The sequence below is a fragment of the Phyllostomus hastatus genome, unplaced genomic scaffold (assembly GCF_019186645.2).
Source record: "Phyllostomus hastatus isolate PE091 unplaced genomic scaffold, TTU_PhHast_1.1 phas_scaffold_200, whole genome shotgun sequence".
Taxonomy (NCBI): Eukaryota; Metazoa; Chordata; class Mammalia; order Chiroptera; family Phyllostomidae; genus Phyllostomus; species Phyllostomus hastatus.
The window spans coordinates 5,119,746-5,180,693 of NW_025334016.1; the positions used below are offsets into that span (position 1 = coordinate 5,119,746).

At 41.4% G+C, this 60,948-nt stretch overlaps 1 protein-coding gene and 1 pseudogene across 1 annotated transcript; one reads left to right on the top strand and one right to left on the bottom strand.

Annotated features, from left to right (window-relative positions):
• Positions 1-23,919: 23,919 nt before the first annotated feature.
• Positions 23,920-44,540, top strand: ATP6AP2 (ATPase H+ transporting accessory protein 2). The gene is made up of 9 exons (XM_045860664.1): positions 23,920-24,126; positions 29,908-30,038; positions 31,705-31,836; positions 36,521-36,616; positions 36,771-36,908; positions 37,796-37,849; positions 38,746-38,895; positions 39,967-40,086; positions 43,514-44,540. The coding sequence occupies exons 1-9, from the start codon at positions 24,087-24,089 to the stop codon at positions 43,706-43,708; spliced, it is 1,056 nt and encodes a 351-aa protein (XP_045716620.1). The 5' UTR covers positions 23,920-24,086; the 3' UTR covers positions 43,709-44,540.
• A 2,301-nt stretch (positions 44,541-46,841) lies between these two features.
• On the bottom strand, positions 46,842-47,713 carry LOC123832819 (annotated as a pseudogene).
• Between the last annotated feature and the right edge of the window lie 13,235 nt (positions 47,714-60,948).

A 60,948-nucleotide genomic window follows, 5' to 3' on the forward strand; every position in this document is an offset into this window, starting at 1 on the left:
AGGCTCTTTATCTGTCCTTTGATTCTAAAAGATAGCTTTGCTGGGTAGAACAATCTTGCTTGTAGGCTCTTGCTTTTCATCATTTTAAATATTTCTTGCCAATTTCTTCTAGCCTGCAAAGTTTCTTTTGAGAAATCAGCTGATGATCTTATGGGAGCTCTCTTGTAGGTAACTAACTGCTTTTTTCTTGCTGCTTTTAAAATTCCCTTTGTAGTAACCTCTGTCATTTTAATTACAATGTGTCTTGGAGCAAGCCTCTTTGGTTCATGTTGATTAGGACACTCTGTGATTGCTGGACTTATATGTCTATTTCCTTCATCAAGTTAGGGAAGTTTTCTGCAATTATTTTTCAAATAGGTTTCCAATTTCTTACTCTTTCTCTCTTGTCCTTCTGGCACCTCCATGATGTGAATATTGGTATACTTTAAGTTGTCCCACAGGCTCCTTACACTACCCTCATTTTGTTTGAGATTTTTTTCCTCCTTGCTGTTCTGATTGCTTGTTTTCTGCTTCCTTATATTCCAAATCGCTGATTTGATTTTGATTCCTGGCTTCATCCACCCTACTGTTGATTCCTTGTAAACTGTTCTTTATTTCAATTAGTGTATCCTTCATTTCTGACTGTTGAGATTCTCACTAAGTTCATTGAGCATCCTTATAACCAGTGTGTTGAACTCTGCAACTAGTAGATTGCTTGTCTCCACTTTATTTAGATTTTTTTCTAGAGTTTTGTTCAGTTCTTTCCTTTGGGCCATATTTCTTTGTCTTTTCATTTTGGCAGCCTCCCTGTGTTTGTTTCTATGTATTATGTAGAGCTGCTATGTTTTTTCCCAGGCTTGGCAGAGAGACCTACTATAGTAGGTATCCTATAGGAACCCCCAGCTCTTGCCCTGATGCCAGAAAAGTCAGTTTCTCCCTGTATGTCTCTGATGCCTTTTAATCTGCTGCCACCATGCTGGAGCTCAGAGGCAATGAGTCCCAGTACATCTGTGTGCAGGCCCTTAAAAAGGAACTACCTGGGACTCCAGAAGTTTCTGTCTTCCACAGCATTAATCCTTCCTTGTTTTTTACAGCCAGAAATTATACAGACTTATCTTTCTGGCACTGGTACCCTGGGCTGGGATGCCACATGTAGGGCTGGGACCCCATGCTCCTGAGATATCCCTCCCAATTTTTATCTGCTACATGTGAATGTGGGACCAGCCCATTCTGCATCTCCCCACTCTTATGGTTTCTTGATGTGGTTTCTTCCTTAATTCTATAGTTGTAGGACCTCCAGTCAGCACAATTCTGATGGTTCTGAATGATAGTTGTTCTATAGTCTATTGTAATTTTGATGTGGTTGTGTGAGGAGGCGAGTTGTATTTACCTAAGCTGCTAACTTGACTGGATCTCCTTTGCTCATTTTTAATTGGGTTGTCTTTTTATTATTGAGTTGTAAGAGTTCTTTGTATATGATTGATAGTAGACCCTTATCAGGTATATGTTTCTCAGATATTTTACCCATTCTATATGTTGGGTTTTTTTAAACTTCATTATTAGTGTTCTTTGAACCAAAAGCATTTTTAGTTTTGATAAATTTTTGTATATAATTGAAGGAAGGAGTCCGACTTCATTCTTCTGCATGTTGATACACAGTTGTGCCAGCTCTATTTGTTGAAAAGACTATTCTTCCCGTCATTGTATTATCTTGGCACCAAATGCTATCTTTAATGTGCTGAGAGAAAAACATCAACTTAGAGTTTTATGGCAAGATAACTGTATTTCAATAAAAAGAGCTAAAACAACATTTTCAGAAAACAAAAACTGAGTGGTTTTATCAGCCACTGACCCTCACTTAAGGAACTCCTTATGGGATGTACTTCCAGAAGAAGGACGGACATTCTGAGATGCAAGAAGGGGTATTTGAGCAGCAGTGTCTATCTATCATGGTAAAAAAGCAACTCAGGTCAGCTAACCACATCTTCCTGCATCCCGCCAGGCAGTCACGCCATGAGTCAGGTTCTCTGTGGCAAGGCGAAGGCTGTCTGTCTTTAGACTGCACACATTCCTGGGAAAATTCAAATGCTCCTTGGGCTAGCACACTAAGGGATCACAAAGAGAATGGCATGCAGAGGAAGCCTGCCAAAGACCAGCTAGCAAAGCCCATATCTCCTGGGAGACAAGAGAAACAGATCAATCAGAAGCCTACAATCAGAGGTGAATGGTGGGTGGCCTGTCCACCCATGCAAGCACACCCTGTGAGCCTTAAGCAGTTGTAAGGAAATGGGGCATCTCTCCCTTCTCCAAGCTGGCCTGGTATGCTATGCCTGCTTTCATTTCTGGGTGGTGAGACTCTGTCAGGCATAAACCATGTGTCTCCAAATTCCTTGCTCCCTGTCTTCCTGTTTTCTTCCTTGTTTATGATATAATACTAAATCTACTGCAAATGATCACAGACTTATTCATACCCCTTTAAAAAATATTTTCCACAAAATCCAATGGTATTTAACGCCAGTAGAATGGAACTCAGGTATCATGATCACAAATCAGGCAAAACCATGTGAGATTTCCAGAATTCAGTTGAATATCATTTTAATATATGGAAGTTCCGGGTTGTCCTGAGACCATGAAAAAACTGCAGAATTCCTGTAAAGTTCAAAGTTCTTTAGACCTAGTTAGGCAGATATGTACATACCTTTTAAGAGTTAAAAAAAAAAAGAATCAATTATCCAAAAGGAAACTAGGCTTGGGGTGGTGAGTACACAATTGAGTATATAGGTGTATTATAAAGTTGTACACCTGAAATTTATAAAATGTAATTCACCAATATAACCCCACTAATTTTTTTAAAGAATGGCTAAACAAAAATTTGTAAAGAATAAAAAAGAATCTATTGGCTTACTCAGCTTGGAGTGGGGCTTGCAGACTTAAGTGGGAAGACTGGAAAATTGGGTGCAATTTCAGGGGCCCATGATCACCCCTTGAAGTTATAGAAGCATTGACTTAGCAACTCAACTGTCAATGCATGTTCTTTTTGCAACCTTAAGCATGATGAACAGATGATATAGTGGTTTCCTTAGCGGAAGTGAGAGGAATTGCCTGGCTCTCTGCAGCTACAGAGCTTATGTGTGGTCAAAATTTCTGGTTAAAAGTAACTTCATTTCACTGGGATGATAATCACATTTCTTAGTGGGTAACATCTTTTGACCCAGGGAAGATTTCTGATAAAATTTAGAAATGTTTAGGAGCAGGCCATATTTTCTCATAAAGAATCTGAGCAAATTGGGCATTTTATATACTTGGAATGTTGAAGAAGATTTAGCCTATTTGAGTACATAATAGTAATGTGACTCTAACTTAAAATATGTAAATGATAAAGAGTTAGAATTTTAAGTTTAAATCATACTGTCTAGGTGTGGTACCAAAATATTCAGGAGAATTTTAAGTTCAGTGGATTTAAAAGTTTAATTTGTTCAGTCATGTTATTTAATAAATTTATTAACATTTGAGAGTTTTGTTCCTTCAAACAGATGAAGCACTTTAAAAATAAAGGGAATATATTGCATTTTGATGCATGTGGTAGTCTCTTGAGTGGTAGATTATGATAGACATTACTGGTCCCCTACCCAATCACTTGCAAAACAGAGATTTTATTCTGTTACAGAGAGCCTGTGACTCAGGAGAAGCTGGGCCCTTCCCCAGCCCAGGGGTTAATGGTGATGAGTCAAAGCCAAAGGCAATAATTCCATTCCCCTTGCCAATGATTTGTTCAGGAAAGGAAGTGCAATGATGTTTTGACCAAAGATTAAGATGGAGAAATCTGCTAGGAGGCTTCAGGAAGGTTAGGAAGGTTTTCCACTCAAAAAGGAGCAAAAGGAAAGAGATATTACTCCTCCCTTCTGACCTTGGGGTACAGTGTGAGGATGTGATGCCTGGAGCTGATGCAGACATTTTGTGAGCATGAATGGAAGCAATAGCAACTGAGGATGGCAGAGCATACACGTAAAATGAAGCTGGGTCACTGAACCTCTGAATTAGAGTGTTTACATAATACATTCTTCTGATTGTGTTTAAAAAATGTTTGATACAATCTAACTTATAGTAGTCCATTCCCTATTTTAAGGATTCCTCTTTGGTCATCATTAACTTAATCTTGCATCTTCCCCTTCTTAGATAAAATATTTGCTTATTCTTATTGATTTATATAAAATAAAGGATATTTTCAAATCTCCAAAAGGATAGAGTTATTTGGGCTACTTGTTCTTGTAACTTTCCAGTTCTACTTTCTAGTTTCAGATTTTTTTGAAGGTTAAGTTTTGGTTAATTTTTATAAAGTTTGAATGGAATATATATTTTCTGTTGGGTATAACATCTTATATATTTTCTATTAAAGGCTGGGACTAGGGACATCTTGAAGGCTTATTTACTTATATGTCCAATGCCTGGGCTGAGAAGACTCAGCACAGCTGGCAGCTGGTACTGCTGGGCTCATTGGTGTCCCTCTATCCCTACACGGTCTCTGTACATGATGGCTTCAGGGTAACTGGATTTCTTAATGAGGGCCCAGGGCTCTAAAGATATGTGTTCCAAAAAGGGATAGGGTCAGGAAGAAGTTGTACTGCCTATCATAATCTAGTCCAGAAAGTCTCGCAGCATCACTTCCACTGAAGTCTACTCATTACAGCACATCTCTAATGCCATCCCATGCTCAAAGGCAGAGGAACTGGACTCCATCTCTCAATGTGTCAAAGGACTTGCAAACCTGTTTTAAAATCACCACACCTGCCTACATGTCTACAGACCAGAAAAACATGAGCATGTGTTTATGTCCCCATCTTTAGTCCCTTGGCTTTTCTTTGAAACCTCTAGTTTCCAACATCTCCCAGGCTACCATGTCACTTCTGTAGCCAACTGTACCCTCATTCCCAAACTATGGCCCTCTCTAGTCATGTTTGTACTCTCTAACCCTCCTTATCCACCCCCTTTTGCTGAGTCTTGTTAACCCCAAGAAAAAAATGAGGGATAATGATACAATGATTGTTGTTATTTTAAATCACAAAATTTTGAGATGATTTGAAAGGCAGCAATGTCATTGAAAACCACTACCTTATTTTGAAGACTAATTTTCTGGCACAAAGACCATAGTGGGGATGTTATCCTGGTCATTCAGAAGAGATAAGTTCCCAAGCTTGTGCGTGTGGTTGAGGTAGGGGGTTTGGGAAGGATGTCTAGGGAAGACAATATATATAGGTTTTTGAAAACACTCTAGTGAATGCCAAGCACCAGTGTACCTTCCATACTGAGAGCCATATTGGGGTTGTTATTTTGTGGAGGTGAAAAAAAATAATTTTTCTCCCCTGCATTTTCTTCTAGCTGGGCTAATGATCAAATTAGCAGAGACAGATTAACAGGAGAAATTGTACAAAGTTTATTGCAGATGTACATACCAGGGGCATCATAAGATATGAGACCCAAGACACATTCAGCAGTTCAGGTTTATATGCAATGCTGGACAAAGGAGAAGGGGGCAGGAGTTTAAGATTTCAAATGGGGAGGCAATTCACAGGTAAATGAGAAAGAGTGGGATGTGTGTGGCAAACAAATTCCCACAAGGCAATCCACAAACAATGGGACAGTGGGGAGGAAACACACTTTGCTAGATTTCTTCTGTCATATGCTAAGGTGATTATGCAAAGTAACTTTCCCTTCTTGAAGCAGGTTTTTAAATCTGAATTCCTTTGGGCAGCAAAGAGGGAGGGTCAAAGTTTCTTTCCGAGTCTTGTTTCTGTTTTCTTTTTAACATATGTTTTATTAATTTTAGACAGAGAGGAAGGGAGAGAGAGAAACGTTGATCAGCCACCTCCTGCACCCACCCCAACCAGGGATCAAACCCATAATCCAGGCATGAGCCCTGACCGGAATCGAACTGGTAACCTTTTATTTTGTAGGAAAACACCCAAGCAACTGAGCCACACTAGTCAGGGCCACAAATTCTTTATCTCACATAACTGCAACTTTATACCCATTGATGAGCAGCTTCCCATTTCCTCTCACCCCCTGAGGTTGAGTCTTATTTTTTTTTAATTAACAAAGTGTGGAAGAAAAATATATCCCCATTTTATGTTTAAGGTATGTCTAATCTTCTCAAAAATAAATCAGCCAAAAGTATAAACTTCACATTTCTTATTAAGGAATCCTTGAAATGCCCTGGCTGCTGTGGCTCAGTTGGTTGGCGCATGGTCCCATAAACTGAAAGACTGTGGGTTCAATTCCTGGTCAGGGCACATGCCTGGGTTGCAGCTTCAGTCTCAGGTGGGATGCCTGCTAGAGGCAACTGATCGATGTTTCTCTCTCACATTGATATTTCTCTTCCTTTCTCTCTCCCTCCTTTCCCTTCTCTCTCTAAAAAAAAATCAATAAGCATATCCTTGGCTGAGTAAATAAATAAGTAAACAAATGAATAAATAAATAAATAAAATCTAACTTTTTAAAAAAAGAAATCCTTCAAGTTTAAGACTATAGAATAACAAAAAAATATGCCAAATAACAAAATTTCAGCATGAATTCTTCTGGATATCCATTATTATTGGAAAGGAGACCCCAAATATAAGTTAAATCACAAAAAAGATGGCAAACTCTAACTAATTTCAAAGTTTTCTTAGAAAACTAAGGACATTAGAAAATATTGAATAGGTTTTTAAAATAAGACAATTTACAAAATTATAGATTTTGTAATAATACTCTCTCTCATATACCTTTACTAATCAAGGCATTCATATTCAATAAATACTTTTTGAGTGGCTAATATTAATAATAATTTTTGAGTCTTTTTATATATTGGGTACCATATTATATCATCTTGTCTAATCCTTTTAACAGCATGTAAGGCATATTGTTACAGAACAGACGGGGGGTCAATTATTGGCCCACCCAGGGATGCCAAAAACTGTTACAGAACACACCCACACACACCAGGCCAAAGGGAGGGATCGATAGATATACTGTTACCGAAAGAACCCCCACTAGGTTTGATTGTCCACAGCCTTAGGAAAGACATCTCTCAATGCAAGATTTGTGAAAAGGAAATGAAGTGTTTATTTAAAGCTATACAGACTTAAACTAGTGACCTAATGTCTTCATTAAAATACTAAAGTCCTTTAGGATACACACACACACACACACACACACACACACACACACACAGCCCTTCCTTCTCCCCCTGCCCTAATTTGGGGTACTGTATCTCAGGAAAAGAAGTAGAAGTCTGTGATTCAAGCTGAGGGCACCACCAGCTGTGTCATCGTCCAGGCAGGATCTCCAATTAATCCAAAGTCATGTGATACCTTCTCATGGCCTACTGGCAAGAGTTCTTTCACCCTTCTCCCAGGAAAAGTCTCTCCTGCTTCCCAGGCCACGTGGCCAAAGGGAGCACCCCAAAGCCACGTGGTCCTCCTCTACCAAAGCTGTGGGGGTCCCCACTCTGGCCAAAACTGCATGGTTCTTCTCAGCAAAGCTGTGGGGGGGGGTGGGGGTTCATCACTCTGCCAAAGCCGAGTGGCAGTTCTCTGCTACAGCCACATGGTGATCCCCCACTCTGGCAAAGCCATGTGGTTCTCTTTTCACCTAAGCTGCGGGGTCTGCACTGTGGCGAAACTGCATGAATCTCTCTCTCAGATGGCTGCAGGGGTCCCCACCCTGGCCAAAGCTGCATGGTTCTCCTTTCTATTGCTTCAGCCACATGGTCCTCTCTTCACTGCCACAGCCGTGTGGTCCTCCCTGCACCGGCTTCCATGTCTTGGTTTAAATCCCCATGCCAATCTTCCTCTGTGGCCCCATTTCTGACTCCTCCCACAATCAGCTACACTTGCCAGCACTCTCATATCCTTCCAGCTTTACTTGGTTGCCATCGTGAGTCTGGGCAGGGGTGGCCCCTTGTCATAGAGCCAATCTTCTCCAAGCTCCCACACAGGCTCTGTAACTCGGGGGACCTGCTCCCAGTTACATCTTGGGTAGAAGTCACTCCCTTCTCCCTGGCTCAAAGCATGGCCACAGCTATTTAACATATCCATGGCACCAGTTAAAGGTTATAGATATGTTAAGTGACCATGCCACAGGTTAGCTGCAAAGCTGTTGCTGTTCAAAACAGCTCTACATGTTCCTGCTCCATGTGTCCCTTCCCCCAACTCACATCTGTTGGGGGGAAGGGGTGAGGACATCTTATATGTCTTTCTAATATTTCCTAGACACTTTGAGTTCTGGACCCCATTCCAAATCCCTTTTTGCACCCCCCCCCCTTGACTGCACCCTGTATCAATATTATTTTCTTTATTCCTGTTGCACAGATAAGGAAACTGAGGCAGAGAGCTGAGTAACTTGCCCTGTTACTAAGTGGTTGTGCCCAGATGTGCACTGCAGGCATTATGTCCAGTATTCTTTCTTTTAACCACTATCCTCTGCTGCCTCCATGTGCCAGCAAGAAACTCAGGCACTTGAGACAGAGTTGTTTAAGACAAGCTCTTTACTTTAGGGAGTTGATGCTAGAGTTGAAGAGATCAAGGAGCCCAGGAACAAATACTGTATACAGGGTAGAGCAAAGTTAGATTTACAGCTGTAAATATGTGAAACACAGTTTATTCTTTTATTATTACTTATTAATTATTGTATTATTTTCCATAGGAACAACTGTAAATGTATTTTTTCTCACCCTGTACATCTTTGGAAGGATAAATTTTACTAGTTTGGAGTTAAAAAAGCTCACATGACCTTTTAAAAAAAACATTTAACGTTTTCTAAATGAACACAAAAGGAGAGTAATATAATGAACCCCCATGTACCCATCACCTAGTGTAACGAATATCAATTTATGACCCATATCAATTCATCTATGCCCCACCCACTTTTTCCTTACCCCCTTCCTCCCTTTTGATTTTTTTAAACAAATGGCAACCATCATATTCTTTCATGCACAAATTCTTCAGTATTATCTTTTAAAGACAAGGAATCCTTGTCAACATAACCACAAAACTAATATCACCCCCAAAATAACAACGATACCTTAATATCACTTGGTCTGCAAAGGAAAAACAATTTTCCCTCTACATTTCTGGGTTATTAGCTCAGATGCACCCCACCCCCATAATAAAAGAAAGATTAACAGGAGAAAACCAAAAAGACATTTAATCACACGTATACCTTCTCTCTACAGGGGAGAGCCCAGGACAACTGAGTAACTTCCTGAAATGGCTGAAACACCACCTTAAATACTATCTGCAGCTAAAGACAGAAGGAAAAGCTGGGAGCTGGGAGGCAGTTATGGGAGGTTATCAGGCAAACACAATAAACAAGGCTATGGTTATTATGCAAATTTAGGTCTATGCCTTCTCCACCGGGAAAGAGTTTCCAGAAACTTAGAGTCATCCTAGTCTTTCTGCTATACAGAGGGAGACACCCTTACAGATGGAGATTTCCCTTATACATGTAAATGTCTCTTACAAAAGGTAACTTCTACTCCATTTTCAGAGTTTTTTCTGTCTGCTGTTTCTTCAAAATAATCAGCCTAATGTAAGCTTTAGGCTAAAGAAACATATTTTGGGGTGACAAATTCTGCTCCCCTTCAAGTCTCATATATTTAAATGAACTGCTTGAGGGTCCACACACACAGATTAATAAAAAGCCAGCTTCTCTCTTGGGGCTCCTCTCCAGATAATTTATCCAGGATGCCAGCCCAATTCCATCCCAATTCTGCTTCCAAACCCCTGCAAAGAACTAGTCAGGGGTACCCTCTTTTTATGCTGCCATGGCTGCCCCCAAGTTTTGCTGACAAGTACTAGAGGTTGTATTCAGTCTGACCGCCCTAATTCATCCCTAGTCGAGCTCCTGTGCAGGCTCTCTGAGGAAGGCCAACCTCCTTCCTCTGGGGAGTCCTGGGATAAGCTGCCAGGGGCTGGATCCCAAGCGTATTGCTGTATTTTGCCTTGAAACAGCCCTTGTTTCTACAACACACGTGGGGCTTTGGAGGCCCACCCCCAATCCTGGCCAGAATCCACCTTTCTTAACAGTGAGCATCAAGGTGTTGAGCCATGCTTCTTCCTTCTTGGTGCATTTACCCAAGGGTTCCAGGTCCCCTCTCTGGCCAGCAGACACCCACCAGGACCCTTTCTACCCATCAGAGAAGGGAGACTCCTCAAAGCTGAAGGACTCAGGTTTAGTTCCCTCTAATCTCAGGAATCTCTTGAGCCCCACGAAATTTCTCCCTGAGTCAGTCACTGGGCCTACTGGGAGAGGCAGGCCACATCCAGCCACAAAAGAAGGTCATTGTTATACCCCTCCCCCAGGCTGTCTGTCACTGCATTTACAGAGCTAAGAGAGGTGGGCCAAGGACCTCTTAGAACCAGTTAGGTATATCTTACATCAACACCCTCCCCCCCTCCTCTCTCTCTAGAATCTGTGAACAAATCCCCAGGTAAGGATTGAAAAATAAATAAAGCCCTCAAGACAAGAACCCAGCATGCCTCTCCCCTGCAGCTTTCCCTTTCCCCGCTTCTTCCCCACAGGTGTGTGTTAGGTAGCCAATAGCCGAGGTAGCTAAGAAAGGACCCAGAGCCAGTTAAGGGCTTTTATTCCAGGCGGGACACTATCATCAAGTGGACTGGGTCCTAATGGATGGCAGCCCCAAGGGAAGAGGTAAAGGGCCTCTAAGGTGTGTAGCAGACCACCAGGGGAGGTGAGTCACCCTGCTGATCTGCTCCAGGTGTCCTGGGTATCTGATTAGGAAGAGCTGATTCTATAGAAAGCTCCAGGAAGAGGGGAGGGGGCAGTGAGGATTCAACAGGTTTCCAGCGGGATGTGGGTAGCTGTGCCTCAGTTGCTTCTGATATGGGGAATCTCGTGGTCACGTATTTAGCTGGCGATGTATACCTTCTCTGTTCCAGAAAAGGCGCAGTGCCTTAGGTCCATGACCTAGTACATTCTAACAGTGAATGTCAGGATGGGCAGGGCAGGACAAAATGGCGGCCGAACTACAACCCGGAAAAGATGGCTGACGTCAACCCAGGGAGCCCAAACGGCGGGCTTTACCAAAACGGATATCCACATGGTAACCTGAGCCCAAAGAGAACCACCAATAATGTATTGCTGCTTTGTTCAAAAGGGACCAATCCCCAGCTCCCACGGAGAGAGCCAACCCAAAATAAAAGCCCACCATATTCCCTGCTTGGGCACGACTTCCTCGGCCCCACCGTGTGGACTGGGGAACCTCGCCCGGGTGCACAAACCCCAATAAAGCTCTATACTGCCTAACTTTGTGGCTGATTAGCATTTATTCCTTGGCAGAGCCTAAGAAAACCTTTCAGTGAGCATCTCCCAAACTCTAAGGGTTTCCACAAACTTGCAGCCAGGGGAGCAATGGGCAGTGGCAGCTTGTCCTGGGCTTACCCCCTCACCCTGTCCCGAAGTCTCCTTTTCCCCCGACTCTCTAGTGAGCTGAGAGCAACCCCACCTTGGCTCACTTCTTTCCTGTAATTTTTCTAGAGAGCCAAAGCAGCCCCGCCTGGTGTCTCTTACTGCTTCTTCTACCCTAGGTCCTTCCTTGTTTCACTGTCCTGAGCTTTAATAAATATACTCTGAAAATCACCTGGACTCGTGTTGTGAAGCCAAGAACCCACACACTACCCTGCTGACCTGAGGCAGACCTGCTCCCGGCCGGTCCCTGTCGGTAACAGTTGTTTAAAATCCTTTCCAATTACAAATAATACTGCACTAGATGAACTTACAAACAAGACCCAGACAGCTTTTAATAAGCAACTTCTTTTGCCTACAAACAAATTAAAATTCCAACTGAGGAGGCACCCTGCTGTAAAAGATAAAAAATGAGAAAACACTCTGGAGGATCAGAAAAGATAGAACTCACTTCTGGCTGGCTGGAAGCCAGGGAGAAGAGATGTGTGGAGTGGGAAACACTGAATCTGCAGGAGGGAAATTCACACATGAATTCATTTAGAAAAAAATTAAGTTACATTGAACTATGTATAGTATTTCGGGGGGGGGTGAGTTGTTATTTCAATTTTAAAAAAACTCCTTTATCTTAAAACTCCAGTATTAAAATGGCATTATATATATACTTGCCTAGGAATGTAAATATCAGGCACTCTAAAATACATTACAGAAATAATGCAAAATCTGACCCAGTTCTTAGGAATACAGACCATAAAACACTATAATGAAGGCAAAAATCCACATCAAAACCTCCATTGTCTCAGAAGATGAAATTTAAAGTTTATTCAGTGGCATTATTACTGGTAAATTAGAATAATACTCTCACTGCCCTTTGTTATTCATATATGCTTGCCAGTTCTTGGCAAATGTCCCTGCTTTGCTTTTTGGTTGGTGGGTGAAAGGTGAGTATAATGCAGTTAAGGTAGCAAATTTTCCCACAAACAGCCAATGCAGTCATAATATCTTTCCACACTGCACTTGATGCTCTGAATTATTAATTAGGGCATTAAATATATTGCTCAGTGCATGAGGTTATATTTAACTTCATATACTGACAATCTGATGTTGGCATCTTCCTGGGTTTGAAAATTAGATTGTAACAACAGTATTTCTTATGTTTGTTCAAAAATTCATACTTGTACCAAAGGCGGAGAATCATTTTCATCTGACCCTGAGAGGTGAAAAGTCATTGAGGTCTGGTGTGGAATCCCCAATCAAACAGGAACTGGGAAAAGAGCAATATCCACAATGAACTCCTGGCATTTTGACTCCCAGATTCAATCTTTCCAAAAATTCTGTCTAGAAGTATTGGGAAAAATTTGGGCTTTGGCCTTAACTAGATGTGCATTCAGATCTAGATTCTGAAACCTAAAATACAAAAATAAGGGATTAAATTAATAAATTAGGGTGCATCCACACAATGAAATATTATGCAATTATTAAAAGGATTTATGTAAACCTGTGAAATAGATGGTACTGCAGCATTTCATGTAAACAGAAAACACTGGAAGCATTTGAAATGTCTGTTGAAACAGGTGTGGAAAGTTAAATTATAATAATGCTGTGAACTGACCAAGGCCAATTTATTTAATCAGGCTCTCTTGTAAGGCCCTGTGGCAGCCACCATTGGTCCCTGGTGGGTGGGGCCTACTAATTCCCCACCTTGCTACCAGGTTATAATGAAAGCAGATAACAGGTCCAAGTCAGCCAGCTTCAGGCCTAGCAATAGTGGTACAGCCTCTTCTGTGCACTTACTGAATTCTGTCCTTGCATGCAAGGTTGATTGGAGGTGATACAGTACTCTAGATGCAGGATCCCATTAGCTTGGTAGGAGGCATCAGGCAGGCAGTATCAGGCAATGAGAATGTCCAAATTTATGGCTGGACAAAGCCCAGCTAAAGATCTAGGCGCAGGTGCCACTGAGTACAGGTCACATATCTGTCTAGTGTCAATCATCCTGTTTGTACAACTGAGAAACGTCTCTAAAAACAGTTCAGCCAATCTATATACCTTGAATACTTCTCAATTCGACAATAAGAGCCCATTTCTAACATCATTGTGCAGATTCACTTGAACAATCATTTTGCTAATTAGCAAAACATCTGATGTTGATTGAAGATAAAAGTACATACAGCACTTGGAACAGCCGACAGTTCCTCGAGTGTGAATTCCTGTAAAGGGCGACTTAAAGTGTAGCTTAAACTAAATAACACACACATCTCTAACACACTGCCCATCTTTAAAGTAAATGACAGGCATAATAAGATGGACAATAGAATACTATGTCCCTATTAAAGAGTATAACACATCTCTACCACCTGCCATGGCAAGATAGTGGAGCCATTTTAAAGTAAAATAAGAAAGAATATATAACATGATTTATTTTTATTAAAAACCAAATCAAATCATGTACATGATTGGATAGATACACATAGAGGAAACTCTAGATACAGAACTTATTGGTACCCCTAGAGAGTATGATTAGAAGAAAAGGGAGAATCTTCTCATTGTACTTTATGCATTTCTGTATTTTGAATTTTTACACAATGAGTGTGCATTACTTTGATAACATAACCTTTTAAAATTGACACTTTTAAAAAAAGATTTTATTTATTTATTTATTTTCAGAGGGAGGGAAAGGAGAGAGGAAAACATCGATGTAAGAGAGAAACATCGATCAGCGCCCCATCCCCCTCCCCCACCCGTGCCCACTGCACATGCCCTGACTAGGGACCAAACCTGAAACCCAGCTATGTCCCCTGACCAGGAATCAAACCAGCGATGACCCCACTCCATAGGACGATGCCCAAGCAACTGAGTCACACCGATCAGAACTAAAAATGGACACTTGTTATAAAAGGATGCTGCAGAAGAATAAATATGTGAAAAAAATGTCTACAATATATTCTTGGGTAAAAATATATTCTTTGGTAAACTTTACTCGATGGTATTATATTAGATATGTTAATCATTGTCTCCTCGTCTGTATGAAAACCCCCTGTGGCAGAATGTATTTTCCAAAGATGGCTGCTCTAATAAATATCCCTCCTTAAGGCTCTTCTTCCAATTTGACTTTGGCAGGCCTCCACTGACAGATGGGGGTGTGTGTCTTTGTTTCCTCCCCTTAAACCTGGGCAGAACTTTCTACCTGTCTTGATCAAGCAAGTGATGTGATGAGCAAGTGAGCAAGAAGGCATGCTTAGTGATCTTCTGAGGCTAGGTCATAAAGAGTTATATAGTTTGCACCTGGTTTTCTGTCCTTCTTGGACACACATGGGAGCCTTTGGAGTCCTGAGCCACCATGTAAGATGTCTGATTATCTAAATCCGCCATGCTGGACTGTACATGTGGAGAGACCATGTAGAAATAAATATCTATATATATACAGAGGCCCTCTTATGTCTCAGCTGTTTGAGTCTTCCTAACCTAGGTGCCAGACAAGTGCAGAAGCTTTTGAGATGACGCCACCTCCAGCCACAACCTTACTGCAATGCCATGAGTGACCTCAAGCCGGAACCACCCAGCTGAATGGCTCCCAACTTCCTGACACGAAGGAACCTTGAGAGATAATAAATGATTCTTATTGTTTGAAGGCACTAAGTTTGGGGGTGATTTGTGATACCACAATAGATAACTACTACATTCCCTTTTGAGAAAATCTGCTGCTTCCTCAGCCAGAGAGGGGAAGCCCTACAAATCACTGGTTCCACACAAGCACCCACATATACCAACGGTAATGGGACTGCTGGAAGTTGCCTGACTCAGGGGAACTTCTGTGTTTTTCTCTTTCAACAATTTGGAATGTGAACACCAACACTGAATCTCCTAGCTTGGGAGCACTAGACACTTTAGCTTCATTTTCTACCCTGTGTCCTGCCCTGCAGAGAACAGAAGAAGGAATCGAACACTCAAGAGAAAAGCAGGAAAGAGAGACCCCGTAGCCTTAAAAGAGAATGAGAGGAAGCTTCTTTCTTATTCTTCCATCCTGTTCCTGATGCTCTTCCTACCCTTTGGTTCTTCCTTGAGATACCCTTATCATCATCATCAAGCACTATTCTAAGTGCTCTCCGTGTATTAACTTTAGTTTTCACATGATCTATGGGGTTGATACCGTTATTATCAATATCCCCATTTCACAGGCAAAGAAATCATGCCCTGAGAGGAAAAGTAACTTTTCCAAAGTCCCACAGGTAGCTGGATAATGGAGTCACTGCTCCTCTGAGGAATTTTGCCAACACTTTTGTTATATACCCTTAGGTCCTGCCAATAAAGGACCCCTATTTTTGTTAAGGTCTTAAGGTGAGCAAATGAGTTACTTGCAATTAAATTATTTCTGAATAAGCCAAGTAATATGTAGAACTATTCCAGTGTGGGAGAAATGCATACAAATAGACTTAACATGAGTACAAGAGAGAGGAATGCAATGGCTGCAGGAATGCAATGGTTGCAGGAAACACTGTGATAGCTCCAGGTAGAAGTGCTGAGTCAGAACTGCAGGTCACTGCAGCTTCTAGGGTTGATTGGCTTACCTGTTGGTGCTGCCATTGCAGGTGTAGGGCTGAGGTGGGGAGGCGAGGGGCCTCAGGCAGAGAGCATCTTGCCCAGGGCAAGACAAGTTCAGGAGCAGAGGCAGGAAGGAAATGAATCAAAATTCCATGTGGATTAGGTAAAAATTGGCATAATCTGAATAAAGTATGGGCTTTAATTAATAATAATGCATTATTAAAAAGTAATATATTACTATTGGTTCATTAGTTGTGACAAATTTACCATGCAAAGATAAGCTGTAAACAATAGAGGTAACCAGGTATGGGTATGTCGGAACTCTCTGTACTGTCTTTGTAACTAGTCTGTAAACCTAACACTATTCTAAACTAAAAAGTGTACTCCAACAAGCAAGCAACCTGAAAGTGGAAGGCTGAACTGGGCACCAAGACACAGTCTGACAATGAGTGAAGAAGAGAACAATGTCAGATCAGAAGTCCAAATACTGGATGAGTTAGGAACAAGACACTGAGTCTGATCCTCCCTTCTCTCCCAAACCTGGGCATCTAGCGCACATTGGAAACTCAAGACATGGTCGGGGCCATGCGTGAGGGCAAGACAGTGCAAAGCCTGCCTCAGGTGCTCCCCTCTTGGCTCTCACTGATCTCACTAATGGCAGAGAGTGAGTCAATGCAAGGCACCCCTGCAGGCTGCTGTGTGCAGGGTTCCTGGTGTGGTCGGGGGAGAGTATCTGGAGACAGGAGATTTTGCATTCGTAAGTCATCACATTCATAAAGAAGGGGAAGTACCCGCCAGAGGTGATGAGAGTAGAGGGAGCAGTAGATTTGGTTTCCTGCTACTGGTAATGGATCAAGAATAACCAATTCAGCTCCTGAGTCTAGACTCTTTCCCCTTATGATTAGCAAGATGGATGGCCAACAGCTGGCTGGAACTAGGAGTATGGTCTCCCAAAGGGGTTGGGAGGCTGCTAGGGGCTTGAAGACATTGCTGGCAACTTTAAATAGCTGTGGGGGTAGGGGAGGAGTGAAGGAGGCAGTGACTAGGTCAAGAGAAAGGATGATCAGAAAGGTTTGAGGACCCAGCTGAGAGTCAACCTTGGGATAGATGAGTTTCCAAAAAAGCAATCAGCAGCCCACTATAGGAAGAGAAGGTGCGTAGCCATATGGTTACAGGATTAGGGTTTTTCCCAGTAGTTCCAGGAGAAGACCTATGAGAAAAGTGAATCAGGGTGTGCTAAAGAGAAAGAGTGAGGAGTGTAGGCCATGGATGCAAAACAGGATGGGGAAGGCAGAAAACACAGTAGGGGAACTGATAGGGTGAGGGGGAGGGAACAGAGGACCAAGGGCCTGCTGAGGTGACTGTCTTGAAAACAGTTGTGGTCGAGGAGGATAATCTTGCTTTGTTATTGCCTTTGTAATTATCTGGAAATTGCAATTATTGTGATCACTTCACTATCAGATTCCCTACATTTCATTCTTCATGTATAAATAGAAGCCATCATTCGTTCGTTCGTTCGTTCCTTCCTTCCTTCCTTCCTTCATTCATTCATTCATGTAACCAATGATGTGTGTTTGCAGTGTGCTCTGTGATCACAGATCTCTGCTAACTCGGAGGTGAACCATATGAAAAGCTTTTCCCATCTCTTTTCCCCTTCAGGTGGGATATCAATTCTCAGCAATTTCTCCAACATTGAGGTCCAAGTTAGTAGGGCTCAGAGCACATTGCAAACACACAACACTGGATACACAAATGAATGAATGAGTCAGTGAATGAACAAACTAAACACATAATAGCTTCTGTTCATGTTAGTTTGAATATGCTCATCCAATAGGAGCAAACTGAGAATACTCAACTTTTCAAACTTCTTAGATGTAATTTGCATATGGGAAAATGCATGGATCTTAAGTAAACAGCTTGTTGTGTTTTCGTCTATGAACATCCGCTATGTAACCACCATCCAGATCAAGATACAGAACATTTCCATCACCCCAGCAAGTTCCCTTGTGGCTGTTCTCAGTTTATGTCCCTGACCCTCAGAAATAGCAAATATTCTGACTTCTGTTATCATAGATTCAGAGGACACCAAGCTTTTGATTAGGCTTTTCAGGGGGGTTGGAGAGAACTATCCCAAAGTCACGGAAGTCAGTATCCAGTGGCTCAATGAGATGAAGCACCCACTAAAGCTTAGAAATAAGATTGCCTTCTGTGTCACTCGGGTTTAATCAGGAAAACAAACATGATAGGGACCAAGGAAGCAGGTGAGAAGCTCTCATGAATGGAGAAGTATGGTCTGCACAGTCACCCCCAAAAGGTGGCTTATTGCAGTGCTCTGTCAGTCTGACACAAATATCTATCCTTCCTAGGGGATGGAGAGTGAGGTGGTGGTAGTTCCAGCTGTGGGTATGGGTACAACAGAGCCTAATCTAGATGATTTTGAGTAAGTAGGATGCCTGTGTCACTTGCATTTTAGGAAAGAATACATTAACCAGGTTGACATGAATATGCAGAGTACTACATACTTATATGGGCTATATAATTAACAAATTATATGAGGAAATTAACAAAGTGCTCTTTGCAACATTAAGATCTTATGGATGTATTGTTTTGGGTCAGTGTCACAGAGTCAGTCACTCTGGGACATTGATGGACCTGGGGTCCTCCAGCTGGAAGGCTGAGGCCTGGATTGTGCCATGTGGTGAATTTCCAAATAGCTACCATCTCTAAGATTTCTCAGAAGACAGCTGCTAACATGCCAACCACAACAGTGGCCTTTCTTTGGAAATTTCCACACTCACTGAAGACATGTTTGAAAACATAAGGTTCTCCAAACATAGATGGAAATCACCCAGAAATAATTCCTGCCAAGTCAAAGGGAGATGCACCTTTTCAAGATTCCAACTAGATTTTTAAAAACCTTTTGACTATAAAATATAACACACAGCCAACATCAATGTTCAGAATATAGGTAATTATGAAATGAACACTAGTGTAATGACCACCACTTACGTTAATCAATGACCAGCATCCCAAATGTTTCTGTGTCCCCTTCAGACACACCCTCCTTTCCACCACCCTGCAGGGGACTGCTCTCTAGAATTTTATGGTAATAATTTCCTTGCTTTTTTTTAGACTTTGACCACCTATGTTTATCCCTAGGCAATATAGTTTTTTTTTGCCTGTTTTTGAACATTATATAAATGGAATCACACTTTTCATTTCTTATTTATACTTATATAATATATAAGTGATATAGAATATGTGATACATATGTGTGATGTATGTGATATATAATATATATTATTTATGTTTATTCCTTTTCTCTGTGTTATAGTACCCCATTGTGTGAAATACACCACAATATATTATCCATCCTATTGTTGATGGCCATTGCTTCCAGTTTTAGGATGTTTTAGGATGTTATGAACAGCACTATAAAGAACATTCTTATGCATGCATTCTGGTACATGTAACTGCATATCCCTGCAGTATTTACTTCAAGAAATGGACAAATAGAATTGCTGGGCTATAAGGTATTTTTTTTTAAGAGAGAGAGGGGAAGGGAGGGAGAAAGGGAGAGAAACACTGATGTGAGAAACATCTATCGGTTGCCTCTTGCACATGTTCCTACTGGGGACCAAGCCTGCAACCTAGGCATGTGCCCTGACCAGGAATTGATCCAGTGAGCTTTTGCTTTGAGGGACAATGCCCAACCGAGACATACCAGTCAAAACAGGGTATGTATATCTTAATCTTTTGGTGTAATTTAAGTATGGTAAAATGCACAAATCTTGCCATATTTTCATTTATGTATAACCCCCAGGTAACCACCATCCAGATCAAGACACAGAACATTTAAGAGATAAAGAATGTTTTCAGAAATCATTGCACCAATTAATATTCCTGCTAGCATATTATGAGAGTTCCAGCTGGTTCACATCCTTGCCTACACTTGGCATGGTCAGACTTCTTAACCTTTGCCAATCTAGTGGTGTGTTGTGGTACCTCATGGTTTCAAATTTGCATTCCCCAGCAACTAATGAAGTTAAGCCTCTTTTAAAATATTTACTGGCCTTTCGAATTTCCTCTTATGTAGAGGAACTGTTCAAGTATGCCACCCATTTTTCTGTCAGGTTGTCTTTTTCTTTTTTTTCTTTTCTTTTTTTTTTTGTTTTTGTTTGGGTTGTCTTTTTCTTATTGATTTGTTGGAATGCTTTACATATTCTGAATACAACTTACCTCTTTTCCATTTTGTGGCTTATATTTTCACTTTATGGTATTTTTTAATTGACTGTTTTTAGAATAGTTTTAGATTTACAGAAAAATAGAGAAGATAGTACAGAGAGTTCCCATATACCTCACATCCAGGTTTACCTATTATTAACATCTTACATTAGTGTGGCACTTTTGTCACTGCTAATGAACCAATATTGATACACTATAATTAACTAGAATCCATACTTTATTCAGATTTCCTTTTTCTGTTGCAGGATCCCACATTCCATTTAGTTGTCATTTCTCCTTAGGCTCCTCTTGGTTATGACAGTTTCTCAGACTTTCCTTGTTTTTGATGACTTTGATAGTTTCAAGGAGTACTAGTCAGGTATTTTGTAGGATGTACCTCAAATGGAATCTGTTTGATGTTTTTCTCACGAGTAGACTGGGGTTATGGGTTTGGGGAGGAAGGCCACAGAGGTAAATTGCTGTTTCCATCACATCATATCCAGGGTACATAGTGTCAACATAGTTTGTCCCTGTTGATGTTGGCCTTGATCACCTAGCTGAGGTAGTTTGTCAGGTTTTGCCACTGTGAAGGTACTCTTTCTCTCCCCCTTACTTTTCCGTTCTGTATGTGGTAACTTTTGAAAAGAAATTCTTTTTCTTTTAAAGATTTCATTGGTTTTTTAGAGAGGGGGGAAGGGAAAAGGAGGGAGAGAGACATCAATTGGCTGCCTCTTGAACACCTCAAATAGGTGACCTGGCTGACAGCCCAAGCATATGCCTTGACTGGGAATCAAACCAACAACCCTTAAGGTTTGAAGTTGTGTACTCAGTCCACTGAGCCACACCAGCCAGGGCTGAAAAGAAATTCTTGATTTCAATTGAGTGGGGGCTGCACGGTCTTGGGGCATGAAATGATCTTGGCCTCCACAGGGCTCCCTGGTGGCCAATTTGCAAGAATCAGGCCACCTTACTATGGGATCACTCAGAATTTATTGCTGTAATTAACAGGTGGGAGGGGGGTGGGGTGAAGAGTTAGGAAAGCAAATTGAATTATGTACAAATTCTTTCAAATCTTTTATTTCTTTGTATAGAAAGGGGAGGAGAGGGAGAAGAATGAGAGGGGAGGAAGAGAGAGAGAGAGAGAAACATCAATGTGTGGTTGCCTCTCATGTTGCTGCCCCCTACTGGGGACCCAGGCATGTGCCCTGACTGGGAATTGAACTAGTGACCCTTTGGTTCACAGGCCAGCGCTCAATCCACTGAGCCAGACCAGCTAGGGCAAATTCTTTCAAATCTTATAGCTGTACCTCTCCTTTTGAAACTCAAAGAGCCAAGAGTTTGACATTTCTGTTTGCTGGTTCTTCTGAGAGTCCTTCCCTCAGGGCAATGGATGGCTGGAGTCTTGGCTATTTGGCCTGGGAGGAAAGGTATGGTAGGCAGGAGGCTTCTTTTAGTCAAACATATGTGTCATTCCTTCAAACAGCATCCTGACACTGACATATCCACTTCTAAATGCTTCAAAGGAAATGTTAACCACACATCACCAGTTGTTTACTGAGTGCTAAAGATTGAATCCAAAGGGCTGCATTCATAAAGCAGAACTACTGATGATTCAGAATATGACCTTGAATACACATGTCCTCCCCCAGGTTTCGATCTGTTAATCTATGAAACAAGGAGTGGGCTTCCTACAGTGTTTATCTTACTGGATTCTAAAGCTACAAGAAGCAGCATTGCCCCTTTAAGACCTCAGAGGAAAAGGGGCCTTATTTAAGGATAAGCAATTCACCCTTAAAGGGCTGTTACTTCTCTAGACATAAATAGAGTACGAAAGATTGTAAGATTTTTATTTTTTCTTGGGGGTGGGGGAAGAGGAGGGATTTATTTTATTCCAGTCTATTTACAAGATTTTGGGTCTTCTTCAAATTAAAAGATACACAAATGCCATAGAACTCTTTCAAGAACAGAAAAATTCACACCTTTCCCTGTTTCTTTAGGCTGGATGAAAGTGCAGGAGCTCTGCTCCACTTTAGGCTGATTATGTCCCTAAGTAAGGTTTATTTAGACAAGCTCTTTCAGGGCTTTTGGTCTAGAACCTGTTGGAGGATATGTGGCAAGATAGAGAATGAAATTTTAGTTGGTATGAAAAGAAATGGCTCCATCATGACAAGAAACGAATTTCTTAAAATGACTAAATTCTTATTGATTTTTTTCAAGGCAGTCACTTTAGAGTTGATGTTTCGGAAATTAGTTGCTTTAGACATTTTTGGTAATCCAGTAATCTCACATTTCTAATGGGAAAATATCCCTTTGGCCCTTTCAGATGTTTTTAAAGTCACACTTGTGCAAATCCTCCTCTGAAAGAATGCAAATTTGAGAGTCAAGAGTTTCCTGCCCTTGAGTGAGAAAACCCAGATTTCATTCCCTAAACTGAGAATGGCTTTCGTGAGCATAGTCTGGTTGAGAAAGTTCAAACCAGAGTGTTTGGGGAGTGTGTTCTCCTGATTCCAGTTTTCAGTCAGGCAAATTTTTCACAGGACAGGTCTGCTACCTGAGAAACACTTGGAGACTGTTTTCAACCCACTTTCCTTTTTTCTCCTGAAAATAGAGACTGGGAACTGAGTTAACCGGGCGTTCTTTCCTCAACAAGTGTGTCCCACATTGGTACACTGAACAATGCGTAAACACCTTCAACAGCCCCCTTTTCCTACCAAACGAAGTGCATAGTTCTTTTCTGTAAAAGTCAACAGCTTCAATAAATGTCCCTGACTGATATTTTCAGCTTTATGTGCTCCCTCCCCCACACATCTCTTCTCTGGTTAAAGTAAACAGTTAATGCTCAAACTAACAAGGCTTGCTCCCTGCCACACCTTACAGTTTTTGCTACATATTGAAACCACATCCATCTTTCAAGGTCTTCAGCTGGGGAATCATTTTCTAACTACAGATGCTACATTACGTCATTTCTTTCCTCATATCATAGGCAAAAAATAATATGAGCTGTGGGAAGGGAGGATCCTGGCCTAATTAATATGTCTAGCCTCCACATAACTCTGAGTGAATGGATGATGAAAATAATTATTGTTCCTGTAACATCACTCCTGGTAGATCAGAAAGTCTTAGGAAGTAGGGTTACCAGATTTAGCAAATCAAAACACCGGGCGTCCAGGTATATTTGGAATTTCAAACAAACGACAAATATATTTTTTTTTAGTATAAGCACGTCCCATGAAATAGTCACGACATATTTATACTAAATATTATTCGTCATGCCCTCCTTGGAGGTCAGGGGTTCCTGGGGGCGCCTAGCTTCCCGCCCTCACCCCGTGCTCAGCATCTGTGCAATTGTTAGAACGAAACCCAAACCAGCCACGTAGCTTCCACTACTACACCCGTGGCAGGGCGGAGCCACGCGACCAGGAAAGACAGACACCCCAGTTGGAAACCGTCACCCGAGACTGGCCAAAGGGTCCGTACCCGGGTGGAAGCCCCATCCTGTGGGCTCTCCGGACCCCTTGACAGCACCTGTCTTCTCCCATCCTGCGACCGCCCACCCTACCCTCCATCTTGTGACTGGTTGTCAAGGGCCAGGGGGCGGGACTGCCCGGCCCTGCAATTGCTGTCAACCATTAGAAGGGCCTTCCGTCCGTCACGTTAGACACGCCCATCACACTGACGTAGGCCCGGCTACGCCTCTCCTGCAGGTCTAGGCTTCCCTGGCGATTGGTGGAGAGAGCGGCAGCCGGCCCAGCGGAGGCAACGACGGAGAGGTCTTCGGGACTCAGATCGAGCTGGAGCTCGTCACCCGCTGGTGCTGCCGTGGTCACTCGCGTTCTCCCAGCCCGTTCCGTGTTCCCCTGCACGGTTGCAGGCTTCGAGGAACCATGACTGTGCTCGTCATGCTTCTGTCCTTTTTGGTGGCAGGTGCGAACCCGGGGGCGCGCGGGGCGGGCTCCGGGAGGCTCTGAGCCTCAGAGGTCGGGAGCAGCCACGGGTGTGAGCTGTGGGGCTGGTGTCGCAGTGCGGGCAAAGGGGCGGCAGCTTTGCCCCAGCCTCCTTCCTGCGTCGGCGCGGCCGAGGGTAGGGGGTGGTAGTGTGCCGGGGCCGGGTCGTGCTGGGTTGCGTGGGGGGCATCTGAGCTGGCCCCACCCTCCGCCTCTTCGTGGAAGGCGCGTCCGCCTGTCTCGTCTCGAGCCTCCGGTCATCCTGGCCTCTTCCGGCTCGGGAGGCGCTTCAGAGGACAGCAATGCATTTCTCAATCAAGTGTTGAACCGCAGCCCTCTGTGAAGAAGGGAAGGGCGACTTCTTAGCTGTCATCAGCTGCTGCGTTTCTTTGCTTTTTTCTGGTGTCTTCATTTCTGGCAGTTGTCATCAGTGATTGTTTCAGGATACAAAAGTTGGAGGTGGAGTAATTGATTTTGTATGATTATTTTTAAAGGCGAATTCAAAGTGCCTCTTAATAGTTTGTAACAGTTAACAATTTTAAGGATTGGGAAACTAAGATGTGAGTCACGTTCTTAGGGTCACATGTCAGATAATGGCAGCTTTCTGAGTGGAACCTAGCTTCCCTAGAATTCAGCATAGGGCCCGCAAGTCAGCTAATATTTGGCCTCTTTCTGTGCATCATGTAATTCATTTAATTTTTCAACAAGCCTTAGAAGAGAATATCAACATCGTTTTACAGAGTGATTAAGCCTAAATAAATTACCTAACACCACACAAACAGCAAAGCTGGAGTTGAACCCAGATCAGCTAGCTCCAAATCGAGGGCCTTTTCCTTTACATATGTTGTGGCACAGGTGGTGGGAATGCAGAAATGATGGGGTGAAACAGGCGCAGGTGGTGGCCAACAAGAGGGCAAATTGAAAACAATTTGGAGGAATTGAGTACTCTTGTTAGCCATTGTATTGGTTTAAAACCTATAGGTTAAAAATCTTGAGGCCTGTGTCTCTCTCTGCTTTGTGAAGTGCTGGGACAACCCACTTTTGGAATGGTGGTTTAATTGGGCATGGGGGTATAGACCACTGATGATCTTGAAATCTGCAGGTCTCCTCTGTCCCTGCAGTGCCTTTGTTGGGTTCATGATAGTTACACTTACTTTCATGACCCCACATTTTAGGGTTGTTTTGTTCTTGTGTCTGTCTCTGGAAAGTCATTCTGATCTATCTAGTAAGTTACTTGGGTGGAATTTTAAAAAATCTTAAATTTAGTTTTTGAAATTTAAAAATCTCTGGTACTGTGATTTACCTGAACATCTTCTAATTCCATGTTTAATGTTATGTGATATTGTTTTGATTCAGTGAAGTTTGGGGTGGTATTTGTTTTGGGTTTGGTACATGGTTTGAACATGTTTTCCTGACTAGAAAGAGTAGTCTAGTTCATACAGACCAAGAATCTGATCTTGTCAGCTTTGGTGTTGTTTGGTCTTGTCAGCTGAGGTTAAATTACTTTTTTCCAGAATGACTAAATGTGACTTAATGGAAAACATTTTTAAGAGATCAGACTTCCTTATTTGAGAAAAAATGAGTCCTTTAAAATGGTGTTACCAAGTCAGAGAGAGGGACTGGAGGAAGGGAATCAGGGTTATGAATACAATGTCATAAGGAGTATTTGAAAAAATTCAGATTGGAGAAAAAATTACTGGAGAGGAAAAGGTGCCAAGGGTAAGAAACACGTGGAATTTGAAGGGATGTCCTGTGAAGAGGGATTTGATTTGCTCACTGATGTCCCAGAGGTAAAAAGTAGGACTTACTTATTTTTTTCCCTTATGGATTCCATCGACCATTCATAGATCACAGCATAGGATGGTGGGAGTTCCCAAAGGGCCTAGGATTTAGCTTGTAGCTCATATTGGGAAGCTGAGGGAAATTTCCCTGGGCAGGGGGCACTCACAGGACAAATGTGAAAGGTTGGGGTGGGAAGAAAAGGCATTTCTAATAGAACATGTGTAAAAGCACAGAAGTATGAGAGCAAATAATAGTTTGGTGGGGCCAGAATATGTAGAGGTTAATGGGTTAAGTTGAGAGATCCTAGAGGTAATGTTGGTGAGGTGCCCTTGGGTGTTATGTTTTGGGTTTTTGTCGCAAAGGCTCTGGGTAGTGAGTGAAGGTGGTTAAGCTGAAGGATGAATGAACAGATCTGTATTTTGATAATAAAGCAGGTCATAAGGTGGCCCGTTCCAGCAAGCCTGGTGAGTGCCTGAAGAGTGTGCACTGGACATGGAGAGGAAAGGATCTGTGGAATAATCAGGAAAAAAGATCTACAGAATTCAGTGGTCAATGAGCTGTGGTGCTGAGGAAGGATTTAAAGGGACCCCTTCCAGCTGCTGGGTGGAAGGCGATGCCATCCATAGATACAGAGAATACAGGGGGGAGCATGTGGAAAGATGGTGAATTCAGTTCTGAACCTGTTGAGTTTGAAGGACCCATGGGACTAACTTAGAATGAAATGCCCAGCAGACTGTTGGGTGTGTGTGTCTAAGGCGCAAGAGAAATCTAGGCTGAAAATAAAAATCTGGGAGCCATCAATGTGTTTTGGTGTTAGGGGAGACAAGTAGGCCCAGAAAGCGGTGAAGGTCAGAAATGGAGTCCTCAGGCCTCCAAAGTGGGGTATGCTAGTTGATCTACTGGAATGCAGGAAAAATGCATTAGAAGCTCCATTTATATTTACTTTTTATCTCTCCCCCATCTTTTTTTTTTGGTAGAGCAATGGTTAGCTATTTTGTAGAATGTCCCTCAATTGAGTTTGTCTGATATTTTCTCATGATTAAATTGGGAAAAATACTAACTACACAGGTATCTCCTTTTGAAAGATTTTCATTTTTGTGTGCTTTATAATATATTATGAATGCATAATCTATTATACTACAAGTGTATACTTTGTAAATAAATATATGTGTAGTGGGGCTACTTTCAAATTTTGTACTGAAAGGGTTGAAACCTAAAAAGTCTGGACATCTTGGCTTCCATGGACAGGAAGGGAAAGAAACTGAAGAGAAGCAGCCAGAGGGATTGGAAGAAGAGCCAAGGGCACGGGTTTATGAAGGCCAAGGTGGGGTATCAGATGCTTTGGGAAGTTAAGTAAATCAAGGGCTGAAAATTGTCTTTGGGATTTGGTGAGTCAGTTCAGTGTCATGTGGGGTCAGAGCTGTGGAGCAGGTAGCAAATGTGAGATGAAGACACAGAGAAGCAAACGTAGCTGGCTGCTCTGCCAGGATTCTTGCCCTGAAGGGAAGCAGAGAGGCTGGTGGAGGCTGGGAGAGGACCAAAGGAGGTTTTTTGTGGTTTTACTTTTGGAATTGGGGGGGAGGGGTATGCCCTAGCACTATTTTTATGCTAAAGTGAAAGAACTTGATAGGGGAAAATTGGTAGTGTAAAGTGTGGCTCATGCACTAACTCAGCAAGTATTTATTGCATAACACTGTATCAGGTACTGTTCTCAAGCTTGGGGATGTTGTATAAACAGGACAAACTGAAATCCCTATCCCTGCCCATGTGTAGCTTATGTTCTACAGGGCCAGCTTTTTATACCTACAGCCTTACAGGCACTTACCTCCTGATACATTGTCCCGCAATAGTGACTTAATAAACACTGAATGAATAATTTAATAGGTGAATGAATGAAGGTCCCCAAGAAGACTGAACCACAGGGCTACTGGTATTTTAGAATGGGAGAGTGACAGAGCCGCCAGCATCTGGAAGGAGAGATAAGGATAGGGCCTCATGGTAGACAAATTTGTGGTGGAGAGAAGAAGCAGGTAGCTGGAGGAATTCCTCTGTTTTCTCTTCAAGCTGGAGATAAGGTTATCTGATGAGACCAGGTCAGGAGTGATCAAAGATGAAAGAAGTAAGGAAGCCCATTTCAGTTCAGTAAAAGGGAAAACATTTCAAAGTACTAGACTGTTGGGACAGTGGAGATGATTGTGGGCAAGTGTAGTGTTTGTAAGTTGACATGGTGTCCCCCTCCAGGCAGAGGACACATGACATTCTGTCAGATATCCAGGTATCCAGAAATACCTGCATTAAGCAGCAGTTTGTGGTATAGGAGAGTCCATGACTAAGGTTTTCTAAAGCTTAGGCTCCTGAAGGACTGTTGTTCAGGCACAGAAGTTAAATCTAACCAACTATAAATTTGAGGTGAAGTAATTTAGCATAACTTCGTTGGGGTTGAGTGAATAGGGCCACATCTTAAAACAGCTATCTCCAGATCCACTGTGGTTTTTCTAAATATATGTGTTACTGCCCTGGCTGGTGTGACTCCATGAATTGAATGCCAGCCTGCGAACCAAAGGCTGCAGGGATTCCCAGTCAGGGCATATGCCTGGATTGCGGACCAGGTCCTCAGATGTGGGCATGTGAGAGGCAACCGCACATTGATGTTTCTCTCCCTCTCTTTCTCCTTCCCTTCCCCTCTCTCTAAAAATAAGTAAAATCTTAAAAATGTGTGTTATTTTGAAAGTATGAGTCTCTTGTTGCCCCATTTTTCTTAAAGTTTGCAATAACTATTACTTTAGTTGAACTAAGATGTTTATCAGTTACAAATGGCCATTCCATTCTGCTAATTCTTCTTCTTTTTTTCTTCTTTTTTTGCGGGGGGGAGGGGGTTTGCCTCAAGCTAGAACAATTTGGAAATTTCTGCTCTGGTGGCTGCACTGAATTGAAACTCATAACTCCCCAGGCTGTATCAGCACCATCCCAAGGCCTTTTATTTACTGCCAACACTACAACACCAGAACATTTGCTATTGCTTCCAACTTTATTCCCAGACTCTGTTAGTTTCCTTAGGTCAATAGAATAACAATGATGCTTTATTAAAGCCTTATGTCCCATGCTAGGCATGAACAAGATTTGTTTTGGGCTTGGAGCTAATCTTTTCATAGGAACCCAAAAGGTTCCATTAGCTACTTGGCCTTGTGTAAACTCGACATCATTGGGTTAACACAGGATGGGTTAACAGGCCAGATACTTCATCTTTAGCCTTGGAGGGCCTATAAATGAGTCCCTTTATTCTCATCCTTCACCTTTTAATACCCAGTCACATACCCTTAGACTAGTTGACTGTGTTATTACAGAATACTTTTTCTCACCTTCTTGATGTGTCCATTGGAAATACTGTTTTCTGGATTTTGTTTCTAAAGTCTGAAGTGCTTTATATTCTGACTGGTAACATGTCCCCTCATTTGACAGTCCTCATTTCACTAGATTTGCCTGTAGGATTAAAGGAAAGATAGGATCTTTGCTAAGATATACTAACCTGCTATAGTTTTAGGGTGAAATGCTAGGAATTTTATGAATTTGCATTTTGAAGAGAGTCAATAATAAAAATAATTTAGAGATTTAACTTTCCTTTCTTCCTTGTTAGTCTGTGCTAGGGTTTTGTTTTTTGTTTCTTAAATTCTGGAGAAGTGCCACTTATATCTAATTCTTGACAGATTGCCACATGCCCCTGTTTAAGGGTCATTTGTAGGAAGGCATCTAGATCATTAGGAGAACCTGGTTTCATAGTTGTATCTTTGTCACCGTAGAATTTCTTAGAGTCATACCTTGAAAAATAATTCACTGATATTTATTTAGGATTCAGCATTGTGTCCAATCATAATTTAGTGTGCTAAGTCAAAGGGAATGGGGAAACATTTAATAATTTTCAGCATTGATGCAAAAGATTTATGATGCTGATCACTCATTTACTAATCTGTTTTCTTCTCAGGTGTTTTGGGGAATGAGTTTAGCATATTAAGATCACCAGGGTCTGTTGTTTTCCGCGATGGAAAGTGGCCTCTACCAGGAGAGCGAATCCCAGATGTGGCTGCATTATCCATGGGCTTCTCTGTGAAAGAAGTATGTGTTTTTTAAAAGTATTTGGAGCTGTTTCTGAAAGCACTTTTGTTGATTTCTGTTAATAGCTCATGAAAGCAACAAGCAAACAGGTTTCTTTGGTACAGATTGTAAAAGGTGAAAAAGCTCATTTGTAGTTGGGGAGATTTTGGATAAGTACCAAGCTTGGCTTATGAAACCAAATCCTTATAAATCATTAACCAGCTAATAGTTTGTTCATAGTAGTGACATTTTTGTATGTACGAGAATGCATCTGTCCTACTATTAATTGGATGTATCATTTTATTTTTTTAGTACACATGATAGATTTGTGTCTTTGTTCAGGCTGCTGTTACAAAGTACCATAGACTAGGTGGCTTATAAACAGCAGACATTTCTTACTGTTCTCAGGCTAGAAGTCTGAGATGGGTGCCAGCATGGTCAGGTTGCAGTGAGGGCCCTCCTTCCAGGTTGCAGACTGTAGACTTCTTGTATCCTCACATAGGGCAGAGAGGGTGAGTGAGCTGTCTGGAGTCTCTTTTATAAGGGCACTAACTCCATTCATGAGAGTTCCACTCTTCTGACCTAATCACCTCCTTAAAGCCCCACCTCCAAACACCATCACTTTAGTGGTTAGGATTGCAGCATATGAATTTGGAGTGGGAGACTCAAACATTCAATCTCTTACAATTTGTTATAAATGATAAAATGTGTATGTATCTTATCTGAGTGTAGGAAAATAGTATTGTCAGTAGTTAAGGAATAGCCTGGGGCCATGGTTTCCTACCCTTAAGATGTAATATGTATTAACTGGCTGCTTACCTGATGTTGCACAGGAGACCTAGATTCAGTCAGTATGAGAAATCTAAAGCTGTGGGCTAGAAGAAAAGGGATTCCAGAATTCCGTTGGCTGCCCTATCTTCCTGTCATTATCTCCTCACATTTTACAAGTCTGGGGCTTTGATATAGCTTCCAGATACCATCAGTCACTCAAAGGAATGTTCCTCCAAGGTCATGAGTGCCCTGGAAACCAGAAGCCCCGCATCAGGACTCTCTGTCAGGCCTGTGGGAGGAGCTCCTGAGCTCCTGGCGTGAATGTGATTGGTTGTTCATATTTAAGGATGAAATTTGTAGTTCATTCTTTACAGACTTAAATTTGACTTCAAATGGCAATTAAAATAACCTTTAGAAATAACTATTAGTAAACTAATATGAATTCCTTTCAGCAGGAATTTTGTTTTATTTATAAAGAGGTTAGTCTAAACAAAATGTAATGACAGTCTTGCCACGTATATCAGGGAAAGAGGCAAGTGATGCTGTAGATAAGGACAATGATGGGGGAAGAAAATGTCCATGGTTACATGAAGACAAGACTATTTTGTAACCTGGAATCTGAAAAGTACCTATGTTTTATTTACTGGCCTGCTATTTTCCATTAAAGGTTTGAGTCGCTTACTATTAAACTTTATTGTTCAAATCTGTAGACATTTTTAAGAAAATAAAGAAGGTAGAAATCCACATCCTTGATGAAGAGATTGTAACTACTGCCTTAAATAAAACATTTGCTCTTCCCATGAATTTTCATTTACAGTGTCATCCTAGAATCCTTTAACTCTGTTTATTAGATGTTCCTGGGGCATGGTTTTCTGAGTTGATAATTAAGCATCATTTCATACTTTTCCACATTTAGGACCTCTCTTGGCCGGGACTTGCCGTGGGTAACCTATTCCATCGTCCTCAGGCTACTGTTATGGTAATGGTGAAGGGGGTGGACAAACTCGCTCTACCCCCAGGCAGTGTCATTTCGTACCCTTTGGAGAATGTGAGTATTGATTATAAAAAATGAAAGGGGTACAGTTTTCATTTTGTCTTGTCAGCAATCATTATGAATTGGGTTCTAAGCACACTTATTTTTTGATGCACTGATTAATAAGTAAAACAACCTCTTTAAAAAAACATGGTGGTTATAAATTTTTTGAGACTTGTCTGTTTTCTACAGATGGGAGTACTAAGATGAAAGGTGGAGAGCCCTGGCTGTTGTGGCTCAGTGGATTGAGCACCAGCCTGTGAACCAAAAGGTTGCAGGTTTGATTCCGTGTCAGAGCACATACCTGGGTTGCAGGCCAGGTCCCCCATTTGGGGGTGTGGAAGAGGCAACCAATCATGTGTCTCTCACACATCGATGTTTTTCTCTCTCTCTCTTTCTCCTCCCCTTCCCCTCTCTCTAAAAATAAATGAATAATTTTTTTTTAAAGCTTAAAAAAAAAGGTGGAGAAATCTAACCTGAAACCATTTAGGGGGGGTATCCTGCTGACACTTCCTTGGACATTATCTTGTCACTTTCCCTTCTAAATTTTTCCTCATTTTTGTGTAAGAAGGAGACTGGTGGCTACTTGGCTGGCTCACTTACTCCTTCATTAGTCTTTCAAACAGTATGGTTGACCGAGTGCTTGTGAGAGGCCCTCCTCTCACTACAAGTGTATAGAAGTCACCAAAACATTTTTCTGTGCACAACTAAACTGGAAACAAGTAAGGGACACACACGGGTGCCACATTTGAAGAGAAAACTCAAAAGCCACAGTGGTGAGCAGGAGATGAAGCTGGAATTGTGTTCCATGCAGAAAGCCAGGGTCTGCAGAATGCTGTGTTGTTATTGAAAGGAGGATGAGTAGAACCCCAGCTGCCCCAGGGCTACCATAGAGAAGCTGCTGGCCATCTTGGCCGTGGGACCCTTACAGTCCCCTAAGGGAAATCAGAACTGCAGGATGGTTCCAAATTCGCACAGCCCACCCATACAGACACCTCCACAGGCCAGGGCTCCTTTGGGAAAAAAAAAATTAAAGATGAGTTGAGTTTACAAAGCACTTGGAGGAAAAAAATGCCATGAGAGAGTCAGCAGGTGCAACAAACAATTCATCCCCAAGAGACTAGTCTCAGAGAGGTTTGAAAATACACACATTAAGATTGGGAGTAAAAGGGAGAAAATTGTACTTGAACAATGATTAAAATAAAATAACAAAAAGAAAATACACATTAAAATTGTGAGAGTTAAAGGTAGGGACAGAAACTGTGAGGCAGCTGTAAGACATGTGGTGCTTTCATTGACGTTCACTCCTGGATGTTTCACAATTTATACTGTGATTTCTTTATCCATGAGTTATTTAGAAATGTTTAATGTATGGATTCTCTTAAAATCATCTTTAATTTTTCAGTTTCTAATTTCATTACATTGTGAGACTGTGGTCTGTATGATGATGAGTTTTTGGAAAGTTTTTTTCAGACTTTCCTGTGGTGTAGTATAGATGATTTCCAAGCACACATGACATGCTTACAAAAAACAACCATGTACAAGGTCACAAGGCAGATCTTAACAAATACATGATCAGTATCCTACAAACCATCCTCTCTGACCACAGTGCAGTTAAATCTGAAAGCAATAACAAAGCAATACCTCAAGAATGTATTTGGAAATGGTTAAAAAAAAATCCACAAAAGATAATGACTTTTCAGGTTTGAAGTACACTGAATGCCCAGTAGGCTAAAGCCAAATCAACACCTAGACATAATGAAATTGAAGAGCTATCAAGAACACTGAAAATCTTAAAAGCTTCAGAGAAAAGACATTGTCATTACAAAGGAATGAGAATAGAATGATAGATTTCTTAGCTGTTGCCATGAGGGACCCATAGAGCAAGAACTAAGTCATAGTAATGAAGTGATATTGATCCAGTGAAAATTATGATAGAACTATTGGGAGGGTGGAGAGAGAGAAACAGAGTATGCGTATGGGGCAGGGTGTGCTGCTGTGGTTGGTGATGCGGAAGAGCTAAACTCTCATTTTCTACAGTGGGCGATGAATAGATAATGCCTAAAATGGAAAAACCCAAATGTAATACATTATTTAGAGATGGTGGTAAAAGGAAAAAGAAATAAAGGGTTTGAAAATGAGGGCCTCACAGGAGTGGAGAATGAGGGTAGGGGGAAACTTATTTATCATAAAAAGTCTTATAAAGCTATTTGTCTCCTTAATTTGTACATATAACCTTTTTTCTATATGGTACATGAAATTTTAAAAAAGTCAACAAAGAAAAGAAAGTTGGAATAGATGTACTCCTAAATAATTTGTGGATTGAGGAGAAAAGTCACTGTAAATTTCCGAAGTATTTGGTTGTGAATATCAATGAATGTTCCATGTGTTTAAAAATTGTGCTATTATAGCTAAAGTGGTAAGGAAAGGAAAATTTATAGCCTTAAGTACACATGTTAGACAATTAAAACATTGGAAATTAATGGACTAAAGAAACCAGAATTTTAGAGCAAATGGAAGGAAGGGAACTCTAAAAATCAAAAGGTACAAGGATTATTTATTAAGTATGTAAGTCTGTGATTTCTGTGAAAATCATTGTGGCAGACCCCTTTAAAATAATTTTGTGGAAATTTAAGATGCTATCGAGATTTTCATTAGCATACAATCCAAAACTAAACGTTGTAAAACAGACTAACCCCATTTTACATGAGTAGAAGATGTGAAATGAGCCTATATTAGTCCTTGACCCTGATTGACTGCTCCTAATACTTTTCCTGGCAGTAGGTGGTAAATGAGATATAAGGCTCAGAGGGCAAAACCCACAAAATAGAAGAAAAAAATTAAACGTCTTAGAATTCCACTTAAAGAAGCTTCTATTTGTTTAGCTAGCTGTTTTCATTAGAATTTCAATTCATACAGATATAGAAATTCCATTTCCTCCAGGACAAACAACGCGTATCCTTATAATACAGTGGAAGAAAGTAATCACTATATTTTAAGCAGCCAAGCTTTTTCCTTTTGAGCTTAGCGGGCCGTATAATTTTTTTCTTTTCCTTCACAGTTTGGTGATCATCTGACTCAGCAGCTTCTCTGGTTTGATTGCTAGGGATGTGTTACCTTTAATCTTCAACTTTCCTTCCACACAAGTGCCATTTCACTAGGTTAAATGAAATGAGGCTGCAGAAATTGTTACATGTTCTAGCATTCCCTACAAAGTCTGAGGAGGTGCACTGTGTGATTGGAAAGGGAGAGCTTGCTTGTGGCTGACTCAGGGAACTGGTGACAATATACTTTTGCAAGTTTGAATTTCTCCCTTCTTCAATTGCTGATTAACTCATTTTAAGAGGATTTCAGAAAGAGTTAATATGCATCTTAAGAGAAAAATATGATCTTGTTCCACAGGAACATGAAATTGAGAAAATTTGGTGGAATTTGATCAGTAAGATTTATATAACATTAACTTCTGCCTGTACCATGTTAGCATTAATTTGCTGCTTATAAACATGAACCTTTTACTAGTAAAGGGAATTAGTGAAAAAAATTACCATTAAGAAATCTCCATTAAAACAAAACCATGACTACTATACTGTTTGTTTTAATACCATGACATTGACAATAATTATTTTGAGGGGAAAAATTTCCACAATTTATTGTTAAAAATAATGGGTAAAAACAGATCTATGGGAATAGAAGTCAGAATTTTGGTTACTGTTGGGGGCGGAGGGAGAGGTATGGAAGGCTTCTAGGGTGCCGATAATGTTCTGTCTGATCTGGTTGAGTTAGATGAGTGTATCCATTTGTAAACATTCCTTGAGCTGTTACCCTAAGATTTGTGTCCTGAATTACATGTATGTTATACTTTAATTTTAAAAATTCAAGGAAAAAGGAGATTTTGGCACAATTGGTTATTTCAATTTAATATCATGTCCTAAGATAAAGGACCTATGAACTTATGTGATATACTTTATGCCTTGTAGACAAGAGTCTTCAGTGTATATGAAGATAAACCCTAAATCTGATTAAACATTTTTAAAATTTTGAAATGAAAAATGAGAGCTATTTCTCTTAAAGTTCAATTAAATTCAAATTCTTCTGACCTCTCGAATGCAAGTTAGTACTTTGTTATAGAATATGCATTCTTTGTGGCATGTTTAATATTGAAACCAGATGTATTGCTTCAAATACACAAATGACCACCAGAACATGATGGTTTGTGCAATATAGTTTTGCATCCTTTGTGTTTACAAGTTATTTCCTATTTAGGCACATTGGGAGACATTCTCATTGGCTCACTAGGAGGCTGTTTGATCTTCTCTGCACTGAAAAGGGCTCTTTGTGTTTGGATGATATCGGTCTTTTGAATTTCCATAGAGAATGCTGGTGCTTTTTTCCTTTTCTTTTTTTAAAAAAATATTTATTTTTAGAGAAAGAGGAAGGGAGGGAGAGAGAGGAAGAGAAACATCAATGTGTCACTGCCTCTGTGTGCCCCTTACTGGGGACCTGGCCTGCAACCCAGGCATGTGCCCTGACTGGAAATCGAACCTGTGACCCTTTGGTTCACAGGCTGGCTCTCAATCCACTGAGCCACACCATCCAGGGTCTTTTTTTCTTTTGAAGGCTCCTATTTTAATACCATCTGAATGATTTTTCTTCCCACTTTGGTTTAGGTAATAATTAAGGTCTTACTCTTACATTTCAGGCAGTTCCTTTTAGTCTTGACAGTGTTGCAAATTCCATTCACTCCTTATTTTCTGAAGAAACTCCTGTAGTTTTGCAGTTGGCTCCCAGTGAGGAAGTAAGTGATACAATTTTTATTTAAGATGCTTTAAAAAATTAGCTTTCATTATTTAATGGGAATTTAAAACCAGTTTTATGAACAGTGCTATCAGACCTCTGTATATTGGAATTAATCTGTAGAACAAACTTAAAATTTTATATTATTCTTGCAGAGAGTGTATATGGTGGGGAAGGCAAACTCAGTTTTTGAAGATCTTTCAGTAACGTTACGACAGCTCCGCAATCGTCTGTTTCAGGACAACTCTGTTCTCAATTCACTTCCCCTCAATTCTCTGAGTAGGAACAATGAAGTAAGTACAGTTACTGAATGAATGAATTAATATCATTAGTGGTTTCCCATTTCTTATGCTCCTGACTTTAGAGCAAACTTCACATTTTAGAAAATGAAAAGTTTTGCAAATTTACAGCTGGAGTAGATTCTTCTTTCCTTTAGTGGAATTTTCTTACGAATCTCTTGAAGAAACTCCTTTTGTGAGTTGAGCTGTAGTAGGAAAATGGTATTACATTCTAGTGCGGGGGTTGCCACCGATTAATCTGGACAAACCAGAAATCACGGAATCTACTTGGTGGCTGATAGAGCTGTGTCAGTCTGGTAACGTGGGCACTATCATTCACTGCCACTTCTGATGTGTTACCTCATTTTTCTACTTCAATCTTGACAGTGCAGTGGAGGGAGCCACCCTCAGTTATGACTCCTGTCTGTCAGTTTCACCACCTGCTCATGCACCCTCTCAGCCACATGGCATGCCACCTTTCTGGCACTCTCTCCTCTATCTACTTTGGTTGACCAGGACCACCATCTTTTTTCTCCCGTATAGAATATGTTCAACTGATGTGAGGGAACTGGGCCACTGGCAGGATCTCGCTGCAGTGTGCTACAATATTCTGATACCCTGAGGGGAAAATGGAATGTTGAGATTCTTTATCATAGCTTTATCAGAAATATGGCTATAGAGTGGGAGTCACTGTGCTGGGGAATGACCATCATATTTCTGTTGAGAAGTAATGTTTTATATGCATTTTCAATTGAAATGAACCTACCAAATGAAGAACAACTGTTACATAAATTCACTTAAGTGCTTAATATTTCTAATATCCCATGTTTTATTTGATAAATGGCAAATAAGGTCTCTGATGCATATTTAAAGTATTGCTTATTTCTTTCGGCTTTCTGCAGGTTGATCTGCTCTTTCTGTCTGAACTGCAAGTTCTACATGATATTTCAAGTTTGGTAAGTAGGCTACTCTAATTTTTCAGTTCCATTTATTTTGGTTCCAGGAGACATTTCTAGAAAATCTTTGAATGATAGTGAAACCAATAGAAAAGTTCGATCAAGTATGCCCTGGGTTTATTTATGGTTCTGTGAAAGTTGAGGAATTACTGGTGGTAGTGGTAGGAATTTTTATTTTATCTCCTGTTAGTCAAATTATTTTGGATTTCTACTCTTAGGAAACAGTGAGTATCCTCCAAGAATACAGGAGTTGGGTGGGCCACCCTAGCTGCAGCCCTGACTTGGCTCTTGATTTCTTGTCAGATGTTAAGACTTAAATCCTATATCTAAAATAGAAATAATAATTTGGACTAACAATGCTGTCAACCAAGTCAGGAAGGGAATAAATCTGCCTAAAGGGTATTTTTTTCCTTTTTGGTTAGATGATTTAAAAAAAATCCTCCTGTGATTGAAATAGAAAAACTCACGTGTTTGCTATCAGAGACTGAAGTTGTTACCCAAACTTTTCCAGTGACGTCGCTTCCCGGAGTCTGGAAGCACAGTGCTGGGGGCTGGTGAGGCGGCCTGGGAGGGCGTGTGGGGAGTGTCTGCTCTCTGAGCATTGGTGGTTCGTGCTCATCTGTTCTTTCACATCTAAATGTTTTTAAACTAAAGAATTTTAAAAAGAGCTTTAGTTAAATATTCAGGTAGTCAATAAGTGCTCTTAAAAATCAGACTTATGTTGGATTCGTTTTATCGGAAACTCCCATTTAAACCAGCTCCATCTGCCACCATTTTAGACTATTTGTATATGGTGGCACACTGGTGTGGTTCTGTTCAGCCTAGTTTAGTTAAGCATAGAACTTTGACTGGATGTGTTTGACATACTTCATTCACTTTCTTTTGTTTGTTCTCAGTTGTCTCGACATAAGCATCTAGCCAGAGATCATTCTCCTGATTTATATTCACTGGAGCTGGCAGGTTTGGATGAAATTGGGAAACATTATGGAGAAGATTCTGAACAATTCAGAGATGCTTCTAAAATCTTTGTTGATGCTCTACAAAAGGTAATTTGTCAGTGGGGTATGAGAGGTTAGAGTATGACCATTTCACTTTTAGCCTCTTAATGGGAAAAATCTGCTTGTGAAATAATGTTGATTGAAGTCTTGAGGACCTCTATCTAATTTTAGTGAGTAAGGATGGAGTAGGTCAAAGATGTATGTTAGTATGTCTCGAATGCTGGTGGTGGAAGCATAGGAAATGATGGATAACTCCAGCAAAATCCTTCTTTCTTTGCATAATGCTAAAACATACGTAACATTGCCCTGGCTGTGTGGTTCAGTGGATTGAGTGCCGGTCTGTGAACCAAAGGGTTGCTGGTTTGATTCCCAATCAGGGCACATGCCTGGGTTGTGGGCCAGGTCCCCAGTAGGGGGCGTGTGAGAGGCAACCACACATTGATGTTTCTCTCCCTCTCTTTCACCCTCCCTTCCCATCTCTAAAAATAAATAAATAGAATCTTAAAAAATAAAAATAATATACATAACATAAAACTTAACTGTTTTAACCATTTTTAAGTAAAGAGGTCTGTGGCATTAAGTAAAAGGCATTCACATTATTGTGCAACCATCACCATGATCCATTGCTAGAACTTTCATCTTCCCTTAACTGAAACTCTGTACCCATTAAACACTATAAAAATTTGAAGGACAAACAGCAGCATAGTACCAGACATTTAGTAGGTATGTAATAAATGCCAATATTCTCTTGCCCTTGAAGTTAACTCACCTGTAACTCTTCAATGACGTTTCAAAGTTAAATCTTCATAGATGTTTGTGATTAACCTGAGACCATTTAGGAAGATTCCTTCATTTCCCTTTTCTATTTCCCTTCCTACAATTTATATGCCAACAAATTCAGGCTCTTAAAGTTATTTTGAACATTTGAGTGTATTTTTAAGCATAATAGTTTTCTGAATATTTTAACATAATCAAAACCTTTAAGACTTGCCTATTTTAAGACAGTGTATTTTATGAGCCAGTAGGTAAGTGTATATTCTTGTAAGGTGCACAGAAGTTTTACAAATAATTTGAATAAACATGTATTTAATATTTATAGTAATGTCAGTAACTCTTCAGTTTGCAGATGACATGTATAGTCTTTACGGTGGGAATGCAGTGGTAGAGCTAGTGACTGTCAGATCCTTTGACACATCCCCTGTGAGGAAGACAAGGACTATCCTTGAGGCAAAACAAGAGGTGAGTACATTTTTGTGCCCTGGCTGGTGTGGCTCAGTGGGTCAAGTACTAGTCTATGAACTGAAAGGTCGCTGGTTCAATTCCCAGTCAGAGCACATGGCTGGGTTGCAGGCCAGGTGTCTAGTTAGGGGTGTGCGAGAGGCAACTGATGAATGTTTCTCTCCCTCTCTCCCTCCGTTCCCCTCTCTCAAAAGTAAATAAAATCTTAAAACAAGATGTGAGTGCATTTTTAGATCCTGCTTTAAAGTTGTGAAATTAAATTAAAAAAAAAACCACTAAGTCTTATATCACCTATGGTAGCATGAATGAGTCGTCAGTAAATCTGAAAACCAATCTCAAAACAGGTTTCTTATTCCCATAGGTATGTTTGTTTTGCCAGTAATACACAGGTCTTTGGGGCATAATCAGATAATGCAAGAGTTTGAGTTAGGGATAAAAGTAAATCTGTCAAATCCAGTAAGATAATTCAAATATTGGTATTACAAGAAGACATGACAAGTTACTGGTGAGGGAGTTGGTGTGGCTCTCTCAGCCTGGGGATGCTGCTTTCCCAGGAGGCAGGTAAAGCAGCCTCCTGGCTGCTTGGAACAGCCCCTCATTTTCTCTGTGGTACAGCCCCTCATTTTCCAAAATCCATCGTGTGTCTGCCCTTTATAATTTATTTCTATAGTTTTCTGGCATGGATGTTGCTTTGATTTTAAGCATTTAGAGAGTCGTAAGCAAGGGTGCTGACCATAGTTCGACGTGTGTGTCTACATGCACACATACAAGAGCAGCAGTGTGGATACTCCAAAAGATTGTGAGGTCAAGAATATTATCTGTCATTGGCCTCATCGCTTGGAGCAGATTCTAGTCATTTTCCCCTTTGGACCCATTTGCAGCCCCCATCCTGCTCAGTTTTACTGATCACAGTGTGGGACTTAAGAGGAAGGTAGTCAGAGGTAATGCCTATTCAGGATAATCCAGACATGATTGGTTTGAAATTGTTTCACTCTAAATTGGAGTGGAAGGACTATGCCAAGCTAGACAACCTCAAAATTTTTCCTACTACAGAGCATCCAGAAATGCTGGATGAAAAAATAAACACTGTTTTGAGTGCATAGTTTCTCTCTCAAGAAAGTAAGGAAAATTCTTGAGAAAATAAAGAACTTGAAAACTGTGTAGTAAACAGGGCATTTCTAGGGACATTTCCAGTTGGATTACCAAGAGACTGTAAATGAGGTCTTTGGTCCCTGAATGTGGGGTGGGGGAATGGGAGGGAGTGGAACTGACACTTCCATGTAAAGCTCAGACCCTGAAAGGACTGTGCCCTCAGTAAGAGAGTGGACTAGAACCCAATCAACAAAACAAGCAAGCAAGCAAAATATAACCAGACACATTGAAATTAAGAACAAACTGACGGTAACCAGAGGGGAGGGGGAGAGGGATAACAGGGAAAAGAATGGGGAAGGGTCATCAAGGAACATGTATAAAGGATCCAAGAACAAAGGCAAAGGTGGGAAGGATTGAGGGTGGGGGTGGGTGGGGTGAGGGAAAGTGGTGGCGGGAAAATGGAGACAACTGTACTTGAACAACAACAAAAAAAGAGAGTGTGCTCTGTGTAGTCATAGTAGGTACTAGGGTGGGGTGGGGGGGTAGGAATGTCTCCTATGGAATTCTTAACCACAGGGACTACCTTTGTATGGGTTTGGGGCTCAGTTTTATATTACCTGTGAGTCCTAGGAGGCCCCAGGCCAAAAAATTTACACTTGGGCTCTCATACCCTGGTCCTAGGTCAGTAAGACCTGTGATCAGCAGAAGTAAATGTAAAACCTCTCTGCCAGGACACACCTCCTGCACAAGTCATGATAGAGGGGGGACCCCCCCAGTTTTTCTCTCCAAATGTGAGCTCAGAACATTGTAAAACACAGGTGTAGCCAGTCGACATGAATGCATGGTAACTAAAGCGTCAAATGGAAGAATTAGACCCCCAAGAATTTCAAGTAATAGACTATGGGTATAGGCCATAAAGTAAACATTTAAACTAATTGAAATAAAAGAGTCAAATGAGGAAAAAAGAACAAGATGCTTTTTTAAAAAGCAGATTTGAATTTTCTATTTTTAAGATTATTTATTTATTTATTTATTTATTTATTTATTTATTTTTTAGAGGGAAGGGAAGGGAGGGAGAAAAGAGAGGGAGGGAAACATCAATTTGTTACCTCCTGCACCACACATCCCCAATTGGGGACCTGGCCCACAACCCAGGCACTTACCTTGACCAGGAACCGTATTGCTGACCATCACTGGTTCACAGGCTGGGGGTCAATGTACTAAGCTGCCCCCGCCAGGGCAGATTTGAATTATAACGGGAGACTTACATACTAGATTCTTTGAACATTGACCACTTTAGGCCTGGTAGTTTAGGTGAAGTGACTCCAAAGAAGAATGCAGCAGTTTGAAGAAGGTACCCTTGCTTTGGGTGTTTGAGCATACAGCTTTGCAGGGCTGGAGTTAGTCTGTCTTCTCTGAGATGTCAGATTGAATTTATTAATCAGCTGCTTTAATGAATAAGTTAAGTTTATCAGAAAGTAGTTTCTGAAATTATTGTATGTATGGTGAGGGGTGAGACTCAGGTGATGTCATTGGATTTTTGTTATCTTCAATGTCATAAATTAACACTTTACGCATATAATCTAAAATTTAAGATTTATTTTTTGTTAAATGTAAAAGACTGAAATGAACACTCTGAAGTGGAAGGTTGGTATCAAATTGGATTCCATTCTGCCTGTACCTCCAGTTAGTACCTGTTGTCCATTTCCATCACTCTCCTCTACCCATGTCTGCCTCTTAGCTCCGTACTGACGGTCTTGCCTACTTCACAGAGAAAAAGAGGCCTTCCGCTTGAGCTTCTTTTGTGGGGTGATGAAATCTAAAATTAGGTTGTGGTGATGACTGCAAGTCTGTAAATACACTAAAACTTACTGAATGTACATTTAAAGTAAGTGTGAAAAAGATCTCGTTCACTAAGTCTTTCAGTGTGAATCCTTTAACGTTTGTTCAACTCTAAGCTCCCTGCATGTAAACACACGTGTCTGTGTAGCCATCTTCTCCTCCAGTTTAAATCACTGTCTCCCTTGTGGCCCTGTGCTGGGGCTGTGAGGCTGTCTTTTTTTCATACTTGCTGCCATAACCCTTGCCCTCATTTGTCTCACCTCATGACCTTGGCTTCCTGCTTCCCAGCCTGCTCTTCCCAGTTGCCTCCTACACATGGCCACCAGAGGTTTCTTTTGAAGACAGACCTGATTATGTTACTTCCTCTAGTATAAGCTCTTATGCCACTTAGGAATAAATGTTTGTTAGATCATTGAATCAAAGCTATTACACTGGGATAATTCCCTGTCTTAAAATTCTTCCCTCTTGATTTTCTTCCTTTTCTTCATTGTAGAATAAACCATCAAGTCCCTATAATCTTGCATATAAGTATAATTTTGAGTATTCAGTGGTTTTCAACATGGTACTTTGGATAATGATCGGCTTGGCCTTGGCTGTGATTATCACCTCCTACAATATTTGGAACATGGATCCTGGATATGATAGCATCATTTATAGAATGACAAACCAGAAGATTCGAATGGATTGAACTTTCCTTAAGCCACACTTAGAAAAGGAGTTTGGAAATTGGCTGTTTTGTGAAAATAAATCTTTTAGTGTGGACAGTATACTTTAAACTTTTAAAAAAGCAAACTTTCTTTATTTTGTGTGTACCTGTTAAGTTGTTTTAGAGTGACTTACAGTATTGGTGTGAGTTTATTTGTATGATAGATTACATAATATGCTCAAATATTATATAATCATTAATTATAATTTCATTCCATTTAGTATTAAAAAATAATGCACTGAAATAAATGTAAAACCATTTAGAATAGCTTGTGTTATTTATGTTGAGAAAATGCACTGAATTTATTAGATTTTGAATGCTTAGCTTCCTTATACAGGATAGGTGAAAATGATATTTAGGTTATTAATAGTATAAACCATTGTAAATGTCTTAATTTGATGTAAATATCTCTGAAATGAGAAAAGATTTTTAACTTTAGAGCAGCCCTAAACTATGCATGTGCATATACAGTCACTCAGATTTGGACCTGCACCTGACTTTTTATAACATCTTGAGTTTGGTGATCCAGATGGTCTAGTGTAGATATTAAACATATTACCTTGATCTAAGAAGAAACTAGCTTTGTGAAGTTATAAATGCTAATACTTATACAAAAACAAATATTTGGGGGATGTCTTGGGGCATGAACATAAAAATCTTTTTACTCCAGTAACTTCCTTCTGTGTAAGATACTACGGTTTGTAGTCCAGCGTCATTCTAGAATAGTAAGTGTAAGTACATGCTCCCTACTTTTTATGTGGAAGTGAACCAATGTTTATAAAGAGTGACAAATAAAGTTAATGATGATTCAAAATTTGTGTCATTTCAATACTAAGTCTACTTTATATTTTAAAATCCTAATGCATCAGGATTTTATTTAATCAGAATCGGCTATTTTGTTATATAGATTCCTGCCTTTTTAAAAAACATTTGTTTATTCTCACTGCCTGTGGAGATTATAGAAGGTAGATATTTTAATTACTACTACTCTTACAGAATTTAAACAGAATATATAAGTTCACATTAGACTTTAGGTAGGAAAAGCTTAGATTTCCTTATAGCATATTAAAAGACTAATAAGCAACTAATTGGTTAGAATATGAAGGACTATCTAACGTAGTCTTAAAAGTAATAATTTTTTTTTAAAATATTAGAATTTAAAATTTCACAATGCTGTAGCTACCATTGTAGTGTGAGAGTTATGCTGCCCTGCCCCTGGGAACCCTACTTGGATTTAGTATTAGTTGTTCCTGCCTTTTCTTTGGAAAGGTCATTAAATCATTTATAAAGAACATCAAGAGTTGGCAGATTTGAGAAAATAGGAGTTTGTTTAGTTGTGTTTTCTACTGTTTACTGCAAGGTACTTTTGACAGCTGCGGTGTTCAGCATCCATAAAGTGGAGGAAAGTTTTGTTTTCTTTTTGCCTCTCATTAAACTGTAAATTATAGTGAAGGTAATAATCAACTCTATAGGGAAGAAAAACAACACTTCTAAAGTCACTCAGGTCTCCTCCACTGCTACCTATTGTTAAGTGTATGGGGTGAGGATTTTTCACCTGCCTGGTCCCAAAACACTGACCCCCCCCCGCCAAACAGCTTATGTTGGAGGAGCAGGGATCTATAGTGCTGCAGTGATTAAAGTTCATTTTTCTTTCACAAGTTTCTTCTATAAACAGCACACAGAAGTTAGGTTGTTATGATTAAATATGAAGTAAACCAATGCCTTTATCATTTAAAACTGATGAGACTTTAAGTTCTAGGGGAAGAAAAAATATTAATTACATGACAGCACCAATCCTTATAGGGTAAATGGCATCAGCACCCTTCTATCTATGTTAGACAGAAAGCAATTAATTAAAATAAATTTTCTGCCAAGATTATTATACCTGTTGCTGATGATTTGCTCTTAAATTAAGTCTAATTTGTTCAGGAACATAAATCATGGTGTGTGAGAGGCAGGAAAGCCAGAATCATGGCCGACTGACTGTTTCACAGGCATTGAGAGAGAAAACCCAGTCACTTAATATCTAATTGGTAGAATATTCTGGGTTTACGAAACATATGAGATTTTACATGTGGTAGATACTGCTTATGGCCTAATTCTGTTAGCAATAATATAGAACCAATTTTATTTTCTTTTGCTATATCTTTTTGGAAGGAATGATATTCTCAATCCATTTTCACTTACTTAAAAGAACAAACACACTTTTGTTTTTTTAAAAGATCTTATTTATTTTTAGAGGGGAAGGGAGATAGAAAGGGGAGGGGAACATCAATGTGTGGTTGCTTCTCATGCGCCCCCAACTGGGGACCTGTCCCATAATCCAGGCGTGTGCCCTGACTGGGAATCAAACCAGGCTGGTACTCAATCCACTGAGCCACACCAGCCAGGGCCATAAGCATTATTTTTGTATCAGAAAAGGAAAAAAATATTGCATAGGTCTTAATACTTAAACAGCAAGTATATTCATGAACTTCATAAACAGTTCTACAGATGAAGGGCCCAGATGGCACTCCTCTGAGATAGGGTTCCAGCCCCCACTCCAGTCAGCCCCACGCCCTCACAGATAAACTCTTCAGTACACAGTGGGGGATGGGCCAAGCAAGGCTGTTAGGTGTATTTTTTCTGCAAGGTTCAAAGATCCCCCAAGTGATCCCAACACCCACTTCTTCCTACTCTTAAAATTCACGCATTTGGAAGATCACTGCCCAGAACAGGTCAGTAGTGAAGCTCTGATCAAAAAAACAAATGCAAAAACAACAAACACATTTGGCCCCTTTAGACCACGAGATACAAAAAACACCTCAACGACCTCCCCTCTCCTACCATGAGCGCATACATTGCTTGCAGATGCCGGTGCAGCCCAGTTAGCTGCTCTCCTGGCTGTTGTCATGCCATGGTTGTCTTAACTGTCAGTAACAATAAAACTAAGGCACATGCTACATACAATCCAGCCAGAAGCCTGGTTGGCCCCTAAACCTTTGTTTCATGCCACAGTACTGAGGGACAGGCAAGCTTGTGACCTGAATGAGAAACCACCACACATACTTCAGTGAGCTTCCCAGGAAACACTCCCCACTGTTGACTGCCCTCCCCTCAGGTGGCTGTCAGTTTTATAATGACAGGCGTCTGTCCCTCAGTTCCTGCTTGCCAACATGCACCCCAAAAGTTCAGTTGTCTGCTGTTGGAGGCAGTGTCCATCCTCCAGGTCCAAGTTCAACACTCAGTGAGCAGCTGGTGCTCAGTGACAGGGACTGGCTGAAGGGAGAGTTGGTGGAGCTAAATAGCCCCTGGATCTTGGACCAGAGGCATGAGTCCAGGCACAGCATGAGGGTCAGGTGGAAGGCGGACACCAGGAAAGGTCTAGGGCCAGCTGGCCGACATTGTGGCAGTTCTTGCCCTGTTCCACATAGACATCCGCCAGCACCCCCTGCAGGCTGTATGACTCGCTGTAGGCCAGGCATAGTAGTTCTTTGCTCACCTGGCTCACCAGCTGGCCTGGCAGCAGGCACACGGGGCCCCATGAGCCCAGTTGTGCCTGGGCCTAGCTCTCCTGCAACAGCTGCATCAGGTTGGCACACAGGTGCTCATCCTCAGGGCAGCTCGAAGTCAGGCAGGGACAACTCATCCAAGTATGCCTAGTCTTCCTCTGGGTCAAAGCCACTGTTACAGCTGTCCAGAGACTGGCAGTCTGAGCTCTCCAGGCTCAAGCAGCAGCCAGGCACCTCTTTTGGGGCTGCTGACCCCAAGGCTAAGTGTTATGGCTGATCTGGGGTGGGAGTTGGGAACAAGGACGAAGATGAAGGAGGACAACGAGAAGCAATCCCAAAGCCTAGGCATGGTGAGAGCTGACACCAGGATGTTTGCAGATGAGCTCAGGGTGCAGGAGCACAGAAGATGCAGCAAATGCAATGAGCAAGAACTGCTGGGACAAGTACTGCTTGAATGGGTGCGCAAACTCATGCCAACCCCCGAATGCTGCCCAGATTTGTCCCTCTACCCACTCTCACCTCCCCCTTGGCCTGCCGTGGTCCATACACTTTTTAATGGATGATCAAACCAACAATTTCCAAAGTACATAGGAACTGGGGTCAATGACCATTCTATAAGTCATGCAGTGACATCAAGCCTTCTCCCCTTAGACTTGGGAAAAGTTTCTTTCTAACCTTGTGACAGAATGACTATGCAATGGTTTCTTGGGAAAGATAGAATTGTTGAAGAATGCCATTAGTAAGAAGTATTATAATTTTGTTTAAAGGTTTATTTATTTTTAGAGAGAGGGGAAGAGAGGGAGAAAGAGGAAAGAAACATCAATGTGTGGTTGCCTTGTGTGCACCCCCTACTGGGGACCTGGCCTGCAACCCAGGCATGTGCCCTGACTGGGAATTGAACCAGAGACCCTTTGGTTTGCAGGCTGGCACTCAATCCACTGAGCCACACCAGCCAGGGCCTGGTCAAATTATTTTAGTGGGCCTACTCATGACCTTTCACTGGATCAAGATCCAATTCAGGAACACACACACACATGTCTAGTTGTCCTATCTCCTTAGTCTCCTTTATTTTGGGACAGTTCCCTTAAACATTTTTTTAATAAACTGAGAACAACAAATGAACAAACAAGACAAATGAAAACTCATAGGCACAACAGTATGGTGGGACAGTTCACTTCTGAAGAGTAATGGCCCATTATTTTATGGAATGTCCCTCAATTTGGGTTTGATATTGGGTTCCATTATTTGCACATAATGGAATTCAGATTATGAGTTGCTGGAAAGAAGACCACAGAAGTGGTGTGTCCATCTCAGTGCATCCTTATCAGGAGGCATATGATGTCAATTGTCTCATTTTGGTGATGGTAAGTGGTTAAGGTAGTACATGCCAGGTTTCTCCCCTATACAGTTATTTTTTTTATTTTATGCTTCAACACTTTAAGACTATCTTTATATCCCATTTTTCATCCAACTTTCACCCATTCATTTTAGCATCTATTGATGATTCTTCCCTGAAATAATTATTACTGTGGTGTTTGCCAAGTAATGATTTTCTCAACCCATTCTTCCTTCTATATTCATTAATTGGAATTATGTAAAAAAGAGCTTTCCCTTCTCTTGTATTCATTTATTCCATTTATAATCACAGAAACTCATGGATATTTGTATTTGCCTCTGTGTTATAATCCATTACTATCATTTATTTTGTTCAACTATCCCAGATCTGGCCAATGGGAGCCCCTTTCATTGGCTCCTGTGTCCTTTTGACATGTCACTATTTTTTGAGCACTTGTTTACTTTCTGGCACCACATGATATTTATGCACAAAGTTTCCAAGTAAACTACCTTTAGGTGTAGGGGAGGAAGATGGGTGGGACAAGTGAGGAAAGAAAAAGTGGTATCATTTAAAATATATAAACATAATATGTGACAAAATGAGGAAGGAATTAGGTGGTAGATGTTCTTGTCACTTCAAAAGACAATAAGGTAGTAGCTCAGTGGTTGGGTGCTGGCCTGAGGATCAAAGTGTTGCTGGTTCGATTCCTAGTCTAGGGCACATGCCTGGGTTGCGGGCATGTGAGAAGCAACCACATGTTGATGTTTCTCTCCCTCTCTTTCTCCCTCCCTTCCCCTCTCTAAAATAAATAAATAAAGTATTAAAAAACAGGTATTAAGGTAATGGTTGGCTTTTATGAGTTTTTTTAATCTACTACTCCATCAGTGTTCCCTATACCTTCAGCTCTCCCTGATCCAAGGAGTCTTCCAGTAATTTGCCAGTGGGCCAAGTGGGCTAATCAAAGTGACACACAGACTGGTACAGGTCTGGACTATTATTAGTTTGCCATGTGATATGTACAAAAACTGATATCAGTGTTGAGAAGTTCTTATAACAATTTGACATTACATGATAATCAAACACGTGATCAATAGACTCATCTCACTGAACAAGGTACAGGCCAGTTTGGGTATCGAAAAGCTTACATGGTGAGTCACAGACAGGACAGGATGTGTCCCAGTCATGCACAACAAAACCATGCCATAATGGGAGACAGTTTAAGGTTGGTTTGCCAACTGTTACCCACAAGTATATAAAATTCAGAATTTATATTTAACTCTAACTTTTACATCATAAATTGTTAGAACTGGATGAAGATTTGAAGACATTTCAGGAATAAATCATCACTTGCTTTTATTTTGGATGAAAATTAAAAATGAATATCCTGAGCTGTCTGAATTACTTTAAAATATCTTCTTCCTTTCCTGTCAACATAACTCTATGAGACTACTTTCTCTACTATAAATGTTAAGACCAAAAATAGAAATAGTTTAGCTATATATCATCCGCTATGTGTAGCACTGTCAACAACTCAACCTCAATTAGATAGGTTAACAAGCAACCAAGCTTATCTGTCATATTTAAAACTTTTAAATATTAATATACATGGTTTTTATTCAAAGTGTGCATATATAGGCATTTAATGCAGGGAAATTGCTTTGACCCATAACTTAATTTAGTTACAATTATGGAATAATAAAGTTATGGATATAATAGTGATTATTAATTGCCTTTATATTCACTTTCAATGAATGCATCGTGTTTACAGATTTTTCTTGTTTCTTCTGATTATATTGATTTAAAATGCAATTTTATCTGTTAAGTATAATAAAACAATTGGCCTTGTATTTTTATCATTAAAAATTCATTTTTATTGTATTTTACAAAAATACTAATTCACAATGGATATGAAATTAAAAATTAAAAATTTAAAGCTGGTCCTTTACCATAGCACAGAAGTAGTGCCCCAGTGGAGCCCCTGCCTAGCCCTCTACCCCACCCCCACCTTGTATGGAAACAACCCTATTTATTCCTTGAGAGGAAGAAGGTGCTTTTGATTTAGGGGTTCTGTCCACAAAATGCCTGGGAATAGGAAAAAAACAAACAAACTAACTCAATGCAAAACTACTTTAAGGTGAAAACAGAAAAAAATTGGCCAATAAAATATCTCCCCCTAACAGCCAACCATGATAAATACAAACTGAATTAAATATACTTAAACATGTTTTACAATATAACAAATCCTAAAATCAGAAATGTAAAAACTAAGAATGGATATGGACAGACAGGTAGAAATATATGCAAGAGAGTTGACTGAACTCAGGAAAGAAATTGAAGTCAAAGTAAAAGACAGCCATCTCAAATGAATAAATTACAAGGTACCCAAGGAAAATAGATTCAAATGAAACTTTAATAAAGGATACTGCATAAAGATGGAGAAAAGAACAAGAAAATGAAAAGCAGGTAAATAAGTAAAAAAAAAGGTCAGGGAAAAAAGTGGTTGAAGTGTAAAATATATAAGAAAACTCCAACATAGATATAATTTGAGTCCTGAAGAAAAACAACAATAGAAGAGAGCTAATTTTTCAAAATTGTCATCCAAAAAAACTTTGCAAAAACAAGAAAAGTCTACATATTGAAAGGACCCAGCACATACTTGGGAAAAATGACCTGAATCTATCAACTCTGAGACATATCTTAATAAAATTTTAGACTTTTCAGACCAAGAAAAGATCTTAAGGACTTCCAGATAAAAGGTCAAATTATTAATATAAAAAAGAAAATTTGCCTAAAATCAGACCTCAAGAGTAATACACACAGTATTGTAAGAGTGGAACAGCATTTTCAAGAAACCCAAGGAAAGAAAATGTAAGCCAAGAATTTTATATCTAGCCTGGCTGCCATTTAAGAAATCATGTATACAGAAAACACGTTTCAACTCTGAAACACTCTTCAAACACACAAAAATAGGCTTGACAAATGAAAAGGCATCTCTTTGAAGATGGAGGCGTAGATAAGCACGTCTCACCTCTGCGCACAACTATAGCAAAAAATACAACTAGGCGACAAAAGAAATTTCACCCAGAATTGTCAAAAAATCGAGCTGTGTGGAAGTCCAACAACTAAGGATTTGAAGAGGCCACATTCATCCAGACAAATAGGAGGGATGGAGATGCAGAGAGGGGAATGGGCAGTCCCACATTTATGTATGGTAGATAAAAAATGGGAGAGATACCTTGGGAGCAAGGGATCCCAACCCCAGTCCAGACCAAACAGCCCAGGGTCCCCAGTGCCAGGAAGATAAGTCCCCATAACTTCTGGCTGTAAAAACCAGTGGGGATTGAGGCAGTTAAAGAAACTGCATCCTCCTAAAGGGCCCACCATGGACTTAGGACTCAAGCAGACCCACCCCCTCTGGGATTCAGCACCAGGGCAACAGCTGGAAGGGCACCAGTGGCATATAGGGAGAAAGTGAAGTGTGAGTAGGGAGATAGCTTCCTCCTGGGCAAAACTCCAGAGGCCAGGCAGAAGCATTGTCCCCTCTCTGAGCCCACCCACACACACAGAGCAATAGAACAGTGACACAGGTTGTCCTGCTCTGGCAATTACGTGAAGCTCTGCCTCATACAACTTAACAGGTGTCCTAAGACAGGAAGTCAAAGCAGCTCTACCTAATACACAGAAACAAACACAGGGAGGCTGCCAAAATGAGGAGACAAAGAAATATGGCCCAAATGAAAGAACAGAACAAAACTCCGGAAAAAGAACTAAATGAAAAGGAGATAAGCAATCTATCAGATGCCGAGTTCAAAACACTGGTTATCAGGATGCTCAAAGAACTCACTGGGTACTGCAACACCATAAAAAAGAGCCAGGCAGAAATGAAGGTTGCACTAAGTGAAATAAAGAAAAATCTACAGGGAACCAACAATGGAGGGGATGAAGCTGAGATTCAAATCAACAATTTGGAACACAAGGAAGGAAGAAGCATTCAATCAGAATAGCAAGAAGAAAAAAGAATTTTAAAAAATGAGGAGAGAATAAGGAGCCTCTGGGACATCTTCAAACATACCAACATCGAAATCATTGGGGTGTCAGAAAGAGAAGAGGAAGAGCAAGAAATTGACATTTTATTTAAAAAAACAATGAAACTTCCCCAATCTGGTGAAGGAAATAGACATACAAGTCTAGGAAGCACAGAGAGTCCCAAACAAGATGAACCCAAAGAGGATCACACCAAGACACATCATTATTAAAATGCAATGCCAAAGGTTAAAGACGAAGAGAGAATGTTAAAAGCAGCAAGAGAAAAGAAAAAAGTTACCTACAAAGGAGTTCCCATAAGACTGTTAGCTGATTTCTCAAAAGAAACTTTGCAGGCTAGAAGGGATTAGCAAGAAGTATTCAAAGTGATGAAAGGGAAGGACCTACAACCTAGATTACTCTATCCTGCAAAGCTATCATTTTAGAATGGAAGGGCAGATAAACAGCTTCCCAGACAAGGTAAAGCTAAAGGAGTTCATCATCACCAAGCCATTATTATATGAAATACTAAAGGGAATTATATTAAAAAAAGAAGATCAGCCCTGGCTGGTGTAGCTCAGTGGACTGAGTGCCAGCCTACGAACCAAAGGGTCACCAGTTCGATTTCCAGTCAGGGCACACGCCTGGGTTGCAGGCCAGGTGCCCAGGGGGGGCATGCTAGAGGCAACCACACATTAATGCTTCTCTGCCTGTCTTTCTCCCTCCCTTCCCCTCTGTCTAAAAATAAAATAAATAAATAAAAAATTTTAAAAAGGAAGATAAAAATGATGAACATTAAAATGGCAATAAATTCACAACTATCAATAATTGAATCCAAATAACAAACTAAGCAAACAAGCAGAACAGGAACAGAATCATGGAGATATGGAGATCATTTGGAGGGTTAACAATTGGGAGTGGGAAGGGAGAGAACAGGGATGGGGGGTGGGGGAAAGGTTAAGGGATTAAGAAGAACAATTTGGTAGGTACAAAATAGACAGGGATGATAAGAACAGTATAGGTAATGGAATAGCCAAAGAACTTAAATGCATAAACCATGGACATGAACTAAGGGGAAGATTAGTGGAGGTAATGGGGGTACCAGGTGGAGGTTGACAAAGGGGAAAAATTAGGACACTATAATAGCATAATCAATAAAATATATTTTTTAAAAAACTGTGGCTGGTGTGGCTCAGTGGATTGAGCACTGGTCTACAAACCAGGGGGTCACTGGTTTGATTCTCAGTCAGCGCACATGCCTGGGTTACAGGCCAGGTCCCCAGTAGGGGGTGCGCAAGAGGCAACCACACATTGAGGTTTCTCTCCCTCTCTCCCTCCCCTCTGTCTAAAAATAAATAAATAAATAAATAAATATTTTTAAAACATATTTACAAAAGACATCTTTTTGAACAGGAAAACAACATGTACATGAGTCAGAGTGCTCCAGAGAATATATAATATGTCTGTGTGTGTATACATGTGCAGATTTCTTTTAAGGAATTGGTTCATGTGGTTGTAGGGGCAGGCTGGAAAATCAGGCATTATTTCTGTTGAAGTCCTGAGGCAAAATTCCTCTTATAACAACAGTCATATTTGATTAAGGGCCCACCCTAGTCCAATATGACCTCATCTTAACTACATAATTACATCTGTAACAACCCTATTCCTAAGGTCAGTCTGTGATACCAGTGGTTAGAACTTCAACCTATGTTTTTAGTGGATGAAATTCAACCCACAACAACATCATAAGATTATCAGTTCTCCCTAGGTTAATTAAGAACTTTATGTAAACCCAATGGAAATAAAAATGTTTTTATGGAGCTAGACAAGTTGATCCTAAAGTTTATATGTGGAAAACTGAAAACTGTGAAAACCCTGAAAAGGGAAATTTACATAGGTGAACTAGCCTTGCCAGATATTAAAACAAAGCCTATCTGATTAAACACAGAATAGTACTGGCGTTGATGGGAGAGACCTGGTTCTTCTTGCTGACACATGTAAAGAATTACAGATCGGCAAATCTATTAGCATGTAATCAATTTATTAGTGGCCTGTTCCCATGGAAGAAAACAGGCCTAGCAAGAATGAGGGGTGAAAGGCAAAGTTTCAGGGAAAGCAGGGAGGCAAAGTAAGAGTGGCTGAAGACCAGAGTGGCAAGCCTCTTGGTGGCCTCAGGCCTGGTGGTCAGAGGCTTGGTGGCCCAAGAGACAAGAGCACCAAGAGTGCCCCAGCCCCCTAAGAGAGAGAGTCAGTCCTTTGTTCTGAGGAATTATATAATTGGTGGGATAGGAGAAAAAAAGTTACATATTGATTGATGGGTAAATGTGCCAGCTTTCCTGAGGGAATGTGACTACCCAAACTTAGGTATGTGTGGGGGTCTGTTAGCCCAAATCCTTATCTTGCTCCAGATTCCATTTGTTCATCTTGTTGTAAAACAAATACAGGACAGGAGGCAGTTAATTAAAATTGGGGCACTTTCCCAAGTTATTTATGGGTTCTTTCTATAAGCATCAGGGACTCCCTCGTAAAACAGATAGTGACCAGAGGTAGGCAATTAACCAAAGTTGTTTTATGGGTTTTTTCTTTGGGCACCAGGGACCCTCTCTCACATTCCAGGCCCTGGGATGAAAGCACAGTTTCAAGGCCTTCTTTCCCAGATAGTGGAAACACTACACAGAATTTCAAAGACTTCCGTTCTTGCTTGCTAACATAGCATTTCTGGTGGTGTTGGAACACCTGGCAATATTATCAGACCAGGCTCAGGACTGCTGAGTTAGCGGGTGAGACATATCTCCTTCCTCCTCCTTGCCTCTGTTTACTATTCATTCTTCCTAAGTGCAAAAAGGTGTTTCCTGGCAACCAAGATGTTAGATGCTGGCCAGTAATAGCACTGCAGTCTCAGAGTTCTTCCTATGCTATCTCCTGCCTCACTGGTGCATTAAAAGACAGACAAACCAATGGAATCGAATAGAAAGTCCAGAGATCGACTGAAGTCCATATGGAAATTTAGTATATGATAAAGTTGGCATCTTTTTAATAAATATTGTGGGGGCAACAGGATATCCATTTTGGAAGAGATAAAACTAGATCCACATCTCCCTGCAATCACAAGAGTAAATTCCAAATTGATGACAGATCTAAATTGTAAAGAGACAAAAACATCATACAAATACCAGAAAAAAATAATGAATTATTTTATAGCCTGAGTGTAGGGAACAGCTTTTCTAATTTGACTCAAAATTCAGATGCAATAAAACAAAATGCCGATAAATTTGCCATCTAAAATTTTTAAATTTTAAATCATTTTATTAAAGTATATTTTTAGATATTATATAACCTATCTATTTCAATGATATTTTAGTAAATTGACCAAGTTGTGCAAGATCACCATAAATCAGTTTAGAACATTCTCATTGCCCCAATAAGACTCCTCATGCACACTTACTGTTAGCCCCATTTCCCACCTGACCTCCTGCCCCTGGGAACCACTATTCTGCTTTGTATCTCTACAGATTCACCTTTTCTGGACATTTTACATAAATGACATCATACAGCATGTAGTCTCTTGTGTACGGCTTTCACTGGGTATAATGTTTTTGAGGTTCCTTTATGCCATAGCATATATACATAGTTTTCATTTTTTTTTTTAGATTTTATTTATTTTTAGACAGAGGGGAAGAGAAGCAGAAAGAGGGAGAGAAACATCAATGTGTGGTTTCCTCTTGCACTCCCCACATCAGGAACCTGGCCTGCAACCCAGGCATGTGCCTTGACTGGGAATCGAAACAGCGACCCTCTGCTTCACAGTCCAGCGCTCAATCTGCTACAGAAAAGCGACTCAGACAGCTTCGGGGTTTATGAAGTGGAATTTTATTCATGCATGCAGACCCAGAGGAGGCAGTCTCCAAATTCTGGGCCCAGAGCTCAGGCGGGGGCTTCCTTATATTCTTGCTGCAAAGGCGGAAGGAAGCAGGAGAGGGGAGGAGCGTAGTCTCTGGCGGGAGGCCGGCTTACAGAAGCAGAATGTGGAAGTTAGCACACGACCTTGAGACGACTGCTACCTAAGAATGGCTACCGCTCAGTTATGTTCTGTCACAGTCCCCCCTTTTGATGCTATAAAGTGCTTTTACCCCTTTAGCATCACTATATACCTGGCTATATGGCTGAGATGCTGGGGAAGGTTGCAACTGCTGATACTACTGTTGGTACCGCTGGAGAGCTAACACTTTGGCAGCTGCCCTACGAGTCACCATGGCCTCCAGGTGTTGGACCAAGGTCCAGAGGATGCAGGGCCCCAGAGTTATGCCTAGGAGAATTATGAGGATGGGCCCCAAAACAGGCAATATCCATCTTAGCCACGTTTGTGGGTTGAGTCCAAAATTCTAATCCTCTAGCTCTTGGGCCCGGTTTTTAATGTTTTCTTTTAATTCTTTTACCTTTCTTGCTACTATACCTGATTGGTTGACAAAATAACAACATTCTTCTCCCAGGAACATGCATGTTCCACCTTTCTCTGCAGTAATGAGGTCTAAAGCTCTCTGATTTTGAAGGGTCACCTCGGCTAAGAAGTTTGTCTGCTGCTGCAGGGTGGTCAGGGAATCGACTATGCTGTCCATATCTTCGCTCAGCTGAGTTGACAGCTTGTAGTAAGTGGATGCAGACAATCCCATTGCCCTGACTCCTGCCCCAACCCCCACTGCAAGACTTGCCCCTATAGCTATGGCGGTCCCTGCTCCCCTCTTATGCCAGGAGGCTTTCTCAACTTTAGGCTGCAGTAGGTCTGTCATCTCCTTAGGGGTCTGGATGCTAACGCTAGGGGCTAGGAAGACTTCGAGGCAGGTACTGGTCCAATTCTGGGACAGGCACTTATAGGTTGCCTTCCCACAGAGAAGGAAGATTCCAGGTTCAGTGCAGAGGCTATGTTGTTGGGAGTATTACGTTGACTAGAGCACAGCTGGGGGTTGAGCGTTCCCACCTTGTTCCCCGGCTCTGTGGTCCAGTTTGCCACCAGACAGGTCAAGTTCATTCTCTTGGCATCTAGGAAGACAGTGGTAGCTACGGGACCCTGGGTTATGGTACAACCTGAATCTATGGACTTATGGGTCCTATTCCAGCTTGGGGGCACTGGAACACCCAGAAGCCCTTTCTCTTCTATGGGCAAACATACCTAGCATTCTTTGGTAGAGTTAGTAACATTCTGATATGCTGTATACATGGCGTGGAGTATCTGCTGAACTTGGACTGCTGGGCTCACTGCTCACTCTCCTCAGGGCCTCCTGAAAAGCCGTGAGGTTAGCCCCTTTATAGATGACTGCCTCTTGGGCCAACTGGTCTGCTATTTCTTTTGTAGCCTCTTTCCTAGTGTGTTCAAACTCTGTCTGGCTCATTCCACTCAAATGGCGGTAATAATTCCAACATACTTGTTTGCCTGGGGTCCCATATGCCTGACATTTCTGGGTCTGGTATCCTATAGTTCCAGACATTACCCAAGTCCGGTATACTTTCCCTCCCCAAATACAGAGGGATTGCTGTGGCTGAATGCAACCTGATGGCATGTTGGTAGAGGAGCTGAAAGCTGACCCTGGGAGATAGTAGGAGACCACTCCACTGCTGAGTGCAATCCTACGCCTGGGGGAATTACATTTACAGGCTGGGGCTGGGACAGGGACTGCATTTGTCAAGCGAAGCATACAATAAATCCAAATACAGAGATTAAACAGAGATAAACTACTCCTAGGGCAATCCTCTCCTCGGGACTCTATTCTGCCAGGGTCACAGTCACTAGTCTAATTCCCTATATTCCTGCGAAGGTGCCAATTATAGTCAGGAACCCCACGGAGCAATGGTCCATTCCTCGGTGTCTTCTCCACTGGTTGGTGTCTTCCGGACCCTCAGCATGGGTAGTCTAGGTGCAGGCTTGGTCTTTGGGTCTTCAGGATCTGCTGCTGCTTTGGTCCGGCTATAGTGGATCCAAGGGGTGATTCCTATAACCTAAGCAATGCTAGCGGTAGCAAGTCCATCCAGAGCAGTCCAGTTTCCTGGTGAAATTTAGCTAAGGTTTCTTTAAGAGTCTGGTTCATCCGCTCTACTTTCCCAGAACTCTGGGGTCGGTAGGCGGTGTGCAGCTTCCACATGATGTTCAGAAGTTTGGCTGTTTCTTGGATTACTTGTGAGATGAAGGCCAGCCCGTTATCACTTCCAATGGTCAGGGGCAATCCATACCTTAGGATGACCTCCCTCAGGAGGGCTCAGGTGACTTCCCAGTTTTTTACCATCTTAGTGGGGAAAGCCTCAACCCATCCAGAGAAGGTGCACACGATTACCAGGAGGTATTTAAACCCTCGGCTAGGCTTGACTTCAGTAAAATCTATTTGTAGGTCCTCAAAGGGTTGTCTGCCTGTGTGTTGTACCCCCAGCCTCATCCCTGTGTGCCTGGCAGCATTTTTCCAAGCACATGTTATACACTGTGCTGAGGCAGAAGCACAAAGTGCTGCCAGGTTGGGGAAATAAAAATACCTCTTCAGCAGATTTTCTAGTGAGGTCTTTCCCATGTGGGTGAGGGCATGGCACTGCCTTACTAGATTGTTAGCTTGCCCTTGCGGTATGTATATTTTCCGGTCCGGCAGCCTCCACTCTTCTTCAGGGGTCTTCTGACACCCGGCCTGGCATGCCCACTCTACTTCTGCAGGAGCATAGTCCTCTGGGCTGACTTGAATGTCCAGGAGGGGGCCTAGCAGCAGAGCAGTTATTTTTGCCTGGTCTGCCCCGAGTGCTGCCGCCTTGGCAGCCTGGTCTGCCTTCTGATTTCCTCAGGCAACTGCAGTATCAGGCTTTGAGTGGCCTTTGCAGTGCATGACAGCCACCTCGGTAGGTGCCCATACTGATTCCAGTAGCCAGAGTAGCTCTTGTTTATTCTTTATCTCTTTTCCTTCTGCTGTCAATGACCCTTGCTCTCGGTATATGGCACCATGAATGTGGAGGGTGGCAAAGGCATACTTAGAGTCTGTGTAAATGTTGACTTTTCTGTCTTGACTCAGCTCTAAGGCTCTTATTAGTCCCCATAGCTCGGTTCTCTGTGCTGATCATCCCGCTGGCAGTGCTTTGGCCTCTATTATCCCGCAATCGTCCACAACTGCGTACCAGGAGACCCTCCTGCCCTCAACCATATAGCTGCTCCCATCCGTGTAGTAGGTGACATCAGGTTGGGCCAGGGGCTGGTCCCGGAGGTCCGGCCAGCTGGCGTGGACCTCTTCGGTTACTTCAAGACAGTCATGGTCTGGCTCTCCAAGCTCTGCCAGTAAGTAGGTGGCTGGATTGACTCGTTTCACAGTCCTAACTTGTACCCTCGGGTTTCCCTGGAGAATGCCCTGGTACTGAGTCAATTGAGGGGTTGACAGCCACTTATGCCCCTGCCTGGCAAGGAGACTGTTCACTGCATGTGGTACGTGAAGACTGATTTCTTGACCTAGAGTTAACTTGTCTGCCTCTTGCAAGAGAGTCACGGCAGCAGCGACTGCCCTCAGACAAGGTGGCCAGCCAGCAGCAACATGGTCCAACTGCTTAGACAGGTAAGCCACCGGGTGTTGCCATGGTCCGACAGGCTGGGTCAGGACCCTAAGGGCTACCTTCTCTCTCTCGTGGGTATACAGATCAAATGACCACCCCGGATCTGGCAGTCCAAGGGCAGGAACATCACTGAGGCGCCCCTTGATATCTTGGAAGGCTTTTCTTCATTTTCTCCCCATTCTAGGGGCTTGGTATCCGGACCCTTCAAGGCCTGGTAGAGGGGCCTTGCCATGGAGGCGAATCCTGGTATCCATATCTGGCAAAATCTGGCCACCCTGAGAAATTCCCTCAAATCCCGTCGAGTGTGGGGGGAAGGGAATCAAGCTATGACAGCCTTCCTCTCAGTGCTCAGGGCCCTCTTCCCTCGTGAGATGAGGAACCTAAGTATTTTACTTGTTTCAGGCAGACCTGTGCCTTCTTCCAGGACACCCGATACCTAATTTAGTCAGGCACTTCAGCAGCGTGCGTGTTCCCTCCCAGCACCGTTCCCGGGATGAGACCACTAGGAGGAGGTCGTCCACATACTGCAGAATCGTCAGGTCTGGCTCCCCCTCGGTGAGGGGCTTCAGGTCTCTTGCCAGCGCTTCCCCAAATAAAGCTGAGGAGTTCTTAAACCCCTGGGGCAGTTTAGTCCAGGTCAACTGAGTCTTGACCACTGTGTGCGGATCTTTCCATTCGAAGGTGAAAATGGGTTGGCTGGAAAGTGCCATGGGAATGCAGAAAAAGGCATCTTTCAGATCAAGGCAGGTAAACCACGTTGCTGTTGGGGGAAGCTGGCTCAGGAGGGTGTATGGGTTCGGGACGAC

Excerpts from the sequence above, each read along its gene's own strand:
- ATP6AP2 (XM_045860664.1), top strand. The coding sequence starts at position 24,087 with ATGACTGTGCTCGTCATGCTTCTGTCCTTTTTGGTGGCAG. Across the intron at positions 36,617-36,770 it reads AGTTGGCTCCCAGTGAGGAA|AGAGTGTATATGGTGGGGAA; the intron begins GTAAGTGATACA and ends TTATTCTTGCAG. Across the intron at positions 37,850-38,745 it reads TACATGATATTTCAAGTTTG|TTGTCTCGACATAAGCATCT; the intron begins GTAAGTAGGCTA and ends GTTTGTTCTCAG.